The sequence below is a fragment of the Leucoraja erinacea genome, chromosome 7 (genome assembly GCF_028641065.1).
Source record: "Leucoraja erinacea ecotype New England chromosome 7, Leri_hhj_1, whole genome shotgun sequence".
Classification (NCBI taxonomy): Eukaryota; Metazoa; Chordata; class Chondrichthyes; order Rajiformes; family Rajidae; genus Leucoraja; species Leucoraja erinaceus.
Genome location: NC_073383.1, coordinates 24,931,816 through 24,988,275, shown reverse-complemented (window position 1 = coordinate 24,988,275; position 56,460 = coordinate 24,931,816). Strand labels below are relative to the sequence as shown.

General features: G+C 42.7%; 2 protein-coding genes across 2 annotated transcripts; both read right to left on the bottom strand.

Moving 5' to 3' along the window:
* Window positions 1-3,641: 3,641 nt before the first annotated feature.
* On the bottom strand, window positions 3,642-10,444 carry klhl23 (kelch-like family member 23). Its single transcript, XM_055638003.1, has 3 exons — window positions 8,880-10,444; window positions 7,725-7,877; window positions 3,642-4,248 (listed from the first exon to the last, which is right to left on the bottom strand). The coding sequence occupies exons 1-3, from the start codon at window positions 10,108-10,110 to the stop codon at window positions 3,932-3,934; spliced, it is 1,701 nt and encodes a 566-aa protein (XP_055493978.1). The 5' UTR covers window positions 10,111-10,444; the 3' UTR covers window positions 3,642-3,931.
* A 13,650-nt stretch (window positions 10,445-24,094) lies between these two features.
* Window positions 24,095-55,583, bottom strand: phgdh (phosphoglycerate dehydrogenase). Its single transcript, XM_055638001.1, has 12 exons — window positions 55,389-55,583; window positions 50,717-50,868; window positions 50,053-50,118; window positions 47,348-47,402; window positions 46,632-46,730; window positions 39,196-39,328; window positions 36,991-37,139; window positions 34,574-34,726; window positions 32,628-32,766; window positions 30,946-31,073; window positions 27,900-28,125; window positions 24,095-25,247 (listed from the first exon to the last, which is right to left on the bottom strand). Exons 1-12 carry the CDS (start codon window positions 55,521-55,523, stop codon window positions 25,093-25,095), a joined length of 1,590 nt encoding a protein of 529 aa, XP_055493976.1. The 5' UTR covers window positions 55,524-55,583; the 3' UTR covers window positions 24,095-25,092.
* Window positions 55,584-56,460: the final 877 nt, after the last annotated feature.

The following is a 56,460-nucleotide window of genomic DNA, read 5'->3' as shown; positions in this document are numbered from 1 at the left end:
GGTTAGTGATATAGGGAAACGAGAGATATAGACTGATGTGGAGAGATAAAGAACAATGAATTAAAGATATGCAAAAAAACTAACGATGATAAAGGAATTCCTTTGTTATTCCTGTAATAAAGGAATAAGCTGTTTGTAGGATGAAAATGAAAAGCTAGTGCAACTTGGGTGGGGGAGGGATAGAGCGAGCCGGAATGCCAGGGCTACCTGAAGTGAGAGAAATCAATATTCATACCACTGGGCTGCAAGCAAAATATGAGATGCCATTCCAATTTGTGTTTAGCCTCACTCTGACATTGGAGGAGACCGAGGACAGAAAGGTCTGTGTAGGAATGGGAAGAATTAAAGTGTCCAGCATCCAGGAGATCAGGTTCGTTCAAGCGGCCTGAGCAAAGGTGTTCCACAAAACAATTGACCAGTCTGCATTTTGTCTCGCCGATGTATAAGAGTCCACATCTTGAACAACGGATACAATAGATGAGGTTGGAGGAGGTGCAAGTGATCCTCTGCTGAACCTGAAAGGACTGTCGAGGTCCTTGGACAGAGTCGGAGGAGGTATAGCGACCGGTGTTGGGGTTGCAGGGGAAGCTACTTGGAGGTACTGTCCAGGAACCCCAACATGCCTTTCAGGTTGGGCAGCGGTTCACTCCTCCAACCTCATCTACTGTATCCGTTGTTCAAAATGTGGACTCTTGTACAGCTTCTTTCCAACAACCATCACCCTCTTGAACACCACAAACTTCAACTGGTTTGGTTGCATGAGGGACTTAGTGATTTGGTTTTGTTTTTTTACTGAACTTCTTGATGTTTATCATGGTATCTACTTCTTCTTGCATGTGGCGTGCACAGCCTAAAGTTGTAGGACAACTTGTTTTATTTGATCTTATTTGATTGTGCACACCAGGTTGATTACATTTGTCGAAACAGGGCGGACCACGTGAAGGTTGCAATCTCCCACCCCATGATATCTACTGAGTACTATGTTTATCGACAATAGGTGCAGGAGCACCATTCAGCACCGCCATTCAATGTGATCATGGCTGATCATACCCAATCATTACGCCAATACCTGTTTACACACCTGTTATGCTGCTGAAAGTAAGAATTTCATTGTACTATTTTGGGACATATCCATCTATCCATTTATCTTTCTATCTATCTTCTTCTATCTACCTTCTATATATCTATACTATTACTAAAACTCTCATCTTGACCACTTCCGGTCTGCGTTTTTAAATTTGCGCAAAAACGGTATCATATATAACCATATAACAATTACAGCACAGAAACAGGCCATCTCGACCCTTCTAGTCCGTGCCGAACACGTATTCTCCCCTAGTCCCATATACCTGCGCTCAGACCATAACCCTCCATTCCTTTCTCGTCCATATAACTATCCAATTTATTTTTAAATGCTAAAAAACGAACCTGCCTCCACCACCTTCACTGGAAGCTCAATCCACACAGCTACCACTCTCTGAGTAAAGAAGTTCCTCCTCATGTTACCCCTAAACTTCTGTCCCTTAATTCTCATGTCATGTCCCCTTGTTTGAATCTTCCCTACTCTCAGTGGGAAAAGCTTATCCACGTCAACTCTGTCTATCCCTCTCATCATTTCAAAGACCTCTATCAAGTGCCCCCTTAACCTTCTGCGCTCCAAAGAATAAAGACCTAACTTGTTCAACCTTTCTCTGTAACTTAGTTGCTGAAACCCAGGCAACATTCTAGTAAATCTCCTCTGTATTCTCTCTATTTTGTTGACATCCTTCCTATAATTAGGCGACCAAAATTGTACCCCATACTCCAGAATTGGCCTCACCAATGCCTTGTACAATTTTAACATTAAATCCCAACTTCTATACTCAATGCTCTGATTTATAAAGGCCAGCACACCAAAAGCCTTCTTTACCACCCTATCTACATGAGATTCCACTTTCAGGGAACTGTGCACAGTTATTCCCAGATCCCTCTGTTCACCTGCATTCTTCAATTCCCTACCATTTACCATGTACGTCCTATGATTTTCATATGTACGTCACTAGGATTTTAAACCACCTTACTCATCGTTCTCCTCTGCTCCAAGCGCGCCAGTTTTGTTCCGATCGGTGAAATATTAGAAAAGTTATTCGTCCCTTCCGGCACCTGCTATCAATCACTGGCCGCGAGAATAAAGCTGAAGGAGCATAGTGAGCAGAGGCTGTGTTCTGCGAGCGAGGGCTGTGCTATGTATTTTGCGAGCGGGGGCGGCGACCTCGAAGAGCCGGAAGCCGACGTGTGCAGCCGGGTCCTGGAGCCGGTGAGTGCAGTCGGAGCCGGGGCCGGGAGCCACTGAGCCAAAAAAAAAACCTCCCCTTCCCCCCCCCCCCCCCCCCCCCCACACCACCCCCCCCCCCCCCCCCAAAATCACCCAACCCAACCCCCCCCCCCCCCCACACAAACCCCCCCCCCCACCCCCCCCCCCCCCACCAACACCCCCCCCACCCCCCACACCCCCCCCCATCCTCCATCCCCTACACACACACCCCTCTCCCCAATCCGCCCCCCCATATCCCCCTGCCCCACACACCCCCTGCCACACTCTCTTGACACTTGATGTTTGAGTTTAGAACAAAAGGATCTAATTTTCTCAGCAACATTCCAAAAGAAGCATGAATGAATAATGATGTGCTCAATATATAATTTCCATGCAGGTTTTCAGTTTTTCACTCTGTTGTATACATTTTACCCACAGAGCAAAAAATATACAGTGATACGTTACTTTTTTTTTAATAAACAACACTTTTCTGTAGTTAAAAGGCCAAAAATCATAAAATGGTTTATCTGAATGTTTATTTAAGGTTTTAACAATCCCTAAAAAACAGAAGTTTGGTAGTCATTTCATTTTTTATCAAGTAAAAAATAGAAAACTGCAGCGATGGATTATCCATCAATTTTTAGCCTCTTTTGGCTGTGTTTCTGTTACTATGGAAAGCAATTCCAGAAAATAACATTCTCTTTAACAAGTTTATGGATTTTTGTTACACCTAGGAAGTATTATGATTCTGCAATGGTGCTGGTGACAGCAAATATTAAAATAAAAGTGACTAATTTGATCAGGATGTTTTCTGGGAAGCAGCAAATTTAAAGAACGTGCTATATTTGTTGTATTGACATTTTTCTCACTTAGATTTTCTTAGATCTTCACTTATGAACTATGTGCCAGAGAAGGTACGCCACAATTTGATATACAGGCACAAGGCATAAATCACAGGAACCACATTTCAGGAAACTACCTGCACAGTTCCTATAATTATGTGTAAGCCCCACCTCACACTAAGAGTACTCCTAGAGAATACACAGAATCACCTGTCATTGATTCCCTGTCATTGTATCATTGAATCATTTCTATAAACATAATCTCACATCATAGAAAAGCACTAAGTGCTGGAGTAACTCAACGTGTCAGGCACATCTCCGGAGAACATGGATGGGTGACATTTCAGGTCTGGACTCTTCTTTTAAAGAAGGGTCCCGACCCGAAACGTTACCCATCCATGTTCTCCAGAGGCTGCCTGACCTGCTGTGTTACTCCAGCATCTAATATCTTTATTTATAAACCAGCATCTGCAGTTCATTGTATCTACATTTCACATCATAGCTCACTTAAAAAATATGGATGCAGGAGTAGACCATATTATCCCCAAACCTGCTCTGCCATTCAATATGATGGCCACAGTTTCTTTATCAGTTCAGTTTAGTTTATTGTTATGTGTACCGAGGTACAGTGAAAAGCTTTTGTTGTCCATTGATTCCCATTGATTAATACTTTGTGCTCAAATTTGTAAATCACAATTATTTCCTACTGTTAAGCAAGACATTACACCACCAATAGTCCATAATCCATACATCATTCACTTGCCTGTATCATATCGGATGGTAAACAGAACACTATTTATACTTGAACATTATATACACTTACACAGCCATGTGAACGCATCGGACCTGGTAAATTCCCTATTATTTCCCAAGTATCTTTATCGGGATCATATTTTTCAATACTCTGTAGATAACTTCCCCTCGAATACGAGTATCCACCGGTAACATAAATGCAGCCATTCATCACCAATGCCCCACATTCCATTCGTCTTTCGTTCATTTCCATTATCTGTTTCCATTCTTTCTTTTCTGTGTCATAACAATCAGCGATAGTTGTCTGGCCGCCAACGAGATAAATCTTGTTATATAAACCCACCGAGCACAGTCCATACTCTGGAAAAGAAAATACCACAACAAAATTATATGTTCATACACTAAAAAATGCATTGCCCTTGAATCACTTTACCACAAACGGACATTACACAGAGCCCGCAAGATCATCTCTGATCCTACTCACCCTGCACACTATGCCTTTCAGCTACTGCCCTCTGGGAGGCGCTACAGGACAATTGCCTCAAAAACAAACCGCTTTAAAAACAGTTTCATTCCCACTGCAATTAACATTTTAAACTCTGTAAGGTGAGGAATAAGAATAAGCATGGCCCTTATGTATTATGTAATGCGTCTGTTTGTATGTATATCTATGCTATATGTTTAATGTTTGATGAAATGTTGGAACCTGTACCGAGCTGTACTGATAATAAATTCCACCAGCCTGGCTGTGTGGTCATTAAAATACAATACAAATACAATACAATACAATTTAATCTTTTTTTCAAATTCTCAAATCCTAAATTTAAGACATCTAGCTTTCAAATCTGCTAATAATTGACAGGGCAGCACAGTGGCCCAGCGGTAGAGTTGCTGCCTTACAGTGCCAGAAACCGGGATTCAATCCTGACTATGGGTACTGTCTGTACGGAATTTGTACGTTCTCCCCATGACCACATGGGTTTAATCCGAGTGCTCCCGTTTCCTCCCACATTCCAAAGACGTACAGGTTTGTAGGTTAATTGGCTTTGGTAAAAATTGCAAATTGTCCCTAGTGTGTAGGATACTGACTAACCGGTGTGGACTCGATGGGCCGAAGTGTTGTATCTCTAAACTAACGAAATACAAAACATATAAAAGTAAGGGCATCAAAGGTTACAGGGGTTAAGCGGGAGAATGGGGTTGAGAGGAAAAATAGATTAGCTACAGTGCCCTCCATAATGTTTGGGACAAAGACCCATCATTTATTTATTTGTTCCATATACCAACCACCGTCAGATTGAAAAAGTAAACAATAGAAATTCTGTAGACATAAAACTCTTTCAAATAACTTATTTACTCATCCACAGAAAACACATCATCTGCCTTACTTGAAATATTCTCACAATAGCACGTTTTTGTTTTATCGGTCAATCGTCTTAATGACTTAATTATTATCCTGACGTTCCAATGAACCAGTAATCAAATAGTTGACACACTCATCCTCTGAACTGCTTGCTATTGAGGGACTATGAGAATTCTTCTTGCGCTGGCAATGCTTAATTACTGCCTAGATGATTTTCTTGGCTTAGGCTTTCACTTTACAATATCTTACCATGGCCTAGTTTTCTGTCTCAATTGATGCTTTGCTCTCTTTTTCTACCTTGAGGTGATTTCTGCAGAACATTCATTAATGGACTCACTGCCAATACTCACTAACAATGAACACTCACTACAGCATTTGCTTTTCCCCTCTGCCCACATGTGTGCTGATTTTGTTGGCAGCACAGTAAACCCCTGTTCTTCAAGAAATATTCATATCTTCATGGACTATATCAACTGACGCTGCTGACCTTGTTCTGGAAATATTAAATATCCATTCACTACTATACGAATTTCACAAGAACCCTTGGTTCTCTGTGATTCAGTTTGATGTTAGCCCTAAAGAAGAGAGATTTGAAGCCTACAAACAGTGTCATGATGAACATCTAAGTTCAAGATTTTCCTGAACGGTTGCGCTGATTGTCTGGCAAAGAGATCAAAATCACGGCATGCAATGTCCCAACTAATGGCTCTTCTCCTTTCACGAACATTTTGCATTTAGCTGTGTCAACATTTTCATGGGCTTCAATTTTCTCTTCTTTAGGGCTACCATCAAACTCTATCTGTCTTAGTACTGCAATCGAGTCATAGTCATAACTCATAAGTCATACAGCATGGAAACAGACCCTTCGGCCCAACTTGCCCATGCCAACCAAGATGCCCCATCTACATTAGTCCAAGCACTAGTATTGCAACCTGGATCACACCTGCCCTCATGGAAAGAGTCACCTTGCTTCTCCATGCAGAACTTGAATCCTGAGTTTATTACGTTTTCTCAAAAATCTCTGAAGGGGCTAAATTAAAATGGTCTTTCAAAGATTTAACAAGAGATTTTGGTTGTGATGTGTAGTGTTCGAGAACTCACCAATGTCTCACCTGTCTCGGACCATAGTACCAGAAGGAATGTCACTTTATTCCCACAAATGGCCACATTCCTGTTTTTTGTCTTTTCTCAGCACCTCAACAATATCGTTAGCCCTTGGGAATATCTCCCACGTACAGGGTAAATGGCTGAGATTTCTCGTATCTCTCAAGCTTGCAGTTACCCACCACATCCATGCCTGCCATTGCTACTTCTTTACCTTGAGACCTGTCCTAATCACTTCACATTCAATTACTGTACTGCTCTTTTCTTAAACAGCAGCATGCCCAAAACTATTGACAATGTAGTGTCCAGTCTCTTTGGTGTATGCTTTTCATGAAGGACAAATAACAAAGATAGAACGATTAGGGGCGGTCAGTAGAGTTACTGCTTTCAGCATATGAGACCCAGGTACAATTCTGACCACGGGTGCTGTCTGTAAGGAGTATGTCCTTTTCCCCTGTAACCATGTCTCCTCAGATCCTAGTGAACTTCTACCGCTGCACCATCGAGAGCATCCTTACCAACTGCATCACAGTATGGTATGGCAACTGCTCTGTCTCCGACCGGAAGGCATTGCAGAGGGTGGTGAAAATTGCCCAACGCATCACCGGTTTCTCGCTCCCCTCCATTGAGTCTGTCAAAAGCAAGCGTTGTCTGCGGAGGGCACTCAGCATCGCCAAGGACTGCTCTCACCCCAACCATGGACTGTTTACCCTCCTACCATCCGGGAGGCGCTACAGGTCTCTCCGTTGCCGAACCAGCAGGTCGAGGAACAGCTTCTTCCCGGCGGCTGTCACTCTACTCAACAACGTACCTCGGTGACTGCCAATCACCACCCCCCCCCCGGACACTTATTATTATTTATTCAAATCATTTGCTATGTCGCTCTTCCAGGGAGATGCTAAATGCATTTCGTTGTCTCTGTGCTGTACACTGACAATGACAATTAAAATTGAATCTGAATCTGATGTCGGTTTCCTCCCACATTCCAAAGATGTGCAGGTTTGTAGGTTAAATAGCTTCTGTAAATTGTCCCTAGTATGTATGATAGAACTAGTGTATGGGTGATCATTGATCAGCGCAGACTTGGATGGGCCGAAGGGCGTGTTTCCATGCAGTTCCTCTAAATTAAACTAAATTAGCATTAAAACAATTTATTTAAGATAATCAAAGCTGAGTTGAAAGCTGTGGCTGGTATAACAACGTATCAAAGACATAATCACATGGTATACATGGTCTTTAAAAGTGCACTCACATTCTACAGTGTCATTTGTGCATAGCACAAAATTCTGGTCATTTTTTATTATTAATTTGCAAAACCAAAGAAAATATAATTACAAAGTTTACTGTAATGGAAAATCTTGTAAAATACCTGGGTGTGGAGTAACAGTGACTATTGTCCACTCATTGAGATCTGATCTGTAGCTCTGAATTTTATCATAAGTTGAACTCCCTCGGTAACCATAGTGACCTCCTATAACGTAGACAACTTCCTGGACGACACAAGCTGTTGCGTTTCCAACCCCTGTCCATTAGATTTCTATTAGTAACAGTGTCATGATGAAATAAAAACTTTACTGAGGAAATAGTAATTCAAACTGCTGTAAAGTAAATATATACAAATTTTAAAATAAATTCTGCTAAATTTGTAATGAAGCTCCATTAAAATGTGTGTGTGTAAACTGGTAAATTAATATCAAAATGCAAAGGAACATATACTGAAATAGTGTTTCTTCCGCTGTTTACTTAAATTTATATCTTAATCTTAAAAGTAAATATGCTCTAGATTTTTACATTGCATTTACTTCGATAGCACATATAGTCAATATAGTTTAAAATCCTAGACACACAGTGCTGGAGTAATTCAGCAGGTCAGGCAGCATCTCTGGAGAAAATGGACAGGGGTCGTTGGGACCCTTCTTCAAACTGATTGTAGTGGGAGGGGGGAGAAAGCTGGAAGAGAAGTGGAGACTCGACAACTTTCTCTCCCCCTTTCCCCAGTCTGAAGAAGGATCATCATAATCTTAAACGTCACCTCTCCATATTCTCCATAGATGACGCCTGACCGGCTGAGTTACTCCAGCACTGTGTTATTTTTGTAAACCAGCATCTGCAGTTCCTCGTGTCCACAGGGCGGCACAGTGGCTCAGTGGTAGAGTTTCAGCCTTACAGCGCCAGTCCTGGGTTCGATCTTCACCTTGGCTGCTATGTGTACAGAGTTTATACATTCTCCTTGTGACTGTGTGGATTTTCTCCGGGTGCTCCAGTTTCCTCCACATCCCAAAGATGTGCAGGTTTGTAATTAATTGGCTTCTGTAAATTGTCCCTAATGTGTAGGATAGAACTAGTGTATGGGTGATTGTTGATCAGTGTGGACTCAGTGGACCAAATACTCTATTTCCAAGCTGTATTTCTAAACTAAACATTCCGTTTTTATTCCTACCAGGTTGGTTTAGTAAACCTAGAGGCTATCATGTCAAAGTCTTACTTTAATCATAAACAGGCCAGTGATAAATCTGCTACATACCTTTCAGCATGTTTGCAATCAGAATCCATTTCTTTTTCAAAGGATCATAAAACTCTGCATCTTGCGATGGGGCTCCAGATCGGTATCCACCCATCACATACACACAGCCCTGCATTACCACTGAACAGTGATAATAACGAGCATTCAACATTGGATTCCCTTCTGCCCAGTCATCCATTTCTGCATTGTAAATCCACACTGTGTCCAGGGCCTCCAGGTTGCCAGAACTATAACCACCTGTTACATAAATGTTCGGCCCCAAAGCAGAAACACCATAACTCTCCCTTGTGTGATCAGGCATCTGTGAACCCTGTGTCCATAAATCAATTGATGGATTCCACATGTGGACCTCTGACAGTGGATGCCAATAATAGCCTCCAATTATATACATACACCATGTTGACTTCTTGTAAGGCCATGAATTCATTGTGTACCTTGCATTTGGTGTCAGAACATGACATTTTAAAGAGTGCATCTTAACATCACTGGCGAGAAGGGACTGGCCATTTACCTCAAGTGCTGCTTTGAGGTACAGTTCATCCAAATCAACTTGGACATATTTTAACAACTCCGCCAAACATTCAATTCTATTTTCCACGTCATATGAAATCCACCTGACTATAGCTTCAAAAAGGATATCTACCTTCCACACATTGAGGTTTTTCCTGGACAGAATGAAAAGGAGTATGTCTTTGCTGATTTCTAAATATTCATCCTGTCTTGAAATTTCTTCAAAGTTAGATAGAATCATCCGTCGAGACTCTTTCTCCAAATCAGTACAAAGGTGGCTTTCAGCAAAATAATGCATTCCTATACAGTTTCCAATATCCAGATGTCTGGTCAGGAAGTTTTCACAAGCCATTTTAACTGATGTAAATTGTAAAAGATCTGCAGTCTCTAACAAAGTTTGGACATTGTTTTCTGTTATTAGCACTTCTGATGTATATACAAATCTTATAAAAGCATCCATGATACTGTAATCAATGTTTGGAAGTCTAATTATCCTGGTAGCTTTTTCCTGCATATCTGCAGTGAACATTGCTTTGAAATAAGTACTACAAGCAGCCAGGGCAACTTTATGGCAGTGAAATAATTGTCCTGAGAAACATTCCAAAGTAATGTCTGTGAATAATTCATTTTGATAAAATTCTTTAAATGCATTAAGGAACTCTGAAGAATGATTCGGATCCTTGAATTCATAGGTATATGAACAATGTTCTTTCCCAGCCATATCTGTAAAATAATTACATTTATTATTGCTAATCTCTTTTGTTTTGAGAGGTTCTTGTGAGCAGGTTTATCAGTTCACATTGAATCTGGAGGAGCAGAGCCATTATATGACAATGCTGAACAATGACATAATAACTAATACTTAATTTCAACCAGTGCCTCACACTATGTTAAACCTTGATTATGACAGAAATACAAGCTGAACACTGGAGGGAAGGTGGGTATAACTGTCTTCAACGTCAATATAACATACAAAGAGGACACAAGGAGCTGCAGATGCATCTCGAGCCTTTGTCATTTACTCCACTCATCTGCCAATCAAACTCTCCTCACCTGTCTCCTCCATGGCCACAGCGAGCAGCACCGGAAATTGGAGGAACAGCACCCTCATATTCCGTTTGGGGCGTGCATCCCGGGGGCGTGAACATCGAATTCTCCCAATTTTGTTAGTCCTTGCTGTCTCCTCCCCTTCCTCAGCCCCCCTGCTGTCTCCTCCCATCCCCCAGCCTTCGGGCTCCTCCTCCTTTTCCCTTTCTTGTCCCCGCCCACCCCCGCCCCCAATCATGTCTGAAGAAGGGTTTCGGCCCGAAACGTTGCCTATTTCCTTCGCTCCATAGATGCTGCTGCACCCGCTGAGTTTCTCCAGCTTTTCTGTGTAACCTTCGATTCTCCAGCATCTGCAGTTCCCTCTTAAAAACTCTCCTCACCTGTATCCATCTATCACATGCCAGCCTTTGTCTAACCCCTACCTTCCAGCATTCTCCTCCCTACTACCATCCGTCTGAAAAAAAACTTACCCAATATGTTGTTACTCTAGCATTTTGTGTTTAGCAGAAATTAACCTGAATAAAACTCAATGTACTGGAAATGGGGAATCAATAAAACCCCCAATTTATTGGAATTACATTTAACAAGGATGATGTTAAAGTGACAGGTCAACAATTATGCTTCTGAGATATCGCAATCAGAACTCAGCCATATTTAATTAATCTGTCATAAACTGAGAAGGTTCTATAGCAACCAGGTCCATTTACAAGTCATTTAGCAATTAACTACTTAATGCCAGTTTATAGAGGAACTCAAATGTTAAGAATTAGTCTGATAAATGCAGGTGACATTTCAAAATTCAAGAGAGTTTATTGTCCTGTGTCCCAGATAGGACAATGAAATTATTGCTTTGCTTCAGCACAACAGAATATAGTAGGCATAAATAAATACAGAACAGAACTGATCAGTGTGACCATATACCAATGAATATATACACACACATAAATAAACAGATAAAGTGCAATAGGCTATTAATGTTCAGAGTTTTAGTTGAGTTTAATAGCCTGATGGCTGTGGGGAAGTGACTATTCCTGAACCTGGATGTGGCAGATTTCAGGCTCCTGTACCTTCTACCTGAAGGCAGCGGGGAGATGAGCGAGTGACCAGGATGACAATAGACAATGTGCAGGAGTAGGCCATTCAGCCCTTCGTGCCAGCACCGCCATTCAATGTGATCATGGCTGATCATCCCCAATCAGTACCCCGTTCCTGCCTTATCCCCATATCCCCTGACTCCGCTATTTTTAAGAGCACTTTCTAGCTCTCTCTTGAAAGCATCCAGAGAACCTGCCTCCACCGCCCTCTGAGGCAGAGAATTCCACAGGCGTTATATGTTTCAATGAGATATCCTCTCATCCTTCTAAGCTCCAGAGTGTACAAGCCCAGCTGCTCCATTCTCTCAGCATATTGACAGTCCCGCCATCCCGGGAATTAACCTTGTAAATCTACGCTGCACTCCCTCAATAGCAAGAATGTCATTCCTCAAATTAGGGGACCAAAACAGCGCACAATACTCCAGGTGTGGTCTCACTAGGGCTCTGTACAACTGCAGAAAGACCTCTTTGTTCCTATATTCGATTCCTCTTGTTATAAAGGCCAACATGCCATTCGCCTTCTTCACTGCCTGCTGTACCTGCATGCTTACTTTCATAGACTGATGGACAAGGACCCCAGATCCCGTTGTACTTCCCCTTTTCCCAACTTGACGCCATTTAGATAGTAATCTGCCTTCCTGTTTTTGCTACCAAAGTGGATAACCTCACATTTATCCACATTAAACTTCATCTGCCATGCATCTGCCCACTCCCCCAACCTGTCCAAGTCACCCTGCATTCTCATAGCATCTTCCTCACAGTTCATACTGCCACCCAGCTTTGTGTCATCTGCAAATTTGCTAATGTTGCTTTGAATGGTACGGGTCCTTGATGATGCTGGCAACCTTTTTGAGGCAGCCACTGCGATAGATCCCCTCGATGGTAGTGAGGTTTGAGCCGATGATGGACTGGGCAGTTCTTACAACTTTTTGCAGTCTTTTCCACTCCTTGGTGCTCAAGTTGCCGAACCAGGCCACGATGCAACCGGTCAGCATGCTCTCTACTGTGCACCTGTAGAAGTTCGAGAGAGTCCTCCTTGACAAACCGACTCTCCGTAATCGTCTCAGGAAGTCGAGGCGTTGATGTGCTTTCTTTATAATTGCATCCGTGTTCTCGGACCAGGAGAGATCTTCAGAGATATGCACGCACAGGAATTTGAAGCTCTTGACCCTTTCCACCATCAACCCGTTGATATAAAAGGGACTATGGGTCCCCATCCTACCCCTTCCAAAGTCCACAATCAGTTCCTTGGTTTTGCTGGTGTTGAGAGCCAGGTTATTGTGCTGGCACCATTTGGTCAAACGGTCGATCTCACTTCTATACTCTGACTCATCTCCATCAGTGATACGTCCCACAACAGTGGTGTTGTCAGCAAACTTGATGATGGAGTTCGCAATATGACCGGCTACGCAGTCATGAGTATAGAGTGAGTACAGCAGGGGGCTGAGCACGCAGCCTTGGGGTGCTCCCGTGGTGATTGTTATCGAGGCTGACACATTTCCACCAATACGGACAGACTGTGGTCTGTGGATGAGGAAGTCGAGGATCCAACCACAAGTTGAGGATTTCAACCACATAATGTAATAAGTGAAAGGAATTAAATGTGTATAAACAAAAAGATTATTTAAATTTGATAAGTGAATGTATCAAAATATTATTTCAGTAGCCATTTGAAACAGCAAGCACTGGAATTGTAAATGTATGGAAAATAAACAACTTTCTATTCAAAACAAAAAGTTAGGAAAGACCATGTCCTTCAATATCAGTTTATTTCGTGACATGGAATCATACAGCACAGAAACCAACTCTTCGACCCAGGGAGTCTGTGCTGATCATCAAGCACCATTTACACTCTAATCCCACCTAAACCCATTTTCCTCCACATTTCCATCAACTAATCTCAACTACTTCCTCACTAGTAGTTGGGTGTTGTGCCAAAATAACCTTTTATACGGATATCTTTCAGCCAATATTCCAGACTCCTCCTTCACTATTCCTGGCAGGACAGAGCACGGCAGGTGAGTGATAGATAGATAGGAGGGAGTGTTCTGAAGACCCCACAATATTGGCTCTGGATCTTATTAATTCTCAGGGCATCAGATCAAATATGGTCAAGGGAAGCTCCTAGTAGGGCTGAAGGGCCTGATTCCACGCTGTATCTCTAAAGTCTAAAGTAAAAGCCACATAGAAGTTATTAGCACTCCTACAAGTTGAACACCAGCTGAAATAATCAAATGGTAGTATAAGCAAAGATTGTGTTCTGGATGGAGGCTTCAATGGCTATGACAAAAAGTAGTCTTGTGTTGCGTCTATAGACCTAACTGATTTAGTTCTCAGGGGCATAGTCTGCAGCAGATGAAGAAGGAACCAACGCAAATAATCAAAGAATCAAACTTCTTCACATTCTCAATAAAGATAATTGGGGGGAGGGGGGGGGGTAAGGAGAGGGATCTTTATTCTTTGCGTTGGTTCCTTCATCACCTGCGCAGACAATGCTCCCGAGAACTCGATCAATAGTGTCTGTAGATGTTTAAAGTTGGATCAATTACAAAGGAAGTTGGAGGAACTTGTCGGTGACCAATGATCACAGTCCATGATAATGTTCAAATGTTCCACGTGGCTTCATGTCCCAATCACTTTCAATTATTTCAGTATAACATCTAAAAGACGTTTGGACAGGTACATGGATGGGAAAGATTTAGAGGAATATGGGTCAAACACAGGCACTTGGGACTAGTGTGGTTGGGGCAAGTTGGTCGGCATGGACAAGTTGCACCGAAGGGCCTGCTTCCACACTGCATGACTCTATGACTCAAGTGTGCAATATTTCAAGTTTCCTTTTTGGCTGTTGCCTGCCGTAACCGGGTGGCACAACGACGGATTTGCTGCCCTACAGCGCCAGAGCCCTGGGTTCGATCCTGACTATAGGTGCTGTCTATATGGAATTTGACGCTCTCACTTTGACCACATGGGATGATCGCTGGCTGGTATGCACTCGCTGGGCTGAAGGGCCTGTTTCCACGCTGTATCTCTAATGTCTAAAGTAAAAGCCACATAGAAGACTAATGTTAAGTTCCCCACCATCAATATCCTGGGGCCCGACTAGAATCTTGATGCTGTATAAATAATGGCTCCAGTAATGGGTTAAAGGCTGGGTATTCTACAGTCACCACATGACTTCAAAGCTCTCTACCCTTAACCAGTCACGCATTTAATGGAGCCTACTCAGCTGCATCTTCAACATAATGACGAAGCTCAACACTATCCACAAAGTCACTTTGGTGTCCTTTACACCATTGTCACATCATGCCTGCAGTGCAGCTTACAACCCAGTGGTATGTATATTGATTCCTCTCTCCGTCCCTGCCCCACCGAAGTTGCACCAGCTTCTCGTTCACACTTAGCAAACAACTAACAATGGCCTGTTACCTTTATCACCAGTACTTTTTTGCATCTCTCATTCATTTGTTCTAAATCTCTCAACATCACCGTCTATATCTCTCGTTTCCCTTTCCCCTGACTCCAGTCTGAAGAAGGGTCTCGGCCCTAAACGTCACCCATTCCTTCTCTCCAAAGATGCTGCCTGTCCCACAGAGTTACTCCAGCATTTTGTGTTTGTACACCATCTAGGAATTGGTTTCATTGTGTGCATGAGAATAGAGTGTACTTATCCAAGCCATACATTATCCTGGCCTGGGGCAGATAATCCTTTGATGATCATGGCTGGGTCAGAATGCAGTCATTCCCCAACTCTGCCATGTTAACACTTAAATATCAGGGACTGCGCTCCATTGATTCAAAAGGCTCACCATCATCTCCTCGCTGATAATTAAGATGGGCATTATAAGGAGACAGATGTTTTGAGACATGGAGAAACCTCAAGACTCAATTCCAGTAAATTTCACAAGCCAAAAATGTATATTTGGGCAGTTCCATTCTCAACCATTGCATTCTTTAGCTTTGAAAACCCTAAACCGTTACAGGTAAATAAATAAAATGCTGGTTTTTAATATCTCAAAACTTTATTGTTGCTCAATTTTAACATAATACTCAGTTTGAACAATCAACCCAATATTAAAATTACTGCCATTTTATATACTTATTGGGGGTGGGTATTTTGGGCAGACATGGTTGATTATATTTTATGTGTAGGATGGAACTGCAGATGCTGCTTGAAATTGAAAACGCTGGAAAATGCTGGAATAACTCACCGGGGACAGGCAGCATCTCTGGAGAGAAGGAATGGGCGGCATTTCTGGTCGAGACCCTTCTTCGATTATATTTTAGTTCTTATTTATTGAGTAACAAAGTAGTACAAAACAGGAGGACCTGGCCAAGGTCAATGTAAGAACTCACTGACTAGCTTTATTAGTGCCAGGAACCTCTAAACCAGTGGTTCCCAACCTTTTTTTGGCCATGCCCACCTAATCACCTCTAAAATTCTGATGCCCCCCCATGTGGTGATATATAATTTTTATCATTTAAAAAGTGAACTCCGTTTCAGCTGAAGAAGCTTAAAACGCCAATACCTTGGATTATGTAATAACTACACAATAAAGACCTTTTTAACCCCCAAAAAATTATTTACTCAAAATAACATCTGAAACATAAACTACATATGTTTACCTGATGGAAAATCCAAAAAAATAAAAATCGAAAATTTGGACCCAGACCTCCTCAGTCGCGCTCAATTGCCCCCCTTAAAAATCAAATTGCCCCCCTGTGGAGCGTACGCCCCACGTTGGGAACCACTGCTCTAAACATACCATGTATTCCTTGTATCTGTTTACTACTAAACATTTTACATTATATCTATTGAAACTGTGCACTTCTGGTCCCACCAATGCCATGGTTACAGCTTTGGTTGTTCCCTAAATGTTTAGGTCATCTATATAACAGAATTTAGTTGTTTTTGAAAAATAAAATAATTTCAGCTCACAGCTTTATATTGTATTTGAACAAATTTCAGAATCAACAATTTATAAATAGCCACAAAGCAGGCAAAGTACATTTATCGAGATGTGTGATCATGGATCACTTTTAAAAACGCAGCGCTCACACTTAGGAAACAGCAAACATACCTTGTTTTACAGGTTGATTACACGGGAATTGAAAAGTTCATACAGTGTTGTTAGTAGGCACTTGGCTGACTGTATGACGGCCCAGGGTGACACATGGGGTCCACTCAATGCCAAGAACTCAAGGGCTCCACTCCTATTTTGGAATGGCGTGTAGTTGAGCCGATCAGCTGTCATAGTTTACTGACGGCAGTCACCAGCACATTTCAAGCTAAGAATACTCAACAGATCTCTCAGCCAGACCTGCATGTTAAACTGGGAAAGTTAGATTGTGCATTGTAAATGATGTTCCACGGCTTGTAAATGTGTGATGCACACCAAATTGAGGTATGAAATCTATTCTAGGATCTCATAATGTGAGGTACATATCACAAGTAATATTGTGGCATTAACTAGTGAAACAATTTTCTTTGCCTTTTATCCCCCTCTATATTGTCTGGTTCCATAGATCATATCACCACTGTCTATTGTCATTTTGCAACAAATCTGGAGGAATACACATTTATTACATTAATTCATTAATGTTTAACACCAAAATAATTTTGTCGCAATGATCATACCTCCAGCAGGAAATGTTGTATTTCTTAGTGCATCTAAACTTGCATTCAACAAACTGAGGTGGTAACATGAATGAAATGAGCTCACTAACTTAAAGTAAAATGCATTTCCAGTTACAAGTTAACCAAAAATAAAATAATCACCACTTTGATGTCTATCATTACAGAATGAAATATTCTGGAAAATCTTCAGAAAACATGTAACACATCTTTCTTTCCTGCAAGACATATAACCACTCCTGTGCATTGCGAAATATATCTTCTTTGTTGAATATATTTGATGACTTCTTCTGCGTTAGGGCGTTCCACAATTTCACTACCCACTGGTTTAGAACATAGAACAGCACAGCTCAGGAACAGGCCACAATGTCTGTGCCAAACATGATGCCAAGATAAACTGATCTCATCTGCCTCTACTGTACATGTGTATAAAGTCATGAGAGGAATAGATCGGGTCGATGCACAGAAACTCTTGCCCAGAGCAGAGGAATCAAGGACCAGATGACATACCATATTTCCCGGCAATGAAGGCGCACCTGCGTCGAAGAAGCACCCCCATTTTGAGTTGCTAAATTTTGAAAAAAGGCTGGCGGGATAGGATCAAGGGTTTGGTTTAGTTGTGTAGACAGGATCAAGAGTTTTCTGCAGTTTCCAGATCGCCTGCGTGTCCCGGGACTGGCTGCAGTTCCCAGATCCCTCGCGTCCCCGGGACTAGCTGTAGATCCCAGGTCGCCAGCGAGCCCTGGGTCCAGCTGCAGTTCCGCTGTCCGGTCCCAGCGGCCGCTCGCAGCCACCCAAGCTACCGAGTGAGTTGTTGGCATGATCCCCAACCCCCTCCTGCTCAACGCTCCTGCCCTCCCCGCAACTTTACCCCTGGCGGCCCAGCCGTGCTGACCCGGGCCAGACTCCCCACACGCTGTGGAAGGAACTCTCCCCCCCAGCGGTGCTGTTCTTTTACAGCCGCTGTACTGAGGGTTAGCCAAGTCTATCTTTCTTGGCTAAAAATCTAATCTTCAGCCTCCAAGACGCAGGTAAATGTTCGGGCCTTATTTTAGGGTAAAAAATAGTGTCTTCGTTGCTGGGAAATACGGTAGGTTCAAGGTGAAGGGGAAAAGATTTAATAGGAATCTGAGGGGTAACTTTTTCACACAAAGTGTGGTGGGTGTATGGAACAAGCTGCCAGAGGAAGTAGTTGAGGCTGGAGCTATTCCAACATTTAAGAAACAGTTAGGCAGACAATAGACAATAGGTGCAGGAATGGGCCATTCGGCCCCTCGAGCCAGCACTGCCATTCAATGTGATCATGGCTGATCATCCACAATCAATATCCCATTCCTGCCTTCTCCCCATATCCCCTGACTCCACTATCTTTAAGAGCTCTACCTAGCTCTCTCTTGAAAGCATCCAGAGAAACAGTCTCCATTGCCCTCTGAGGCAGAGAATTCCACTGACACAACTCTCTGTGTGAAAAGGTTATTCCTCAAGCTTACCCCTTATTTTTAAACTGTGGCCCCTGGTTCTGGACTCCCCCAACATCAGGAACATGTTTCCTGTCTTTAGCGTGTACAAGCCCTTAATAATCTTATATGTTTCAATAAGATCCCCTATCATCCTTCTAAATTCCAGAGTATACAAGCCCAGCCGTTTCATTCTATCAACATATGACAGTCCCGCCATCCCGGGAATTAACCTGGTGAACCTACACTGCACTCCCTCAATAGCAAGAACATCCTTCCTCAAATTGGAAGACCAAAACTACACACAATGCTCCAGTTGTGGTCTCACTAGGGCCTGTACAACTGCAGAAGGACCTCTTTGCTCTTCTACTCAACTCCTCTTGTTATGTACCTGCAAGCTTACTTTCATTAACTGATGAACATGGACCCCCAGATCCCGTTGTACTTGGATAGGACAGGTTTGGAGGGATATGGACCAAGCGCAGGCAGGTGGGACTAGTGTAGCTGGGATATGTTGGCCAGTGTGGGCAAGTTGGGTTGAAGGGCTTGCTTCCACACTGTATCACTCTATGACTCTATTTGTCCTGATCTCAGTTCTAAATGGCATACCTCATTCTAACTCTCCCATATTGACAATATCCTTTCAGTATTTAGTCTCTCAAGTTTTCATGAACTTTCATCTCATTCTTCTAAACTCGTGAACAATAGGCCGAATCAACTCAATTTCTCATATGTCAGAACTTCCATCCCAAGAATCAGTCGTGTAAAGTTTGATTGCACTTGGGAAGAACATCTCAAATAAGGACACCAAAACTACTCACTAAACTCCAGATGGAGGTCCTACCAAGGCTCTTTACCATTGCAGTGAGATTTCCTTGCTCCTGGACTCAACGCTGCCCATAAATACAACCTGATCTTTGAGGAGCATACTACTGTGCATCCTTTATTTCTACTCTTGATCTTCTATCCTCTAATCTATTAATAACCTATTTCTTAATAGAGAAAATTGTCATTAAAATTAATGAATGTTATAGTAACACGAAATACGAGATAAAAGAAAATGTCAATTATCTTATTTTTCCAAACAAACCTTTGAACGGGTGATCAATACACAGCGTGGACTCCATGGGCTGAAGGGCCTATTTCTATGATGCAACTCCAAACTAGACTAAAAACACCCCCATTGGTTCACAATGCCTGTTCCTAACATGATGCGAGGATAAACTCATCTCATCTGCTTGCACATGATCCATATCCTTTCATTCTCTGCATATCCATAAAAACGTAATACACCACAAAACAATACTAACATATCTGTCTCCATCACCACCCCTGGCAGGCACCCACCACTCTTGCTGGAAAGAATAACTTAACTTGACAATAAACTCACTTGAGCTTGAACTTGCCTTACACAGCTCCTTTAAGAGATTTAAACTTAATTGCAGTTGTTCAAATCCAGTCAGATGTTCAGCATAGGACATTAAACGGACCTTAGAGTCTCTTTAGAGAGCAGAGGTCACATGGTGGAGATGATGAGATATTCATTGTAACTCAATAATTTAATAAGTTTAGTACAGCAAGTGCCTGATTGTCAGTACAAGGTCAGAGAGCATCACGCCTGTTTTTGATATATTCATAATTGAAGACTATTTACTGGCCCACACAAAGGTCTCCAATGCTCAGAGGTTGTGCATCTCACTTCCCCTTGTGCACTGGGAAGCACATGCTCCTCATGGAGCTGAATGAGGCGGTGTCTTATTGTCCCGTTATACAGAAAAATGTGCAATAAACATAAAAAATCTTAAGTAATTTTATAAAGCTATATTGCCACTATTCTGTTAATGTGACCTTCAGGCTAATAGAGTAAAAGTGGGGATAGGAGAGGTTTATGGTCCACTCACAGGCAGGTGGGTCTAACTAAGATGGGGCATTTTGGTTGGCATGACCAAGTTGGACTGAAGGGCCTGTTTCCATGCTATATGACTAATTTGCTGTTCCATTGTTCAGAAATCCTGGTGTCTCTCCCTTCAAACTCACCAGGGCTTGTTTACCACATTCCTTTTAGAAACATAGAAATTAGGTGCAGGAGTAGGCCATTCGGCCCTTCGAGCCTGCACCGCCATTCAATATGATCATGGCTGATCATCCAACTCAGTATCCCGTACCTGCCTTCTCTCCATACCCCCTGATACCCTTAGCCACAAGGGCCACATCTAACTCCCTCTTAAATATAGCCAATGAACTGGCCTCAACTACCCTCTGTGGCAGAGAGTTCCAGAGATTCACCACTCTCTGTGTGAAAAAGGTTCTTCTCATCTCGGTTTTAAAGGATTTCCCCCTTATCCTTAAGCTGTGACCCCTTGTCCTGGACTTCCCCAACATCGGGAACAATCTTCCTGCATCTAGCCTGTCCAACCCCTTAAGAATTTTGTAAGTTTCTATAAGATCCCCATACATACATACATGGGACCTGTTTCTCATGATCCCTTTAAACATAGTCAGTCCTGTTTCCAAAGCTTTGTTTAAACTCACTGGGGGAAAAGCATAACACCACTGTGACATCTTAAGAAACATATGAAAAGTTTGTTGGAGTATAATACCGGTACAGAATAGTCCAGAAAATCTGCCTGTCCTGCACTAAAATATCTCCGGTACCAGACCATTGAGGTTTTACATCCAACACTGTCTGCATACAGAGACCATACATTTTAATAACCAAGAAAGTTAGAGTTGTTGCAGGCAGCTGAGAGTCATTGTTTAAGAAACACCAAGATCATTCTTCCTGGTGTAATTATTATTATCAGGTATGTTTGAATAGTTGTATTTTGGCTACAGCTATGCTTCTTTGAAAAAGAAATAGAGAGGACTTTTTCAGGTAGGCGTTACCATTGTCACTTTGGAATAAATATCTTCTTATTATTCAGTTCACTCTATTAAATATTTTGCTGGAAGTACTCATGGTACATAACTTTAGGTCACCACCAAGCTCTCTACAGCTGGTGTGGTACCTTTGAGATGTAGTTACTATGAAAACAAATGACATTCAATATGTATCGAGCAAGCTCCTATAAACTGGAATGAAATAATGAATTGTCAAGGCAGCACAGTGGTCCAGCTGGTAGAGCTGTTGCCTCACCACCCCCAAGACCCAGGTTCATTCTTGACCCCTGGTGCTGTATGTGTGGAGTTTGCACATTCTCCCTGTGACCGTGTGGATTTCCTCCGGGTGCTCTGGTTTCTTACCACATCCCAAAGACATGCTAAGACCTGCCAAGTGGGTTCGTAGGTTAATTGGCTCTTGTAAAATTGCCCCTAGTGTGTACAGGGTGGATGAGAAAGTGGGATAACAAAACACTAGAGTGAACTAGTGATCAATGGTCATCGTGAGCTCGGTGGGCTGAAGAATCCCACGCCGTATTTCTCAAGTATATCTGTTTTTGGTTTTGAGAAGGGTAAATATAAGCTTAGGTACTGCAATTCACCAACTTTATTTTGGAGTATTGCCCTGGGACATTTAGTATCTACTTTAGAGGACTCTGCCTTAGGACAGTGGTTCCAATGGAGCAACATTTTTGAGTGCCGCAATGATACTTCAGCCTTGACTTCTGTACTTAAATCTGCAGGATGTGTATTGAACCCATAAATGTCCCCAATGACTCGAGTCTTATGGCACACAGTAAGCCCCAGGGGTGTTATGTCAACACATGTCTTGAATCCTCCAGACAAAAACTAAAAATCCAATGATTCATTTTATATCAAAAAAAACCTTCTCTGCAAGATTAGAAATTAGTAAATGGGTATGTTCAACTTTTTTGGAATGAATCACAGGAAAACAAGAAAAGTAATTTGCTACATAATTGCTTTGCAAAACAGAAGTAGAAGTGAGCTACATTATTATCAAGCAGTATTATTTCAACACCAGAAGACGCTCAGAAATTCCATTTATTACCAAAACAAATGATAACTTTTAGAACGAAGATTAAGTAGATTGGAGTTGAAATCCAAGAACTCCAGATACTAAACATTAACAATAAAAATGCTGGAAAGGCTAAGTAGGTCAGGCAACATCTGTAGGTCTATGAGCTTTCATTGAGTAACGATGATTCATGGAATGATGACCCTGCCTGTGTTTATTTGCAGGGGCAAGTGTCATAACGCGGCCTTGTTATCAGTTCCATTGGACTTCTTGCTAGCTCTTGGTCCACAATGGCAAACAGACACTGGCCAAGAAAGCAGCACTGGCCAATTTACCTGTGGCCCTGTTGTTGGCAGCAGGGGTTAAAAAGACAAATAGATGTCCTTCAGCTGGCTCAATAGGGACATTTTGTCGTCACTATCCTATTTATTAGGCCAATCAATCAGCACCCATATTATGGGGATGGAATAGAGCTCCTAGACAATGGTTCATATTATGATATTCCATAATGTAAAGGGGCGGCAAGGTGGCACAGCAGTAGAGTTGCTGCCTTACAGCACCAGGGACCCGGGTTCGATCCTGACTACGGGTGCGATATGTATGAAGTTTGTGCGTTCTCCCCGTGACCTGAGTGGATTTTCTCCGAGATCTCCTGTCTCCTCCCACACTCCAAAGGTGTACAGGTTTGTAGGTTAATTGGCTTGTAAAGCATCCCAAGTGTGTTTAGGATAGTGTAAGTGTATGAGGTTATTGCTGGTCAGCGTGGACTCAGTGGGCCGAAGGGCCGGTTTCCTCGCTGCATCACTAAACTAACACTAAACTAAAGGAAACTACATCAGCTTGTAATTATTTCCACAAATTCTGTGAGAACCAATTTTATTCCATATCTCAATTTTTTGGGTAGTCAGAGGTAAAAGCGCCAAAACAGGCCCTTCGACCCATTCGTACATGCTAACGCAGTTGTCCACCTGAGCAAGTCCCACTTGCCTGCATTTGGCCCACATCTCTCTAAATGTTCCCTAACCATGCACCTGGCCAAATGTATTTTCAGCACGGTAATTGTATCTGACTATCAGCTTCCCTGGCAACTTGTTGCATATATCCCAGTCCTTGGATCAATGTATTTCTCGAGTTCCTCTACCTTATCTGTCAGGCATCTTACATGCAAATAAATGCAGTGTATACTTTCCTCATACCTTGTCTAGCCCCCGTGTGTTATGTCTACTGAACCTGCACGCTGTAACTTTTATATTTGTCTTAACTTTCCCATCTGCCTGCCCCCTCGACCTGGAGACTAATTTAGACAAATCTCCCCACCAGGTTATTGGTTTCACTTCCAGTTCAGGACCCCACTTGTCCTGGAAGAGATACCAATGATCCTATACGTGTATCTCCCCCCTCCCCCCCCCCCCCCCCTCCCTCACTAAACCAGCTCCTTGGCCATGCATTTAACTGTACTATCTTCCTAAATCTTGTCCCGCTAGATCATGAGAAGAGAAAGTAATCCTGAGATTACAATCCTGGAGGTCCTGTTTTTTTTCTTAAATTCTTCCCAATTTTCTCCGTAAATTCTTTTCATAGGACTTCATCTCTCTTCCAGATGATGGAATTGGTCACAGATATAGATCTCGACCTCCAGCTGTTCGCACCCCCCCCTCCTGTATCTGCGCTGGGATGTCCTTGGCCTTGGTGGCTCCTGAAACTATCAAGCTGCTAAGCTACAACGGACTACCCAAATCTCCCCATCTCCTCCTCCTCACACTGTTAGGGCAGTTGTGAGTGATTTGTGATTTCCACAAAGGTGAATTTCAGCTACATGCATGGCCGTAACACAGGGAGTGAGTAGAGAGGTCTCCTCTATCTCTGCTCAGCTATAGTGTATTCAAAGTCATAGAATCCCTGATGTTCCAACTACAGGCTTACCACTGAAAGCTTTTGGCTCGTGTTGTGATGATCGACTGGACATTAGACACGAAGGATTTAAGTTTCTAGCTTCACATTGAAGAAGTGTTTGTTCTCTCTTGATAAGTTCTTGTGGCAGTGAATCTCTACTGAATATATAGTTGTGTTTGAGGGTGGATTATTTATCACAGTTACTATTTCAAATGGAAATGCCTATTTAACAGATCAAAAGATGCAAATAGTCATAAGACCAGTAACTTGACATGGAACCCATCTCAGTGGAATGGGAGGGCTATCAACATTGTTTAGTTCCAGAGCAGTTGCTTAGACATTATCTGCCTGTCAAATACCACTGATCAATCTGTTCTACAATGCAGTGACAGACCTTTGAACAAATACTGCCTGACATGCTAAACATTTCTAGCATTTACTGCTACTAGCTTATGTTAAAGGCGGTGGCATATTACAGATAAAACACAATAAACTATGTTAGCTCATGCAATGGCTTTATGTTATTTTGTTTATGTTAGCTTATTTGACATTTTGTACTATTGAAAAAGGCACCATTGTTATAATAAATTCAAGCCAAACATGGTCAAATTAAGTTCTACATTTTCCTTAGGTTTTCCTGAATGGATTAGCAATGTCTTATTCATATTGTCAACTGTGTTGATACCTTTACATGTGGCTTAAGAAGATTTAAATCTACTAATAATGAAGTAATTCCCATAATGCACCACTGGTCTCCATCCACAGCATTTGTAACATTATATAATTCAATCTGAATTCCAGCTGAGGCCAGCACACCTGAATAAAGAAAAGGCAACAATTATTAAGTTTATCCAGGGTAATTTAAAACTGATTAACTCTGGTTAACTCTGAATCGATAAATCAATGACTCTTGCGGAAAACACTAAGTTCAAAAGGGTATCTATCTATACATAACTAAAACTCTGATCTTGTGCTCGTGCTCTTGTTTGTGTGGTTTTTCTTTTTGCGCAGAAACAGTACGCGATAGCGCTACTATTATTCGCCACCTTACTCACCATTCCCCTGTGCTGCAAGTGCAACAAGTTTTGTTCCGATCAATGGTATATTTTAAAAGTTGTTAAGGTTTAAAAATAATTAAAAACACGCACGAGCATATTGGTCTCCTCCCGTCAGTCACTGCCTGGATGGCGATATCCAGCACCCTTCCTGCACCATCGCCGCACTGATTGGTTGTGTCGGCTGTCCGTCACCGGCACCGGCACCCGCCTGCCTCTGCCAGCACCTGCCCACCAGGCGCGGCCTCTGGACAAGGCAACCTCCGGTCAGAGGAACAGCAACCTCAAGATCCTGGGGACATGAGGAGAGAGTGGGGGGATTGAGGGAGAGGAGGGGTTCGGGAGAGAGAGGGGGGAAAGTGGGGGAGGTGAGGAGGGAGACTGGGGGGATTGAGGGAGAGGAGGGGGGGAGGGAGGGAGAGGGGGAGGGGAAAGTGGGAGAGGTGAGGAGGGAGTGTGGGGGGAGGGGGTGTATAGAGGGAGAGGAGGAGGGTAAGGAGGGGAGAGGAGTTATGGAGGGAGGGAGGGAGTGACTGAGGGTGGGGAAAGGAGAGGAGAGAGGGATTGGGGGAGTGTAGGAGAGGGGAAAGAAGAGGGAGGTAAGGAGGGAGATTGGGGGAGGAGGGGGAAAGGAGAAAGAGGAGGGGGAAGTAGAGGAGTGGGGATAGTGGGGGGATAAGGGGAGGTGAGTGGGGCAGGTAGGGGATAGAGGGATAGGAGGGAGGTAGGGAGGGAAGAGGAGTTATGGAGGGAGGGAGAGACTCAGTAGGGGAAAGGAGGAGGGAGAAGTGAGGGTGGGATCGGGGGAGGGGAGGAGGAGAGAGGAAAGAAGAGGGAGGGTGAGGGGAAATGAACCGCGCCTGCGCAGTTGGGGGTTATGGGTGAGTGGTGGAATATTGCTTTGGACGAATGGGTTGCGTTGGGGGACTAGGCCTCCCTGGTGACAAGGACCCAATGGGCTCCACTTAGTCTAGTTTCTTCTAAAAATCCAATGTGGATTATAGTTTATAACTTGCACAAGAAGATCCACTGAGCTTTGATAAAAAATGATTAATATTACAGATAGTAAAAGGCACATGCAAAAAAATAAGAACGAGATGCAGCTGCATATTTCTTAAACAGTGAATCATGCTTTATAAACTTACCTGAATATTTTAAGACAACTAAACTACTGGATAACACTTATTTCAATTTAACACTTATTTCAATTTTCATTGCAGCCAAAAAAGTTATCATGCAAGATTAATTGGCAAAAATGACCAAGGACAGATTAATTACTCTTATTAGTATAGTATCTATTGAAATAAGTGAAAAAATAGACTAAATTCCCCCTGTGGGAAAATGTAGCGGCATTCCAAACAACAACTAACATTTACATCGCATCTTCCATCACTTCAATGTCCCAAAGGATTTTTAAACCCAGAGTACATTTGAAGTATGGACGCTCTTAATATAGGGAAGCAACGGCCAATGAAGTAAATAATTAACTTTTCCATGTTATTTGTTGCTGGGTAAATGACGGCCAGAACTTCATAGCTTTTGGTAAAAACTGCACTCTTGTATCTTTTAATTCACCTGAGAGCAGACATTGCCCTTTAAATACATTGTACATGAAAGCTAATGGTACAACTCCAAATAAAGTATCAGCTGGGATTGTCTGCTTGAACTCATCGATCTCTGCCAAGACTTGCCGCTGAATCATTAGGAGTTTTGGACAGCTGATAATTGGAGTTATATTTTATTATTATGTGACTCTTTCATGATAGCTTTAGGAGATCAAGGGTACTTCATAATCTAATTTCTGCACACATTTACAATGTTCAAAGGGGTTCAAAATTGTAGTACAAATGAATTACATATTTACATCCTTTACTACCCAAGTGAATAATATAACTGGCCAATGTCTAGGTGAACAATAATTCCATGAAATGTATTGGGTTCACTGGAGAATTTATTATAAACTGTGTAATATCTTAAAAAATATATGCTGGGCTATTAAAAGGAAAAACATCTAATAGTCCTAAAATGGCACCACCAAAATGCACGCTGACCATCAATTACCCATTCACACTAGTTCTGTGTTATTCATCCACTCCTTACACATGCGGGGCAATTTACAGAGGCCAATTAACCTACAAACCCTCACGTCTTTGGGATGTGGGAGGGAACGGAGGAAATCCACATTGTCACAAGGCGAACATAGAAACTCCGCACAGACAGCCCCCGAGGTCAGGATCAAACTCAGGGCCTCTGGCACTGTGAGGCAGCAGCTCTATCAAAATGTGTCGCCCATTTATGTAATCTTATTCCTACATTTGGTCTCCTTAAGAAGGCTGTTCAGCTCAAATGCTGAATGTTAAATGAAAGACAAGTGAGATTCCAAATGAGGATAAGTGAGTGTTACTTCATTTACCTGCAACAAATTGTAGAACCTGAGGATTTTCCATAGCTTTGTAAATCAGCAAATTTCCACAGAGAGGAACTGCCTGCTTGAACGCTGCCCCATCAACCTCCAGGAGCACTGGCAAGCTAGTTTGAATGGAACCTAGAAATTTATGGGAGGCACTGGAAGTAGTGATCTCCACAGCACACACATCAGTGAGAGCCCCTGGAACTGTATCATCGTGCTTGATCACCACCTGCAAGAAAGAGGCACCTTTACATTCAATTTTAATCAGGATAATTCAAAGATTTTGTGACCAATGATAATGGTTATGCAAGTAAAAATAAGCAACAATGCGATAAAAGCTAGGAAATGCTGGGAGCAATCAGAACATCAGGCTGCATAGAACATAGAACTGTAAAGGACCTTTGGCCCACAACTTCTGTGCTGTACACGATGCTAAGATAGGGGGGGGGGCGTTGGGGGGGGGGGGGGGGGGGGGGTAGGTGGGAAGATGTGACTCGTGTTGGGATGATGTGGAAGGTGGCAGAAATGTCAGAGCAAGACGTCAGAGCATAATCTGAGGCTGGTGGGGGTGGAAAGTGAGGACCAGGGGAACTCTATCCTTGTTCCATCAGTCGGGAGGGGGAGGGGGAGGGGGAGCGAGAGCAGAACTGCAGGACACAGAGCAGGCACGGGCGAGGGACCCATCTACAACACCTGGGGGGGGTGCCATATTCTCATCCCTGCCTCCTTTCCACCATCCACAGACACCACTCCCTGCACAACTCCTGCGTTCAGTCACCTCCTCCCACCCAAACCACCCCTTCCCCAGGTACATTCCCCTGCAACCACAGGAGATGCAACACCTGTCCCTACACTTCCTCTCTCACCTCGATCCAGGGATCCCAACCACCCTTCTAGGTGATTCACAGGATCACGTGCAGCTCCCCTAACTTCATCTACTGCATCCGGTGTTCCCGATGAGGCCTCCTTCACATCAGAGACACAGAGAATAAACTAGATGGTCATATCTCAGAACACTTGCATTCGGTCCGCCAAGGCCAGCTGGATCTCTCAGTTGCTAACTATTTTATCACCCCTTTCCCATTCCCATACTGACCTCTTTGTCCTGGGCCTCCTCAATTGACAGTGAGGCTACATGCAAACTGGAGGAACAGCACCTTGTATTCTGTTGGATAGCTCACACCTAAATGGCATGAACATTGAATTCTTCAATATCAAGTGAAACCTCCCCTGTCTTTCCTCTGCCCCATATCTGCCACCTGCTTGACCACCTATTTCTGCAACTATCTTGCCCCTTTTTCACCCTTCACCCTTCCACCTCTACCCCTTCTTTCTGGCTTTACGTTTCGCTCCTCTCTTTATCTGACACTCTTTTGTCCCCTTTTCATCTCTGACCTTTGACGTTTACTTCACCTGTCTGCCAATCCAGCCCCCTGCATTTGTACCCACCTCTCACTTGCCAGACTTTGTCCCACCCCCACCTCTTTTCCATCTTTCTCCCCCCAACTTCAATTGGTCTGCAGAAGGGCTCCGACCTATAATGTCAGCTATCCATTTCCTCCACACATGCTGCCTGGCCTGCTGAGTTAATCCACATCTTATTGTTTTGCTCAAGATTTCAGCATCTGCAGTTCCTTGTGTCTCTGCTTGTGCGCTTCTGATCCAAGTGCAAATTGAAATGTTTGCTAGAAAGCAGCAGAAAATGAAGCTATATTAAGCAGGAGTTACCTTTAAATAACAGGAAACTTCCTCATCAAATTTCACTCCTTTGCACACCTCATGTTTCACTTGGCCCCAAAGTTCTAAGTAGATTTCAATATTGATTGGGGACCCACAGTATTCCACATATCTCTAAAAGGGCTTCATTGCAACTTGCATTACATGCATTAATCATAGATACTCCCTCTCACCCCAGAGTTTAATTTAGTATATTGTCACATGTACTAAGGTACAGAAAAGCTTTTTGTTGTGTGCGTTCCAGACACTGAAAATACTAAACATGTCTGCAATCAAGCCATCCACAGTGTGCAGATATAGGATAAAAGGTATAACATTTGGTGTAAGATAAAGTCCATTAAAGATATTTCGAAGGTCTCCAATTTGGGAGATGGGAGGTCAGGGCCGCTCTCCAGCGGGTGAGAGACATTTCAGTTGCCTGATAACAGCTGGGAAGAAATTGACCCCAAATCTGAATCTTTACCTCTTGCTTGATGGGAGAGGAGAGGAGAGGGAGTGACCAGGTGAGATTGGTCCTTGATTATGCTGGTGGTTTGCCGAGGCAATGTGACGTGTAAATAGAGTCCATGTAAGGGAGGTTGATTTGCATGATGATCTGGGCTATGTCCATAACAGTAAGTGTAGTCCCCATACCTGAGGGAGGATGTGGTGACGTTGGAGAGGGTCCAGAGGTTTACGAGAATGATCCCAGGAATGATTGGATTAACATTTTATGAGCGTTTGACGGCACTGGGCCTATACTCGCTGGCGTTTAGAAGAATGAGAGGGGACCTAATTAAAACTTACTGAATAGTGAAAGGCCTGGATAGAGTGGATGTGGAGAGTATGTTTCCACTGGTGGGAGAGTCTAGAACCAGAGCCCATAGCCTCAGAATAAAAGGCATAAAGGAGATGGGGGAATTTATTTTGTCAGAGGGTGATGAATCTGTGGAATTCATTGACACAGAAGGATGTAGATCCCAAGTCAATGGATATTTTTAATGACAGATTCTTGATTAGTTCCGGTGTCTCGCGTTATGGGGAAAAGGCAAGAGAATGGGGTTGAGAAAGGATGATAGATCAGCCAGGATTGAATGGCAGAGTAGACTTGATGGGCTGAATGGCCTAATTCTGCTCCTATAATAGACACAAAAAGCTCGAGTAACTTAGCGGGACAGGAAGCATCTCTGGAGAGAAGGAATGGGTGACGTTTCTGGTCGAGACCCTTCAGACACCTGCTCCTATAATTTATGAACTTTTGGCAAATCCAATTCAAATGAGTTAATTACAACAATGGTCACATATTTACAAAATAAATTCCAAGACAACTCACAGTCACTCCTGTTTCTTTTGCAAGTAAGGAAGCGTTGATAAGGTTGACATGGTTTTCCGAATCTCCTTTAAGCAGCCCCAGGGTCACAGCTGTGGCAATACAATGCCCAGTATTTGTCAGAGACAAACCTTAAAAATAAAATAGAAATGTAATATTTGAACATGTCATATTACTTTCACTCTTTATGATCTCATAGTTTCAGCTTTGCACGTGAAGCAAATATTTTATTAATGCAACGTGTGTCATTTAGATTTGCATTTTATGTTATTGCTTTTATCCTGTATCTGTACACAGTGGACATCTCCATTGTAATCATGTATAGTCTTTCCACTGATTGTATAGCATGCAACAAAAATCTTCACTATACCACGGTACACGTGACAATAAACTAAAATAAACTACACTGGAATAGGTCATATATAGGTTTAGGTTTATTATTGTTATGTATACCGAGGCACAGTGAAAAGCTTGGTTCAATCAAATCAGATAATACTGTACATAAATACAATCAACTCAAACTCAAGTACAATAGGTAAAGTAAAGGGGAAGATACAGAGTGCAGAATATAGTTCTCAGCATTTTAGTGCATCTGTTCCATATAAAAGGTCCAATGTCTCCAATGGGGTAGAGATAACTGGGACAGTACCCTAGAATATGGTAACACTGTTCAGATGACTGATAAAAGAGGGGAAGAAGCTCTTCCTGAGTCTTAATGTGGGCAATTTCAAGCTTCTGTATCTATTGCCTGGTAGGAGCAGGGAGGAGGAGGAATGAGTCTTTGATTATATTGGCTGCCTTTCCGATGCATCGTTAAATGTAGATGACGTCGGTGGTGGGGAGTCTGGTTTGTGTGATGGAGTGGACTACATCCATAGCTCTTTGCAATTTCTTGCTGTCTTGAGCAAGTTATGATGCAACCATTGACTCAATATACTTATGCCTTGTCCAAGCACTGGCAGTTAAATCAAAACAATAAACAGCTACCTGCTTTGTCAGAAATATTGTATGATTGTTCGACACCGCAATACATATTGCTTTTCTAATCATCCAGAATCTTGTTCCATTTCAGAGAGTAAAACTATTCTCTGGATGAAGAATCAAAGTTTGTGTTGGAACAAAAGATTCAGCCACCAGATTTACGCTGGCTTTGAACAGCAATCTTGTTAGTCCCATTGCCTGCTCTACAAACTATATTTCCCATTAGTAACTATCCAATTCCCCAATTAAATCCCTGATTTGATATCCCAGATTAATTTATTCTACAACTACACTGTTAATTTAATAACTTCAGTTGCTGCAAAGCCCACAGATAAGTTAATGATAAACGGTGAGAAGGATTGATAACCCAAACCCAAATTTTAACAGTAGAACATTGTATTGTGCTTAGAGTCTGACCAAATCAAGCTTTAGTTTCTAAGTGGACTCAGTCATACAGAACGTAAACAGGCCCTTCAGTCCAATTTGCCCATGCCGACCAAGATCTACACGAGTCCCACCTGCCTGCGTTTGGGCCTTATTCCTCATATGGAGAGATCACCCTGGTCACGTTATATTCCCCTTTATTCATTCCCCTTAAACACTCACTGACCACAGATTCCTTCTCAGTCATTACCAGACTCCCTCCATGAAACGCTGAAAAAACTCTCAAAACAAAAGGGCAAGACGAGAATTGTGGCACTCACCTACTGTTGCAACTTGCACATTTGTTTGACTGTTTACTTGCCCAGCAAATGCTTTTGCCACCATTCCCAACGCTTCCCCGAGTTGGATCCAAGGTTTTGATTCAGGAATCACAGCGTGGCTGAGAGCCCGGGCATTGATCTAACCAAGGATAAATGTCAGACAGCCATCCACCCAATAACTTTGGGAAAGTATAATGTAATCATGATATGCAAAAGGATGCACACCCTTACAGAATATAGGGCTAATTGTAGAAGTTCACAATGTCATAGCAAATCATTTTTGCTAAGTTCTGCTGCATCTTTTCAATTGAATAGTATCCTTTGTTCTAAATAAACCACAAGTTCATTTTGCAATCAGACCCCTGAAACAACCTCAGTCTGAAGAAGGGTCTTGACCCAAAATGTCACCCATTCCTTTTCTCCAGAGATGCTGCTGCCTGGCCCCGCTGAGGTACTCCAGCATTTTGTGTTTACCTTCTCTGAAACAATCACTTCTTCACAGCCTTTCCCCAGAGTCGCTCCCACACACTCTTATTCTGAATTCAACCTCATTTGGCTATTTCTATTACTGTAATTTCATTTAATTTAGTTACAGCGTGGAAACACCAAGTCCACAACAACCAAATCAGACTCAGAATTTCTAAGTTGACTCCCAGTCATAAAGTCATAAAGCAAGGAAACAGGCCCTTCTGGCTAACTTGCCCATGCCATCCAAGATGCTCCATCTACACCAGTCCTACCAATGATCACCTGTACACAGGTTCCATGTTATCTCAGTTTTGCAGCCTATACACTAAGGGCAATTTACAGATGCCAATTAACCTGCAAACCCGCATGTCTTTGGAATATGGGAGGAAACTGAGGCACCCAGAGAAAACCCACATGGTCACAGAGAGAACAAACAAACTCCATATGGACAGCACCCATAGTCAGGATGGAGCTGGGCCTCTGATGCTGTAAGCAGCAACTCTAACGCTGAGCCACTAGGCCTTCCTCACGTATTGGACTTTAATAATTTTGTTGCACTAACTTCAGACTACACTACCACTTGCTCTGTTCTGGTGCTTTGCACTCATTGTTCTATTTATTACTATATGTATATTGTTTATTCTGTGAGCATCATGAAAACTAGCAATTTCACCACACACTGGTGTATATTACAAACTTATCTCATCGTTATGAACGTTGATTTCTTTCATATTAAGTCACTACTGCATTTCTTCCCCCACCCCCCTCTCTTCACCACCCGAGTCATCCTACTTGTTCCACTGTTCGCATCCTTGTATCCCTGTCTTTAGCACATCTTCCCCAGCCAACCATGGGCTATTATGAACCACCCTTCTTGTGGTTATCTGTTACCGACCGTGTTTTGTTCTTGCCTTCTCTATCTTTCAGTCTGAAGAAGGGTTCCGACCCAAAACATCACCTATTTCTTTTTTCCAGAGAAGCTGCCGAACCCACTTAGTTACTCAAGCACTTAGAAACATAGACATAGAAATTAGGTGCAGGAGTTATCCATTCGGCCCTTCGAGCCTGCACCGCCATTCAATATGATCATGGCTGATCATCCAACTCAGTATCCCGTACCTGCCTTCTCTCCATACCCTCTGATCCCCTTGGCCGCAAGGGCCACATCTAACTCCCTCTTAAATATAGCCAATGAACTGGCCTCAACTACCCTCTGTGGCAGAGAGTTCCAGAGATTCACCACTCTCTGTGTGAAAAAAGTTCTCCTCATCTCGGTTTTAAAGGATTTCCCCCTTATCCTTAAGCTGTGACCCCTTGTCCTGGACTTCCCCAACATCGGGAGCAATCTTCGGGAACAATCGGGAACACTTGGTGTCTATCTTTTGATCTAGTGATATTCTGGTTTAATATTAGCCTTTTTGTAAGCATTTTTTTTTAAATGATCAATTTGAAAAAGCAATAATGGCAGAATTACATACCACTCCAACCAGTGAGCTGCCCTTCACCATGTCCACAATTTGAGCTGCAATATCCTTGCCACAGCGTTCCTGGGCTTCATAGGTACTCGCTCCCAGATGTGGACAGGCAATTACATTTGGATGATTCACGAGACCGAGATTCTTGGGTGGTTCCTGAAAACAATGTAAAAATAGAAAACACTGGGAAAACAGTACTTCAAGACCTTTCAATTGTGCTTGAACATTGAACATTGCTTCAGCCTAGACCAGTGGTTCCCAACATGGGGCATACGCCCCACAGGGGGGCAATTTGATTTTTATGGGGGGCAATTGAGCGCGACTGAGGAGGTCTGGGTCCAAATTTTCGTTTTTTATTTTTTAGGATTTTCCATCAGGTAAACATATGTAGTTTATGTTTCAGATGTTATTTTGAGTAAATAATTTTTTTGGGGGTAAAAAAGGTCTTTATTGTGTAGTTATTACAACCAAGGTATTGGCGTTTTAAGCTTCTTCAGCTGAAACGGAGTTCACTTTTTAAATGATAAGAATTATATATCACCACATGGGGGGGGGGCATCAGGATTTTAGAGGTGATTAGGTGGGGCATGGCCAAAAAAAGGTTGGGAATCACTGGCCTAGACCCTAGCATTAACTGCTGACAAAGAACTTCAAAGCTTTACAAACTTAAACTGGGATAACAATGGAAAGGGTACAATGTGCTGGAGTAATTTGACAGGTCAGGCAGCATCTCTGGAGAACATGGATAGGTGATGTTTCAGGTTGGGACCTTTCCTCAGACTGATTGTGGTGTGGGCGGGAGGGAGGGGGGGGGGGGGGGGGGGGGGGTGGGTGGGGGGCTGGAAGAGAGGAGGGGCAGGACGAAGCCTGACAAGTGATACAGGTGGGAGGGGAAGGGGCAGTAGGCAAATGGTTGGACAAACGCCAGAGCCGAAAAGACAAAAAGTGAGGTAGGGATAGAAGAGGTGCAAATTGTGAAGCCATAGGTAGGAATATGGGTGCAAGGGGAAGGGGAGAAATGGGTGCACATCCAGACGAGGCACAGGAAAAATAGAGGGAAGGAAACAATATATATATATATATATATATATATATATTAGAGATAGTGGAGACTTGTACAATAAACACCATGTAATAGACATTTGGACAGTTTAGAGGGATATGGTCCATATGTGGGCAAATGGGACAAGTGCAGATGGGGCATTTTAGTCAGCATGGGCAAGTTGGGTCAACCCAAGATGGCACCGAAGCCAGTGGATTCTCTGTGTGTTGGTCCCAGAAGAGGATCTGCTATCATATACATTACAATCGCTCCACTCTTTGATCTGTGCATTGTGAATCATGTATAGTCTTTTCTTTGACTGGATAGAATGCAACAAAAAGCTTTTAATTGTACCTTGGTACACGTGATATTAAAAAACGAAAGTTGGGCTTGTTAGTTTGTTTCTATGCTGTAAGGGTAGATAGATAGATTGATGAAGGGGGGTTGATTGGAGAATTCAATGTTCATACCAATGGAAAGTCTTGGTTTAAAACCACAGTAAATTATGTGACTTTCTTTTCAAGGAAAATAATTCCAATTCTATTGGAGAAGCAATCCTTTTATATTGAGTGTATGGAGGCACATGTAGGCCGTTTCCCACAACCACGAAAGGCAAAGCATATCAGGACAACTCACTTGAAAACACAGAGCACCTGTACATGAAATAATCAGAGCTGTCCCAGGAAATCTTCAGCATGCTCAATAAGAGGGCTGTAGAGATTCAGTCTTTGACTATTTGCAAGAAGAGGAATAATAGAATTTTAGACATTAAGGGATCTCTCCAGAGATGCTGCCTGGCCTGCTGAGTTACTCCAGCACTGTGTCCCTTTGTGGACCAACTAAAATCAGCCTGTAAATGACCAAATCTAAAGTCATCTTTTCCCTGTCTATGACATTGTTCTAGGAATTAATCCAAGATTATCTCAACCAATGCACTTTGACCAATATGATAATTCAATCGATTTGTGCATAACTTGTTTGTAAAATACAGCTTTATTTCTCAATTGATACTCTCAATTAGTATGTAAGTTAGAGGTTGAGGCAATATATAGATCGGCCATAATTGAATGGTGGAGTAGACTTGATGAGCCGAATGACCTAATTCTGCTCCTATGACTAATGGTCTTATGATTCTTGGCCAAATACAAAGTATGTCCTGCTGCTGCTAGTAAGTTAAATATACCTCCATATTATGTATCTCTCAAGGATATTCACTGAAGTCTTGAGATGCTTCTTTATAATATGTCACTATAGACGTGCAATTAAAGTAATTGTTCTTCCAATTCCTTACAGAATGCAGAGTATATCAGAAATGTTTTATCATTACACCTACGCAAGGTTATCATGGAAGACAATGCGATAGACAATTTGCGTATACCTCCACAAATACATCTAATGCAGCACCACCACACTGTCCAGATTCCATTGCTCGAAGCAATGCATTCTCATCAATAATACCTCCTCGGGCACAGTTGATAACCTTCACTCCTTTTTTACATTTGGCAAAGGTTTCATCATTCAGCAATCCTAAATGTAAAAATACAAGACAAAATCAGCAGGTCATTTTGTTAAGATTTGATAAACAGCTAAAATATACACCATACTCAACTTGGATTTAAAATATATATACACAGAGCTTATAACACAAAAACACATCATGTTTAAGTGTAATTATAACGACTTTTGAAAGTCGTACAGAAAGCAGAGTATATTGGAAAATGTTTATCATTACATACCACAAGGTTTTTCATGAAAGTATAAAGGTTGTCATGAGATAAAAGATTACCAAAACTTTGATCAAACACAACAAATGAATCTAGATTGAAGGTGAATAAACTGACGTGTAAGAAGGAACTGCAGATGCTGGTTTAAACCGAAGATAAACACAAAAAGTTGGAGTAACTCAGCGGGACAGGCAGCATCTCTGGAGAAAAAGAATGGCTGATATTTTGGGTAGAGACCCTCCTTCAGACTGTTTAGGGATAAGGGAAACGAGAGATATAGACGGTGATGTGGAGAGATAAAGAACAATGAATGAAAGATATGCAAAAAAAGTAACGATGATAAAGGAAACAGGTCATTGTAAGCTAAAGGATGAAAATGAGAAGCTAGTGTGACTTGGGTGGGGGAGGGATAGAGAGAGAGGGAATGTCGGGGCTACCTGAAGTGAGAGAACTGATATTGCCCGTAACAGGATGCATCACGGCATGATTTGGGAACACAAAATGCTGGAGTAACTCAGCGGCGAGGCAGCATCTCTGGAGAGAAGGAATGGGTGACGTTTCGGGTTGAGATCCTTCTTCAGACTGATTTCCGGGGAGGGGGAGGGACAAAGAACTCTGTCCCGCCCCCTCTTCTGACATCAGTCTGAAGAACTTTGTCCTGCCCATCACTGGAATTTTATTTTCCACTTTCTTCAACTTCTTTGAATTGTATCCATTGTTACAAGTTACCTGCAAACTTCCTGTAGCATTGCAGCTAATGTGCATTTGGATTTCAACAATAATGTACTGATGGACAATGAAAACTTTTAGTTCCTGAGACACAAATAAATTAAAATTTGATAATTTCTAGAGGAACATACGAAACATACACACATGGATGCACCTTCCCGTAACACTGATAATGGTTATTTGAGAATGGATGGATGTGAAGGCAATGCCTCATGTTGCCCCATGTCACCTGCACTTCGCACACACCAGTGAACAAGGCAAGAAAAATCTTCTGGTTTACAAAGCAATTCCCATAGTAATGAAATTTAATTGAGTGAAAATATTAGCTGTTTCTCTGTCCAGTGGCGCTGCCTGAGCTGCTAAACATTTCCAACATCTCCTGTTGTTTCAGATTTCCGAAAACTGCAATTTCTTGTTTCCCTCCTTATTTCAGTTTCAACGTAAGCTCCCTTTCTGTCACTGGTATTTACTGATGCTAATGTGGTTGGTGATCCTAAACACAAATTCATTTTTTTGAATTGCACATGCACAATTGTGTCTCTATATCTTCAGGGTTTATTCAAATTCCATTCCCCAGATTTATCACGACATCCACTAATTGCACGCATTTTCAAAATTGTGCATCTCAATAACCCCTTTTTTTCCCCTACCAATATTAAACTTCTAAAATCCCTTATCTAAATAGCTACTGCTTTCTATTCCTCTTCATTTCTCGTGCAATCAGATAACTTTCTTATTCTTGAGTTTCTCAAAATTTGTCTCAACTTGCAGCTAGTTGGGTATAAGTATTGATAGTAGGAATCTTGCTAATCAACAAGTTAACACTTTGGAACTGCACCATGACCAGAACACTAACCATCCTCCTCCACCTTTGCATGGATGACCAACATATTGTGCACTTCCAGTATACAATTTCCAGTGCTTTTCAATGTTTCTCTTTCATTTAGACTTAAACTGTTTGAAGGATTTGAATATATACGAGCAGAGTCCTTAATATTAGAATCCACTAGGTGTACTGGTGCTACCTGAGTGACTGACGTATTCAGTTTCCACTAAGGGAAGTAGTTCCTCAGGTATCACAAAAAGACCCTTTCTGAGCAACGTGCAATGTTGGTGGCATCAATATTTACCTTCAGTAGATGGCATTAAAGGTGTATGAACTGTGATGAAGTCAGAATGTGGCCAGAGATAGTCCAGGGACACAAATTCTACTCCAAATTTAGCTACCACCTCAGCAGGAATTATTGGATCATAACCTATGGTCTGAAACAAAAATAATAATAAATGATAAATGTCTATTGTCTAATTCCAAAATGTAACATGCTAATGTCTTAGGAAACTCTTCAACTTCTCTTAGCTACAAAAATTTACATTAAATGTTACATCAATGCATGGAAGACCCAGCAGTTAAAATCTATTTATTTTAACAAATAGAATACAATAATTGAATATAGGTTAGAGATACACCATGGAAACAGACCCTGCTGAAGGGGGCAGAAATCGCTATAAAAACATGGGGGGGACCCAATTTCTTGGTGGCCGCGAGACTTCGGAGTCTTCGGCCGTGGGCCCTGTGGACGGTTACATCGGGAACTCACCTGGTTGGTGACTCATTCCAAATTCCAATAACAGCAGCTTCATCCGCCCTGAATTGTGGGGCTTGAATTGGCCCGTTTGGGGGCCTTTCATCGCCCGGTGCGGCTTAAAATCGGCTGGCGGTGGCTTCAACACCGGGAGCCTTGATTGCCTTCGCGCAGCAATTTGACTGTCTGACCTCGGGGCGATGGGAGATTCTGCGGCCGATTTTAAGCCGCGCAGGGCGATGAATGGCCCCGCGAACGGGTCGATTCAGCCCTGAGAAAGCGTCTGATACCCGCTTGAATCTTTCAAAAGCTACAATGTGATAAATTACACTTAAACAAATAAAACTGAAGCAAATAAAGGCAAACAGAAGAACCATCCTTGGAGGGGGGGGGGGGGGGGGGGGGGGGGGGGGGAGAGAGAGAGAGAGATGGGGGGAAAAACTAAATAACGCGAGTGAGCGTGAATGAGGGACTTATCTGCAGGTCAGCCAGGAAACCTGTTCGACCAGAGCCTTTAATGACCTGACCCATTTAAATCCGATACCCGTTTAAATCTTTCCCATCCACCAATACATCCAATTAGTTCAAATGGTAATTGAACCCACATCAGCCAGCTTTAAGAAATTCTCCGTAAATACCTTCTTAGTAATCTTCAAGTAGTAATACTTGAAGATCAAAACACAATTGGTGACACATCGTGTTAATATGATGTTAATAGAAACATTTAACAAACGCTTAACAGTGACACCCCCACTGTCTCGTGGAAAGCGGAGATTTTAATAGATTTTTTTTCACCGAATTTCAAAATGCGGATTACAAAACATGGGGGGGGGGGGGTGGATTGTCCCCCACCTCTCAAAGCATGGGAGGGGCACATCCCACCCGGGATTTCCGCCCATGGCCCCCAGAGTTCCCAATGGCCATCGATCACCCTTTCACACTAGTTCAATGTTATCCCACTTTCTCATCCACTCGCTATCCACCAAGCACAATTTTACAGAGGCCAATTAACCTATAAACTCGCACATCTTTGGGAGCAGCCGGAGGAAACCCTTGCAGTTACTGGGAGGAAGTGCAAACTCCATACAGACAGCACCCAAGGTCAGGATCAAATCCGGGTCTCTGGCGCTGAGAAGCAGCAGCTCTATCAGGTGTGCCGCTGTGCTGCACTTACATGATGTCTTTAAAGGAATGACAATTTTTAGGTGTATTTCAGAGATGAAAATGATTGCAAGTACCAACTCAGGAAAGTGGCCAGAGTCAAGATTAAACTGGGGAGCGTTTGAAAGAGAGTTTAGGGAAAGGAATCCAAAGTGTTTGGCTGATGTAGCTGAAGAAAGAATATAAAGCATGAGCAGGATGATGGAAGTCTAAAGGAGGCGTTATCTATGCAAAACATCAGACCAATAATTACAGCTATGAGATGAGAGAAACGTGTAAATAATTGGTCACAGACAGGAGCTGAAGTGGTTAAGGCCCTTCACGTGTCCCTGGCACGCAAATTACGTGACCTCGTTGTTGCGTTGAGGCGCACGGACATTGTGTGGCCGCGCGGGGCCGGTCCCACTGTGAAGCGCGGAGGGGTATGTAGTTGTGCGCGATATATCGCGCGGCGCACGGAAATTTTGTAGCGAGCTAAATCTTCGCGCGCCACCGGCCTGTCGCGTAACAGACGGCCAAAGTGGGACAGGCCCAAGACCCTGGCGTGATGCAATGTCTCACCTCCAACAGCAGCAGAAGCAGGCAAACGATCGTCGAACTCGGCCTGGGGCTCACGGCCGTTGGGGTCCGGATCCGCCCCCACATCTACTCCCAGAGCGGGGCCAAAAAAATTGAAGATAGACACAAAATGCAGGAGTAACTCAGCGGCACCGGCAGCATCTCTGAAGAGAAGCAATGGGTGACGTTTCGGGTCAAGACCCTTCTTTCAGATTGAAGAAGGGTCTCGAACCAAAACATCATCCATTCTTTCTCTCCAGAGGTGCTGCCAGTGCTGCTGAGTTACTCCTGCATTTTGTGTCCATCTTCAAATGACGTCATGTGCTCCAGCCTGCTGTGCGGACGCATGGAGTCACGTGCAACCTTCGCGACCACGAGGTCGCGTAATTAGCATGCCAAGGGCACGTAAGTGGGACAGGAGCTTTATGGTCTTACTAAAGTACTATGGTCTTAACTAAAGTAAAACAATGCACAAGAGGGGTCGGAGGCAAGGGAAATAACTGGACAGTCTCAAACTGTAAGACCAGGAAAAATGCATTTTTGGTGTCACTTATTCATGAATCAACTTCCCAATTGCTCCAATTGGTATTCTTGTGAAACTCCCAATACAACTCACCATAAATTAAACATGAAACAAACTGTGAACAAATACCAATGCTCTATGATTAACAAGTAGCTTTGGAAGTAATTCTGCTCCACAGAAGCACAAAGAAAGCACTGTTTTCAACAGCCTGCTAATCTACCAACAGAGGAATTCAAGCACACTGGGTTACAGAAGTGCAGATATTAACTTGGCACTGCTCAATAAACCAGCATTTAAACAGTACAGGCAAAAACAGGCTGCATTTAAGTTTTTTATCATCCCAATACACATCAAAATGTCTAACAGCCACTGAGCTATCTTTAATGTGCATTCACTGCTGTAACATAACATGCTCTGGACACAACAGTCTCCCAACAGCAGCAATATGACCATGGTCAATAAATACCCTCCCGCACACAATTTCATCCAAAATAGTACCAAATGAGATTTGGCTAGATCAACATATAAAACTAGATGTAGCTCTCTTCCCTCTCATTTTATGTACTTCGATCACCAACTCTGCCAAAATTTACTAAAGCGAGAATAGGAAATCTTCAGTGCAATTTTGTGCTACAACCCGAACATCAGTTTTGGTTTTTATTTTAATGACTGAATACATTAAAGATACAGACGGCAGACAAAACTTACCAAACTATGTATTAGTGCTTTGGAAAACTTTAACAATAATCAACTACTTGAGAGTATTTGTTTTATATCTCGGGTCCAACATTTTAATCGCGCTAACAAATATAAACATTTGGTCTACTTGTTTTCAGATTTCAATAGCTGTATTGTTCACAATTTGCCAGGCAAAACAATGTGTCAATGGTATCATTAAGAGTCAAGTTACTATCTCCTGGGGTAACAAAGCCATTTAATAAATCAAACTGTACAAACCTTCCAGCTGCGATTTAAATGTAGCCTTCAAATAATTCTTCAAAAATTTCTATTTACGTAAATCAAAATATGTAAAAATCCTAATACTATTCAGTTAGAAATATAGCATGAACAACTTTAGTAAATTTAAAACATAGGAAAAGGGTCTTGACCCAAAACGTCACTTCATTTTCTCTAGAGATGCTGTCTGACCCGCTGAGTTTTTTGTGTCTATATATAGGAAAGGATTAGTTGGCTTGGCACATGGCTCATTTACTTTCACTCAGCAAGCAGAGAACAATACAGCAACAAGAATGGTGAGATGCTGGTGGACTGTATACAAGGCATAAGGAGCTGCAGACGGTGGTTTACAACAAAACCAAAGTGCTGGACTAACGCAGCATCTCTGGAGAACATGGATAGGCGCCATTTTGGGTTGTGGGGCTGTGGTGGTGTAGGGGTCTTTTGAAGATCTCAAGATGGATAAATCCCTTGGGCCTGGTAGGATTTACATCAGGTTATCGAGAGAGGCAAGAGAGATGTTTGCAGGGGCCTTGACTAAGATCTTTCTATTCTCTCTTGCCACGGGCGAGGTCCAAGAGTAGACAATGTTGTTCCTTTGTTTAAGGAAATAGGGATAATTCTGGGAATTATAGGCCAGTGATCCTCACATCAGTGGTAGGGAAGTTATTGGAGATGCTTCTTAGGGATAGCATTTGTTCACATTTGGAAGGGAATTGGGTTAATTAGGGACAGTAAACATGACTTTGTGCATGTCTTACAAACTTGTTTAGTTTAGATATACAGCGCAGAAACAGGCCCTTTGGCCCATTGAGTCTATGCCGACCAGCGATCCCTGCAAACTAACACTATCCTACATGCCCTAGCGACAATTTACAATTTACGCCAATTAGCCTACAAAACGGTACATCTTTGGAGTGTGGGAGGAAACCAAAGCACCCGGACACACAGGTCACAGGAAGAACGTACAAACTCCATACAGACAGCACCCATACTTAGGATCGAAATCAGGATTCTGGCGCTGTAAGACAGCAACTCTACCGTGGCGCCACCGTGCCACCCCTCAACTTGATTGAGTTTTTTGAGGTGGTAACGAAGGTCACTGATGAGGATAGGGCAGTAGATATTGTCTACGTGGTCTAGAGGAAGGCACTTCATGTTAAGCTGATCTAGAAGATTGAGATGGATAGGAACCATGGTGAGTTGGTGGTTTGGATTCAAAAATGTTTTACCTAGAGAAGACAGAAGGAAGTGGTGGATAGGTGTCCTTCGGGCTGGAGATCTGTGACCAGTGGCGTTCTGCACAGATCAGTACTGGGGCTCCTGTTTGCAAAATTACTTACATGAAAATGTACTTGAGTTGGTTACTAAGTTTGCAGATGGCACACAAATGAGTGGAGTTGCAGACAGCGAGGAAGGCTGCCAAAAGATGCAGTGAGATATAGATCAGTTGCACATATGGGCCGAGAAAGGGCAGCTGGATTTTAATCCAGGCAAATGTGAAGTGTTGCATTTTAGGAGGGAAGTTTGCAGTTAATGCAAGACCCTGAAGAGTACTGATGCATGAAGGGATCTTGGGATCCATGTCCATAGTTCCCTGAAAGCAGCAACACGAGTAGAGAGTAGTAAAGAAGGCATACGGCAAGTTTCCATTGAGTGCCAGAGTCAGGAAGTCATGTTGCAGTTTTATAACACTTTGTTTAGGCTGCATTTGGAGTATTGTGTGCAATTCTGGTCATGGCATTTCAGGACGAATGTGGAGGCTTTGGCGAGGGTACAAAAGAGGTTTACGAGGGTGCTGTTTGAATTAGATGTTATTATCTATAAGGGGAAGTTTGTCAACCGTGAATCACTTTCTATGAAACATTGATAGCAGAGGGGATACCTGATAGAAAGTTGACAAAATTATGGGAGACACGCAGAATCTATTTTCTCAAGGGTGGAAATGGCAAATATTAGCGGCCAAAGTTAAGGCCAGAGGGGGACAGTTTAAAGGAAATGTGTGGGAGCAGTTTTGCTTTAAACAGAAAGTAGTAGGAACCTGAAGCCCGATGCCAGGGATGGAGGGGGAAGCAGATACAATAGTGGCATTCAAGAGACACTTGGAGAGGCAGATGGACAGGCAGGGAATGGAGGAATATTGGTCATGTGCAGGCAGAAGGAATTTGTTTAATTTGGCATCTTGTTCAGCGTAGACATCATGGGCCTAAGGGCTTGTTTTAGTGCTGTTTGGTTCTATCTTCTAACATGCGTAATCTGAAAAATCTGCTTGTTCAGCATTACCAAGGTTCCAAGGGTGCCAGATTATCAGAGTTTTACGGTATTCCGTTTTTGTTTGGTGGGAAACAACAGCAACATAAGCTGATTGTTCTACGAGTAAACAGGAACTGCTTTTTCTGACTAGCAAGACTTAAAACTACATCAGAAGGAAAGAAAAGTGTTGCACTCCATCTGATACCATGGGGGTGAATTTTGTGCCAGAACTGGGTTTCCAGCAAGAATAAAAACCCCAACGGATGCAAACGCAAGAGGTCTGAAGTGAGAACATCTCCCCTCAATACCAAATAACACTTTCAGCTGCCAAGCACAATTTCTATCAGTGCTGAGGGACTGGAGAAAGGGACTTAGAAATGTAAACGCAAAACATCTATGTTGGAGATAGATCTGAAGAAAGGTCTCGACCCGAAACGTCACCTATTCATTCGCTCCATGGATGCTGTCTCACCCGCTGAGTTTCTCCAGCATTTTTGTCTACCTTCAATTTTTCCAGCATCTGCAGTTATTTCTTAAACATCTATGTTGTAGATATCAAAACGACTTTTCGTGAAAGATGAGCAAAATTGGCTTGAATACTTTAGTCTTCTTAAACAGATTATACACCATCCTGATATTTTAAGATATTTCACAGTTTTACAGTGCTATTTTTATCCTTGAATGCAGCAAAGACTAATAAGTTAATTGTAATTGAAGCGAATGTCCTCCTCCATGTACTAACATGAATCGAGATTATGAAGGGGAGGGGGGGGCGGAGAGAGATGAATGTTTAGTTGTTCACACAGAAACACAGAAGACATTAATTTTCTGTAAATGAGGCATGCAAAATCAACATATTAAGCATTCCCTGAATCAAGACATTCCTCAAAAGACCTTTTTGCAGCTTAATTGGCTTCTGTAAAATATCTGCAGAGGGTCAGGAGTGGGAAAGTGGGATAACATAGAACTATTGTAAACAGGTAGTCGATGATCCCTGTGGACTGGATGGGCAAAGGGCATGTTTACATGGTGGTTTTCTCAATTTCTCAACTAAACTCAAAGACCATCCCTTGATCCCTCGAAGGGCCGAATGGCCTACTCCTGCACCTATTTTCTGTTTCTATGTTTCTATGTTTGATTTGGTTTATGCAACTCCCTCTTAATCCTTTTTGGCCTTGGTTTCACTTTACTTGAAATCTCTTTAGGCATTTCTTTGTTGATGCTACATAAACACAAAATGTTGTCAAAACTTATTGTGTATGTTTTGTATCTATGAAACTGTATGGTATAAACTTTCTTGTTAACCCCACACATTCCAAGTGGTCAATTTATCCATTCAACCATTACAGGCTTTGGACACAGATTTCACTTTGTATTCATTTTCTGCAATGTCATCTCTAAAGGGAAAGAAAAGATTTATTTTGTGAAATATTTAAGAATGAAATGTAATAAAGTGCTGTTAAAACAAGTCTGGTTGCCTTATTTATTTTAAATAGCCGAACTCCCATGTTCCACCATACAGTGGCATTACCTTCATTCCAAAGGACTGCATTCTGGTTGCTACTTCTTTGCCAATTCTTCCAAGTCCCACAATTCCAAGAGTTTTCCCATACAGCTCCATGCCCATGAACTAGGAATAAGATCAGGAAAATTTGGTCACATCACAGTCTTCAAAGCAAGAAAACATCAGACTTTGGAGATACAGTGTGGAAACAGGCCCTTCGGCCCATCGAGTCAGTGCCAACCAGCGATCATCCTGTACGCTAGCCCTGTCCTACACACTAGGGACAATTTACAATTTACAGAAGCAAACTAACCTATAAACCTGTACATTTTAGGAGTGTGGGAGGAAATCCTGCAGAAAACCACGCGGTCACAGGTAGAATGTACAAACTGCGTACAGGCAGCACCCGTAGTCAGGATCGAATCCGAGTCTCTGGCGCTGCAAGGCTTCAACTCTATCCCTGCGCCGTGTTCCAAAATGCATCTTCTGTTGATGCACAGGCTTCCCATTGACTTTTTATTATCAAAACTATCGCACATAAACTTTTTGCCTGTCAGGTCTAAAGCACCGTACACATTTTATTTCTCGATAAACATATGCAGTTTGAATTCTGCATGCGCTAATAAGGCAGTGTTCTAGCCAACCTGTTATTAGCAAAATTTCAAAATTCAAAGGATCATTTCCCCCTTACAATTTCGAGCCACTCGTTTGTGTTCTTGAAATAATTCATACCGCTACCTCACCTTCTTTCTCTCCCAGTTTCCAGCTCTCATGGAAGCAGCCCCTTGAGGAATTTTCCTACAATAGCAAATGAATTTTCATTTTAATTTATCACAGATGAAAAGCAAAGAAAATAGCTGTAAATATTCACTAATGTTAAACAATTGTCCAGTTCAAAACAGGAGCACAAGACAATAGAAATGGAGACAAAGTACTGAAGAAGGGTTCCAAACCGAGACATTGCCAATCCATGTCCTCCAGAGATGGTACCTGACCCACTGGATTACTTCAACATTTTGTGTCTTATTTTCTAGAAACACTCAGCAGGTTAGGTAGCATCTGTAGAAGGAGAAACATGTTGGACTCTTCAGGACATAATTTTCTGTTTTACTTGATATTCCCAGCATCTGCAGATTTTTGATTTTCAATGAAAGACAAATGATTTGGATCAAGATGCAAGGTGTTGTTTGAAAAAATTATTTAAAATAATATGAACGCAAAACTGGCTTTTAGGATATTATCAGCTTATCTTCTAAGCTTATGCTCTTCACACTGAAACAGATACAAGATAGAAACTGCAGGTCAGGCAGCATCGCTGGGGAAAAGAAATTGGTGACGTTTCGGCTCAGAACCCTTCTTCAGGCTGAAAGCTGAAGGGTTCCGACCCGAAACATCACCTACTCCTTTTCTCCAGTGATGCTGCCTGACCTGTGGAGTTACTCCAGCATTTTGTATCTATTTTCAGTATAAACCAGCATCTGCAGTTCCTTCCAGTACAAGACAGAGACTATAGACAGCAAAAAGATCAAAAGCATCATCAAGTAAAACTGCAGATGATCAAAGGGAAGATCTTAATAAAAAAAAGTTTCCCCAAATAAAACAGGGCTGCTTGCCAACAGCTGAATGCCAACAAATGGGAAAAAATAAAGCAAAATCGCAGAGGACAGTGAAGGTGCAAGGGACTGCAAGAAACAAACAGTAAATAAATATGAGAAATATATTATCAGAACTACAGAAGGGAACAAACTAAACAGCTGAATATCAAGATTAACAAACAAGTTTACACATTTCATAAATATAAAATTTCAATCAACCAATGAGAATTTTAAAAGGTGTGATTTTGTGTTTAGAATATATACGCATATTGAGCAATACTTTCCATTCAATTCTGTCCTTGCTACTAATACTATTTCACACAGTAGCACGTCAAAAGATTATTATAAGGGGGAGACATAAGAAACGGCAGATGCTGGAACCTTGAGCAAAATTCAAGGTGGTGAAGGAACTCAGAGGGTCAGGAAGAATGTGCTGAGGGAATGAACAGACAAAATTTCGAGTCGGACCCATCTTCAGACTGGTAGCAAGCAAAGATCTTAGAGCGGAGCAAGATGGTCCACCTGCAAAATCCAATGGACTGACGTGTAACCGGAGAGTAACTTCCGCCATTTCAGTAAACCCGACTTCAGTTATGCCTCTCGCAGTGTAATGACGAGCGTTGCGGGGGAAGAGTTTGTGTGTTTTTAAATGTCTCAAATGTTTTTTTAATTTTTCTTTTTAAATGCAGTAAACCCTGATCAATTTCCCCCATCACTGTCAGCACTGCCTTGGTCGCTCTTTGTTGAAGTAAGTGTGTGTGTGGAAACTTGCGTGATTGTTAATCTGACTGGAAGCCAAATCTGACTGGACACACGCTAATACACACGAAAACGGCACATACCTTGTACAGGGAGGAACTGCAGATGCTGGTTTAAACCGAATACAGACATAAAAGGCTGGAGTAAATCAGCGGATCAGGCAGCATCTCTGGAGAAAAGGAATAGGTGATATTTCGGGTCGACTTTTTCGATAGCTGCCACGACCCGTTTGTTTTCGTCCGTCTGTCCCCGCGTTCGCTCGCTCTTGGTGCCGGCGCTTCTCCCCTCAGACTCCGCCAAACAAACAAACACACGCACACACACAGCATGTCCGGCAGATCGGTGCGGGCCGAGACCAGGAGCAGGGCGAAGGATGACATCAAACGGGTCATGGCAGCTATCGAAAAAGTATGGAAATGGTAATTAAAAAAAAAAGCACCCAAAAGAAATAAATGTTTAACAAAAAAAAGGGGGGCCGGCGATCGCTCCGTGTCCGTGTCGGAGGGAAGGGGGGGGGGGGGGGGGGGGGGGGGGGGGTTTGAGTTCCTCTTTCCCCTCTCAGTCTGAAGACGGGTCTCGACCCGAAATGTCACCTATTCCGTTTGTCCAGAAATGCTGCCTGACCCACTGCATTTTGTGTCTATCCTTTAATCTCTCGGCCTGATATAGCAGAATCTCCCTGAATTAGTTTGACGCCATGACGGAAGCCGGTTACGGAAATGGCGCTGAAGATTACCCAACACCTACTACGGCTTTTTCGCGGAATGAACCATCTTGCTCCACTCTTAGATCTTTGGTAGCAAGCAAGTCTGGGTCAGAACATGGTCAAAGAGCAGAAGAGCAGCAGGAATCACAAAGAGGGTCTCACAGAACCTCTTCAGAGTGGGAATGCTCTGAAGAGATTTTGCAGTGAAGCAGTAAAAAGCGGGCACAAGCACCTCCAATAAGATAAGGTTATCAGCATGCGACACTATCTTTGACTAGCAAATTCATTTGTGATCCAAGCCAAACATTATTAATCATGTGTTTTTCACAATGCTTTATTTTAATATAATTTGCATTAGGATATTTACATTGGTTAAAAAATGCCTTACCTGGCCAAACACATGATCATTGCACAAGTCAATTCAGCGGCACTGATCGTGTTCCCATTTGGTGTGCTGTGGAGAAAAACAATTACGAAAAAGTTACTGATCTTTTGAACATTGCAAAAGTTTCAAAAGAAAGGTTAGACTGTTTGGTGAAAAAGTTAAAAATACCTTTCTCTCTACTTTAAACTCTAGAGACACAGAGTGGAGTGGAAACAGACCCTTCAGCCCATTTAGTCCGCATCACCCAGTAATCCCTCACATACACTGGCACTATCCTACACACTAGGGACAATTTACAATTTAACGGAAGCTAATTAACCTATGTTTCTGTACATCTGTGGAGTAGGAGGAAACCAGAGCACCCGAGAAAACCCACACGGTCACAGGGTGAATGTAGAAACTGTACAGTCAGCATCCAGAGCCAGGTTCAAACACAGTCTCTGGTACTGTAAGGCAGCAACTCTGTGCCACCCCTTCATTGACTTTAGTACTTTACGAGTGTAGACATTTTTTGGTACATTTTACTACTGTTAAAGAATATGCTCAAATATTTCAAAAAGTAATCCTAAATGTTGTATCTGTTATAAAGCTAATTATTTTATGCAGATTATTGAAAATCTAATACGCTCAGTCTTTTTGAACTTTTAAATAATTAAATTGTGCATACTTCATCACAATAATTCCATTCCTTGTTGAAGCATCAATGTCCACATTATCCACTCCTGTTCCTGCCCGACCAATTATCTTCAGATTCTTGGCAGCATTTATTACATCAGCTGTAACCTTTGTTCCCGAACGGATTATAAGTCCATCATAGTCCTAATAACAATAAAAACAATGCATTATTACTCTCATTTGATAATATATTTTACTAAAAGTCTCTCGAACAGAACTACAAGCAGTTTTCTTATTATAGAATTTGTAAATAATACATTTTAGATTTTACTAGACCAAGTACAGACCCGTGGGTCTGCTCCCCCAACGCACCCGTTCCCTACCCGTAGCCCCCACGTGAGGTGCTGTCCACCAACTCAAGCCGTTCCAGAACGTAAGATTCCAGCACTCCCCTTGCCTCCATCAGCTGTGCTATTTATAAAAAATTCCAATTGCACTTGCCCTGCGTGATGCAATAGCAATTATCCATCCCCCTCCTAGTCTATACATTGTGATGTCGTCAGTTCAAGCTGCCATTGTGATGTCATCAGCTGAAACTGGTCAGTTTGAAATTCACAGACGTCATAATTTGAAGCTGGTCGGTTTGAAATTCAAGGTAATTAATCAGTAATAAGTCGAGAAATAAAGCATAAAATGTTCAGTGAAAGTGATCTCTGACTCGAGGTGAAAAATGCGAATCAGAATATGTAGAAGTCTTGTGAAAGTTGGCATTTTTTAAAGTTTTAATCGCGAATAATGTGTAAAATATAGGATGATGACACAATCATTGATGCTCGTCTCTGCTAGCAGAGCCATTGTGACGTCATCATTTGAAGCTGGTGATTTTAATTTCAAAGTCTTTTGACTTAATCAGTAATGACTCGAAAATAAGTTGAGAAATAAAGCATGAAATGTTCAGATAAGGTGTTCCCGGCCTAGACGGGAAAAATGTCAACTGGAATATGTAAAAATGTGAGGGGGGATGACTCGAAGCGCGTGAAAGATTCTGTGGAAGAACCATTGTGACGTCATCAGTGAAAGCTCGTCGTTTAAAATTCAAAGTTTTGTGATATTTTTTAAACATTTTCAGTAATAAGTCGAGAAATAAAGCATGATATGTTCAGAGAAGGTGTCCCGGCCTCGATGGAAAAAATGCCAACCAAAATATGTAAAAATGTTATCGTTACTGTGTAGTTTTTTCACGATGATGTAAAGACACACATATATATACACATAGACACGTACAAGATCAGAGTTTTAATAAGTAATAGTCCAAGTGAGAACCGTTGGTTCCCTTCCCCTCAACGTGCAGTTGCGGGGTGGGGGGGGGGCGGGGAGCCTGCGGCGTCACACACACTAACCACCCTGCACATGCACACACTAGCCCCCCCCTTTATATTATATTAATATTATTAATTCGCTCCTTTTACCCCATCTCCCGGCCTATCCACTCACGCATAGCCCCCAACTCCACAGGCGCGGCTAGAGACGGAGAGGGAGGGGGGTAGAGAGAAAGGGCAGAGAGAGAGATGTCACTCGAAGCGCGTGGTAGATTCTGTGTGTGAGACGGCATCAAGCAGACCCATTGTGACGTCATCAGCAGAAGCTCGTCATTTAAATTCAGTCTTTTCATTTTTTTTTAACATTTTCAGTAATGTCAAGAAATAAAGCACAAAATGTTCAGATAGTGATTTTACTCGACGGGAAAAATGTCAACTAGAATATGTAAAAATGTTATCATTACCGCATAGTTTTTTCGCGAAGATGTAAAAACACACACATATAAGATCTGATTTTAGAGTTCTTTAGTAGACCAAGTGGGATCCGTTGCATCTGGCTATCTGCTGCGTGACACACTACCACCCCCCATTGATATTATATTAATGTTATTCATTCGCTCCTTTTACCCCATCCCCCACTCTATCCACTCACACATAGCCCTAAACTCGCAGGTGCGGCTAGAGAGGGAGGGGGGTAGAGAGAGAGAGAGAGAGGGCAGAAGCAGAGATGATGATACTGCATCAACAATGTTACTAACTAGATGTTTTTTTCTCATTTCAATGCAGGTTTATTTAATTAAGCTGTTCCTATATATTTACCTGCTATTCAGAAAACAGTAAACTATATGGAGCCACGGGAACATATAAGACACCAAAACCAGCTGGTAGGATCCCCACAAATAAAAATAAAATTAGTATGGAAGAAGAAAATAAGGGGCATCAAAAGGAAGATAAATAAGGGGGCTTGGAAAAACAAAGGGCCTTATGATAGAGTGGAAATAGCTGGCTGATGCTTTGACTCTATTCCAGCAAGAGGTTATGCATCTCCCCGGGACAAGTGAAACGACCAACAAGCCACTGTTCTTCACAATAAGCAAGTTTGGTATTCCGAAAAACGCAAGGAATCATGGGATTTGTCAAAGTTCATTGGAGAAAAAAAAGCGAACGGTGGTGCCAAGCAGCGGGAGAGCAGGGTGTAACAGCGAGAGAGAGAGGGGAAGATGTGAGTGGGAGAGCGAGGGAGAGACTGGACCGGCAGAGAGACGGTGAGTGGTGGGGGAGACAGAAGAGGGGTGAAAGACATGTGTGTTTGTGTTTTACTCACAGATGTGTTTAGTTTAACATTCCGCAGGGAGTGCCGGGGTTTGCATGTTGGTTGCAGAGGCGGCCAATGTCCCCCAGTCCCTCCCTTCAGTCCGGGAGAGATGGGAGGGTGGAGAGATTGTCCTGGCGCCGGGGAGTTCTTGCAGAGACGGGGTGCACGGGACCTGCAGTGAAGCCGCGATAGCGAGTTCCTCCCCCCCTCATCTCTCTTCCCATCCCTCCCCCCATCCCTCTCCCCATCCCTCTCCACAGCTCTGTCCCCGCCACCTCGCCTTTACCAGGCGTCGCTCTGTAGGAAGGAACTGCAGATGCTGGCTTACACCGAAGGTAGACACAATGTGCTGGAGTAACTCTGCGAGACAGGCAGCATCTTTGGAGAAAAAGAATAGGTGACGTTTCGGGTCGAGACCCTTCTCCAGAAATGTTGCCTGACCCGCTGAGTTACTGCAGCATTTTGTGTGTATCCCCGTTGATGACTGATGCTCGGCTTTCGCTGGCACAGAGGGGGTTAACGGATAGCCACTGGATAAGGCGAGAGGTGCAGCTGACGGTCCCCGGCCCGTCGAGGAACGGGTTCCTCGGGAGTTGGAGCAGAGTTGATCTGGAGTTAACGCTTCTTCTCCGCGCTAGCCTGGGGCTCCACTGCTCCGGGCCTCTGTCCCGTCAGACCAGGGTCACCCCGGACATCTCTGGCCGCCCCTGGACAGGGATGGGACACACGGGAGGGGACGGTAGTGAGACTCTACTCACAAATCTGCCTCCTGGTGTTATGCAGAAGAGGGGTGCGTGGTTCGCCCCTGTATAACCCTGTATAACCCGGAGGGCAGCCCGAGTGAGAGTGGAACCCATACTCCCAGGCTGAGGGGGAGAAAATGATTCATTAGATTGTCACTGCTGAGATTTTTGCATGGACCAGTGGAGAAGGGAGAACTAGTGTCGCTAACTCCAGTTGCAATTCAACAGCACTTGCAGCGCCGGAGACCCGGTTCGAACCTGACTACGGATGAATCGCAGGTCTGTATACACGCAGCAGCACAGCTGCCGAGCATGTTTATCTCCAGTGACCTATGACCTGGGCATGCGCAGTCGGAATACCGAACATTCCTATTACCCCCCCCCCCACCGAGGAACAGCACAGGTGACGATGAAATGAGAATGGAAGAGTGGGAAGGTAAAGGAGTCAACAGGGGAAAAAAAACAACGTACACCTTTAACATCAATCGGTAATTACAAATTACATCATGTGGAATTGCCTCAACTCAATTTTCTCAGATTCAAATTTCAAGGACGCCTGCAGAAAACCTTCATCACGTGTGATTTTTTGAACGGGGGAGATTTTCTATATTAATTCTACTTACAATTATACAGTCTGATAAGTAGATGTTTTCCTCTTTGATTTCACTTCACTGGTAAAAAAAAGTCAATACGTCTCACGCAACACAAGTACCAAAATTAGAACGATTACGATGCCAGAGTTTAAAATCACAACGATTTAATGTTGGAGCCTTAAGTTTCAGAACGACCGAAAATAATGTTTTGTGAAAATTAATAAAACAAAAACTTCAGGTGCTGGAAATCTAAATTAAAACAGAAATGTAAAAAATACATTGTTTTGTGCGATTTGGGTTAGGTTTTAATTGGAACCGAATGTTTAAGGCAAAAGAGTAATGCATAGCACACTTGGGTTAAATATATACATTAAAAACAATTGAACGCAGCAAGACTCCTGGTTCCCGAACAGCCCGAGACTACGGCATTTCTCATGGGGAAACCTCTCAGCGCTGTTGCATCAGCAAAGATCCTGGTTGAATGATCCCGGATCCACGCCATCACAACAATTCGCTCTCCAAAAATATTATATAACCCAAATCAAGATTGCATGCAGCTCATCCGCATCCGATCGCATTTCATCCATTTGCTTATAAAGGGGGGGGGGGGGGGGGGGGGGGGGGGGGGGGGGGGGGGGGGGGGGGATTGTCTTCAGATGAAGATTACCAGCTCTCCCTCCGCAACACTCCTACCCTCCCCGCAAGCAACTGAGCGCCGCAAGCCCACCGCACACTATCTTACAGCGAGTCACACCTTTATTTCAGCAAGCAGCTCATCCTTCGTCAGATTTTTCTTCTCTGCCACTTTGATTCCGTTTTCCTCCAGGATCTTCTTGCAACTGGCATCCACACTCTCGCTGATGAGGAGGCGACGAACCGAAAAAGCCATCTTTCCTTGCAACTTCGGGAGTGAAAGTATTCACGTGATCAGCAGCCCCGACTTTTCAAAGCTGCCTTAACCCCGCCCTTCGGCGACTAATATGAAGCATTTTCGTTTTTTTTAAATTCACGGACACTGCTTGCAAAACAGCAAATCAAAAACAAGCGTGCTGATTTCAAACCGTATATTGCGATTTCAAACGCAATTTGTTCTCAGGGCAAACAAATGTCAGAATAAATGAAGGAATGTACAGAATAAATTCTTACGGTAAATGATTATGTCACGATAATTTAAACATTTTCCCAGTTAACATTTTCACGTACATTTTATTGGAGGAACTTTTACTTGGGATGCATTTACACAAAAATGTTTCGTACCCAGTTGAAACCGACTCCACGAGGCATAAATGATTGGACCAACAGGGAATCTCAATCGGCTTTGTTCAAATTGACTGGTACCTGATGCCAAGTTAAAGAAGGCAGTTTTGCATTAGTACTGAATGTGCAGGCTTGGATATCCTGCAGTATTTTTTGTGAGATCTCTGTGCGTTTCTGCAGAAACTCGAAACTTTTTAGTGTCTCTAAACTTTCGCCAAAGGTTTAATGTGAGCTTTTGCAGTGTATTTCAATTGTGTCTTCTGTACAGCACTCGGCCCATTGGTCAAAATCTCCCCGTCCGTTCTCTGTACAGTCTGAAGTAGGATTCCGACCCGAAACGCCAGGAAGTTTACTAGTGGAAACATTGCTGGGGCTCTGACAGATAATTTGAAATGTGTAGGAAGGGACTGCAGATGCTGGTTTATACCAAAGGCAGACACAAAATGCCCGAGTAACTCAGCGGGCCAGACAGCATCTCTGAGATGCCAAATAACTGGAAAAAAGCAAATGTGATACATATTCAAGAAGGGCCTGTGGATAAACTAAGTAAATACAGGCGAATTAGTCTA

Excerpts from the sequence above, each read along its gene's own strand:
- klhl23 (XM_055638003.1), bottom strand. The coding sequence starts at position 10,110 with ATGGCTGGGAAAGAACATTGTTCATATACCTATGAATTCAAGGATCCG. Across the intron at positions 7,878-8,879 it reads GATTGCAAACATGCTGAAAG|GGGTTGGAAACGCAACAGCT; the intron begins GTATGTAGCAGA and ends TCTAATGGACAG. Across the intron at positions 4,249-7,724 it reads CACTGTTACTCCACACCCAG|AGTATGGACTGTGCTCGGTG; the intron begins GTATTTTACAAG and ends TTTCTTTTCCAG.
- phgdh (XM_055638001.1), bottom strand. The coding sequence starts at position 55,523 with ATGGCTTTTTCGGTTCGTCGCCTCCTCATCAGCGAGAGTGTGGATGCC. Across the intron at positions 39,329-46,631 it reads TGCAGTCCTTTGGAATGAAG|ACCATAGGTTATGATCCAAT; the intron begins GTAATGCCACTG and ends TTTTTGTTTCAG. Across the intron at positions 28,126-30,945 it reads CAAAAGAAACAGGAGTGACT|GTGGTGATCAAGCACGATGA; the intron begins GTGAGTTGTCTT and ends TCTTTCTTGCAG.